This window comes from Balearica regulorum, chromosome 25 (genome assembly GCF_011004875.1).
Source record: "Balearica regulorum gibbericeps isolate bBalReg1 chromosome 25, bBalReg1.pri, whole genome shotgun sequence".
NCBI classification, from domain to species: Eukaryota; Metazoa; Chordata; class Aves; order Gruiformes; family Gruidae; genus Balearica; species Balearica regulorum.
The window spans coordinates 3,861,728-3,922,675 of record NC_046208.1 but is presented as its reverse complement, the minus strand read 5'-3'; the positions used below and the strand labels follow the sequence as shown (position 1 = coordinate 3,922,675).

Genomic DNA, 60,948 nt, shown 5'->3' with positions numbered 1-60,948 from the left:
CCATGCAGGATGAAGCATCACTTGGTATTGCTGCTTTTATTTTTTTTAGGAAAAAAGGCTCTCGTGTATTCTGAGCTCCTTACCAAACATTTTAGTCCAATTAATTAAAATATAAATAAGGGAACAAATCCTTGTTGGCATTACAGGCCAACGCTACATGGCAAAACACAGGGAAGCGTTCTGGCTCTTCTCTGAGCAAAAATCAGATGTTTGTCACTCCTCCCTCACAAGGTGACACCTCAAATTTGTTTCAGTGCAAAGCCTGAAAATACTTTTAAAAACCCCAAACCCTGAAATACCTTCAAAGCCATGCAGTATCCATAAAGTTATGCTAACCAGTGAGCAAACTAAAAACCAAATCTCAATACTCAGTTTCAATTAGGGCAACAAAACATTAGCATCCCTGCTTACACCAAGCCAACACCTAATTTGAATACAAGTAATTGCACTTTGCACACTTTGTATTTTACTTTAAAGGCTTCATCAGTACCAGGAGCCCTTAGATCAGAGTTACTGGTTCGGAAGGAAATTCAGGGGAAAGTGTCTGCTTCTGAATTACCGTAACTGCCTCAAACACCAAAGGTGATTAAAAAAACTCATATTCTCATAAAACCAAACATACGTGCACAAATTGTGCTTTCGCAGTTACCTGACGCGTCCCACAAGTTCTTTCCAAGAAAAACAATTTGGCATTATCTTGCCAATATCTTTATTACAATTTACAGATTAGTTCTGAATAGTTTTATTATGTACAGAAATATAACTTTAGATATAAAAACCCAACAAACTCGACACAAATCAATTAAAATCTGTATAAAGCCAATGTTGAAGGTTTTCTAACTTTCTCTAAATTATACAAAAATAAAATCTGATAATTACAGTTTTGATTTAAAGTTCAACAAGTGTTATTTTTACTGTCTCACTCAAAGCACTTACACACGTACACATCCTGTATGAGCATTTTAAAGGTATGTTATGGGGAAAATGGTGACAAACAAGCTTAGCTTGCTTTTAAGATATATTTATGGTGATGAATTTAGTGTTAATACCTATCAGCTACCTTGAAAACATGAGGTTTGCGAGAGGGGGAAAGCTTACCCAAGCAGGTATAGTTTCCGTGAGAATCAGCAGTGTTAGATCAGGGTGCTTGATACGCTGCAGCTTGGAAAAAAAATCATTTCTCCAATGTTAGAAGCAGCAGGTTTTAATCTACTTTACACCCAATTTGTCAATTCTGTTCGTTTCCAGCTGTTGGCTTTTCCAAGCCTCTGCAAACAGCAGGTCAGTGTTTGCAGGTGTTAGTTCACACCACTCTAAAGCTTCGTACAAGGACCACTAAAACGAGTTGTCCAGAGTAACAGGAGCTCCATCAAGTTCTCCAAGATCAAAGAAAATGGGAGAGTCATGGAGAAACGACTGTAGTATATTTTACCAGGAGCAATGAACAGCATTTTTACGTATCAGTCACACTTGGACCATAAGTCAACACAACTTCTGTTGTAATTCTACCTTTATCATCCTGCATGCTTCTTCCTAAAAACAGAACACCTGTTATCAAATACAATACAGGCAAACAAACTCCTAAAAATGAAAGGTTATTTCGCAGGATTTGAGGGCATGATTAGAATTACAATTTCACAACTAAAATTATCTTTTGCAGGAATGGAGACTCCAATTTTTTTTTTATGCCACAGGTATGAAAAAGAACATTGCCGCATTGCTTCCAAGTAGCCAGTCTGGAAGGCTGCTTGAGTTTCAGCTGTATTTTTAAGTTTACATGACAACTCTACTGTAGTTCACAGTTAACCCTCTGAATTTCATAATTGTAACACTTCTAGTAAAGGAAATTTTTAAATTTAAAGAACATACTTCATGCAATAAGAATAAAGTATAAACCCAAAGACTCTGAAATTTTTGAGAGAATTAAAATGGCCAAAAAGATGCCACGATAAAGCAGAAAATTCAGTAAAGCTCTGTGAAGCTCTTCTGTATCTGTAATTTTCTTTTGAATTAAAAATTGAAGTCGTTAATGAGATTAATGAGATTATAAATCTGAAGCATTTAGAAAAGCGAAACAATTCTAGTCAGCGGAATGAACCAAGTAGCAAATAATTTATTCACACAACTTCATGCAGACAGATACGAATTCTTTGATGTTTGGTATTTATTCCATTGCATGACCTCATACCTGCTTGGTTAAGAGCCACACAACGTCCTTCAGGTCCAAACACATATCCAAATGGTGCTTTTTTTTTTTTTAATTTATTTTGACTTGAAACAACAATTAAACATTTTAAGTTAGGAACATAAATAAGGAGTGTTTTCCTCCCACTGAGGACCTCAAGTTTCAGACCCCAAACGTGAAATGTTATTTTGGTACCAGATGAACAAAAGTGCAGACGCAGAGAGGTATTAATACTGGCTTTTGGTAAAGAACACAGCAATTTGTAGCCTTAGATTTCCATAAGTCTAAGATAATTCTCCTTACAAGTACCAGAACAAGCGTATTGGATACAAGGAACATGAAGAATCTTCCACTTCAATCCATCTTCAGAAAGCAGAATCAAATTCAGAATCAATTACAGCAAAGTTACTCTAAGATTAACTTAAGATCTAGGGCCTAGTTCCCTGTGCGTGGCTACCTAAACTCAAACGATCAGCCTCAACATGTACCTCGGAGCTTTAATTATTGATCGGAATGTGGCCTTTCATTGCCCTGAAAGCAAAGAGGTTTGGTGCACAAGCAGCCACCACCCTTTGGAACAGTACTGGGTAAAGGTATTTATATTTAAATAAAGACAAACCAAAGGGCTTGTAGTGCACCAGAGCTCCCCTGAATCCCCCAGTGTGCTAGACTGAAATATTAAGACATCAAAGCGTTACATAAACACTCAAACACTAGATAACATGCAAAACTGGGATCTTAAAAGGAAGTTAATCTGCTTTGCACAGTAAAGTTAATCAGCTAACAAATTTTGAGACTTTTGTACAAGTTAGAGAAAATGGAGAACCACAAGAAAGTAACACATACCTCTAGAATCTTTAAATCAAAACTGCAATGACTAGGTTCTGAGCCTCATAAATATCTCCTTCAAAATAGGTTTCGCTTTTTCAAAGTGCAAAAATTCAACTTAATAGTCACCACTTCTCCAGATACGGCAGACAAGGCATTTTTGGAATGGATTTAACCTAAAGCAGTCTGTTTCTCAAGTGTTACTTAAAAGGAATGCAATTATACCACCCTTACCCTTGATGATACTCAAAAGGTTTTGTCTGACTATCAAAATGTGACACACAGACCTATTGGTTGGCTGAATATTGAACTGGGAAAAAAGTGTTAAAATCTCACTTCTCTCCCCATTTCAAAATAGCACATGCAGCTGCCGCTTCTTGTTTTGAAGATGTTCATGAGTGCTTAGGCTCATACAACTACCAGATCTTTTAAGGTGCTAAAAGAGATCAACCCTCTTGTAGTAGGTTTCTTGGAGTCTATTAAATACTCTTTGCCTATGCTCTGCTGTGAAGCAATATCCTATGGCTTCTTCTGTTTCTTGGATACGTTTCTGGAACCTGCATCCATCTCGTGCAAGCTCTTCCCAGGGTCCTTTACGATCCTCCTCACTGCTTACATAATACTCAGTAACTTTTTCGAGGAAGGTGACCTGGAAAAGACAAGCCATTTAGTAAAGCATTAGCCAAATACTCATGCAAAACTTGCACACATGATTTTTATAATTTTTCAACAGAAGTTATAAGATGCATAAAACAGCAAGAAACCTCAGATATGCCACCAGTTCACGCTAGGTCTCTGCACCACGTAGGCCAGAGTATACTTCACCTCTCACCTTTAAAAGCAACCAGTTGCTGACTTCCCACTCAACCAAAAGTAGTGTTCAAACTACTACCGAGTTTCTAAACTGCAGCCTAAGAGGCCTCTTCAGGCTGACAGCAGGTCACCCGGTGTTCCCTGTGAAATAACATCCCCCCCCCAACATCAGCACTGAGTTCCACCCTCACACAGACACAGTTCAAGCAGGTTACTCAGCGGGACAGGCCAGGACACTCACTTAAGGCTAGAAACATGCTATCTGCCAACATCTCCGATTACAGAACAATGATTTTTTTTTTTTTAATTATTATTATTATGTAAGCTTCAGTAGAGTAAGTAATCCTGTGAGTCAGCTTTTACTTCAGCACCAGGAGAAGAAATTACACTATACTACATATAAGGAAGTCACACTCATCACTACGTGACTGGAACAAACCCGTCTATTTTGAGCTGGTATCAAATTCCAGTGTAAAGTTCATGCAAGGAAATGAAGTCAAAGTCATGGCACTTTAAAATACGTATGAAAACTTTCACTCTTCACTATTTTGAAGAACTATTAAGCTATTTAAAAAACCCCCAAAGAAATTTACAGCATCAGGATCTAAACTTGAGAGTATTTAGACTGTAACTATACACTAAGGATTTAAGTCTGTCTTTCTGTTATTGAGTGACAAGCAAAAGCCAGACTATTTCAGGCTCCTGCTGAATTATGTATTTTCATTTAGCTGTACAAAAGGCACAAAACTGAAGGACAAACTAACTAGCTGTCAGAATCCACTAACTCTCAGACTAGGACCGATTCTTGAAGACAAGCCAAATACTGTCATTACAGATGACTCCACTGAATTTGATGCAGGACAGCTACTTCTGGAAGGTCAGGAAAAAATGTGGGGAGGTACAAAAAACTTGCTGCTCCATCCTTATATCTTATTAACACAGAACCCTAGTTTCACACCCAGTTCATGCTAACACAATCAGGAGTGTACAGTGAGATTGCTTTTTGTGGTAGAGCCATCTTCGAACCTTCAGAGAAAACATGAAGGTAACATGAAGAGATGACCTACAGGAATAACCATCAGATTTTGCTGAAGGCGACCTCTGGTTCTAGTGCAGTGATCCCCAATTACTGCTGAGTTGTCTGCGAGTACAGTGGCATCAGATCCCACATATCCTCGCATGTGTCAATGTACTGCTAACTCATAAGTGAAACAAAAATCTCCCAGGTTTTATGATTCTATAAACATGAATATTGCTGCTGTTGGGTTGCAGGATGCCAGATAGGAAATAACCTTGAGCAGGATGAATGATTCCAACATTTCCTGGGAACACCTCAAGTCACTGCTCAGCAATCTCTGCTGCTGCTTTCAAGCACACAGAGCTGTTACATCAGCTTATCCCTTTGTGAGTTCCTACCTTACATCCTTTTTACATCAGTCTAAGACACCCTTGGGCACAATTACCGGATTTTGTAACATCATGCTAAATATTGCAGCTAGATCACCATTCTTTCACCATGTCAATAGATTACAGAGTCAAACAACAAACTAGTAAAAAAAACCTACTACATTCCTGACACACCACAAGATTGTTAAATCACAGCAGTATGAAGTTACAGCAGGGCTCATCAGTGCCACCTCACAGCATTTGAGAGAGATGTGGTCAGTTACAAAGGACCTGCTGCAGAAACAGTTTGAGTATTTTCCATTTAGACGAAAACATACGGTTAACTATTAAATGCCACTTGCCCTAGCAAAAACAGATATGAAGTTACCTCCAAGTCAGGCTCTCAATTAAAGGAGCAAACAAGTCAGATCTCTCTGCTGTAAGAATGCCAAAGCAAGCATTATACAGCTTTTCTCTTTTGATAACTTACTACCAAGTCCAAGGGTAATACATTAGTGTATCACAACTCATACAAATGTTTCAAGTATCAGCCAAGACTCAGACATCACACCTGAAAAGCCATCTTGTACATCTGTAGCATCATAAAACTTAAAAGAGGACAAATTTATTACTATTTACCTGAATCCTAGCAGATCTATTAAAAATGTTAATGCACTAGAGCCTCATAAACACATTACAATTCCAGTTTTACATCCTTTTAATCAACGACTGCTGAATTATAAAAGTCTTTTAAATGGAAATGGAAGTATTACTATACTTTGTATTGAAACTTCAGTGGTTTAGTGTAGCATGTGTTAACCCACAAGAGAAGAGTTCTTTCTACTCCAAAAGACATCTGGAACTCAAGCAGGCTTGTCACAAGTCCTAAAATGCTTACAACGCTTTAAGTCTCGATTACATTACGTGCCTGCAAAGGTCCTAAAATACCTTATCAACGTTATTCATAACAGCAACGTAACAGTACTTTCCAGAGGAACAACTTACGTCACAGTTCTCATCTGTTTCTCTGATAACGAAAACTATGTTACAAAACAGATACAAAATGAAAACTATCTCTTAAAAGGAAAATGTAACTTCAAGACTAAAAAAGAAATTTAAAGAAATCTGTTCTGTGTCACTGAATTACGAAGTCTACCATCACGTGTAAAGGATGAGGCACACTCATTTCAGTCAAATAATTAGACCATGAACTCATGGAGGCATGATCTGCCTCCTGCCGTGGCTGGAATCCTGGCACAAATGACCTCACCACTCACAAAACACATGGTGCAATGGAGGTTTGCTGTTGGTTGTTTTTTTTTTTTTTTTTAAGCATCCCCAAAACACAAAACCATAAACAAAGTATATACCTTTTTCCGCTTGGTACTGCTGCATTTCTCACCAGAAAGAATGCCATGCTGCACAAAGTCAGTGACCCCACAGTTATGTTTTTCCAACTGCACCTGACAGACAGTCAAGTGACTATGCTCAGCAGCCACTACACTTGGTCTCTCAGCTCCTTTTAAACCAGGCGTCCCTTTTTTCTCTGCTGTTTGAAAGGCAGCCGTGAAATTTAAGGGATTATATGGATCATCTGAGGTACAGAACGAGTTCCAGAGTTTCAGGTTTTCTGCCTCATCCACACTACTACAGTCCCACTCATCCTCCTCTTCTGAACTAGGGTGAGGAGAGGCTGAAGAATCTTCTGCCCACGAAGAATCTTCTTCCTCCTCCTCCTCCTCCACATCTGACATATCCTTTCCTGGATCACTGGAAGATGTCTGGATGGTAGCTGTGAAGTTCTGAGGGTTGTACGGATCCAAACTGTAGAAAGAATTCCAGAGATGAAGCCTTTCCCCGTCCTGGCTACCAGCGTCTGAATCCGAAGGGAGCCCTTCGCTGTCAAACCCATCATCATCATCATCCCAGTCTTCCTCATCATCCGCACTCTCATCCCCGCTGGAAGCTCCCCCTATGATGTAGTCTATTAATTTATTCGCACAGGCAGGTCTCGCTGAAATCGAAAGGTTTTGCTCTATTTCGGAGTCCTCATCATCCTCTTCAGTCAGGGCTTCCCTCTCGAGCGTCCCCTTCTCAGCTGAACCCCTTCTCCCCTCCGGCTCCAAGGGATCACCTCCAGGCTGTCTCCCCGCGTCGCTGGGCTCCTCGGGCCGCTTCAACTCCCCGGCATCGAACCGCTGCTCCCGCCGTCGCCCTACCTCTTCTTGACAAACGCCCTTGTGCTGCTGCTGCTCCTCCTCCAAGCTGTGATAGCCGTGGTCCGGGTCTGGCACTGCCAGGCCACCGCTCGCCAAATGCCACGGCTGGAGAAACGCCAAGCGCTTGCCGCAGAGAAACTCGACCTCCGGCAAACCGCCCCGGGCGGGGCAGCCTCGCCAGGCTTCCGTGGGGACCTCGGCTCGCAGGGGCTGGGGCAAATGGCTCTTGCCGGAGCAACCAACCTGGCCCTGCTCCGGGCCCAGCACGTACAAGTCCACACGCGGTACGGTGAAGGACACCAGGCTGCTCCGCACCAGCCTGGTTCTCCAGAGGCCCGGCGAGATGGGCTCCGTGCCACCATCTCGTCCCTTCTCCTGGGGCTCCTCCGGCCACGGCAGCGTCTCCTCGGCCCAGTCCAGCGAGGCGGCCGGCTCCGACAGCAGCAGCAGCGGCGGCGGCTGGGGGCCCTTGGCGGGCGGCTGCTCGGTGGCGGGGCAGAGGGCACTGCTCAGCGCGGGGCCGGGCAGCAGCCGCTGCAGCAAAGCGGGCAGCGGGGAGAGGAGCTGCGACACCAGCCGCAGCCAAGAGAAGGGCGGGCTCGCCTGGGCCGAGGCGCCGGCGGGGGCCGCGCTGGGCCCGGCCAGCTTAGGCCAGGCCCCGGCTAAGCCCAGCCGGGCCCGCCCCAGGCCGGGCCCGGATCGTTCCTGGCCGCTCGGCTCCATGAGCGGCGGCGGGCAGAGGACACTCTTCAGCGCTCCCAGCGGTGCGGTCGGGCCTGCGGAGCGGCGCTCCATCCAGGGGCTGCGGGTCCAGGGATTGCGGGGCGGCGGGCGCAGCAGGCGGCGGGCGGCTTCGTTCGGGTACTCGGCTCCATCCTGCTGCGGGCGGCGGCGCAAAATGGCGGCGCGGGGGCGAACGCCGAACCTCAACCCTCCCGCGGCCGGCGCGAGCCCCGAGAGGCGGGGCGTTTCTAACGCGCAAGCGCCGACCCGCCTCCTCACCATCACAGCGCCGCACCGCCGCTCATTGGGTACCGGGGCGGTGTCGTCAGGTCCCCGCCTCCCGGGGGGCCGTCGTCAGGGCGGAGGCCCCGCCCCTCCCTCCGCGCGGGGATTGCATCAGCCGGAGGGGACCGGGCGCCGCGCGGCAGCGCCCCCTCTGGCGGCGGGGGGACCTCGGGGGGGGGGGGGGAAGGCCGGGCCGGGCCGGGCCGGGCCGGGCCGGGCCGCCTCAGGGGGGACAGCGCGGCCCCGGGGCGGGCAGCGGCCTCTGGGGTCCGCGGGGCCGCTCCACCCGGCTGCCCGCCCCCCCCCGCCCAGCGGTCAGTTGTGAGGCGATTCCTCAGCGCGCGGGGTAACGATGGCCGAGGGGCGATTCCTTAATTCCTGGGGCGACGAGCAGGAGGGGCCGGGGGGGGTCCCCGCGTGTGCCAACGGGGCCGTGCCGGGGGACCGAGGGAGCCGGCGGTCAGCCGCCCGGGCCCGGCGTATGGGCGGGCAGGGGTGCAGGCAAGAGATGCGGGCAAGGGTGTGGGCAGAGGAGCAGGCAGGGGTGCAGGCAGGGGTGCAGGCAGGGCCCACGCACCACCCCGTGCGTTTCATCCCCTTTATTTTCAGGCCACCGTGTCACGGGTTGGGGGGGTCCGGACCGCAGGAGGGTGCCAGCTCCAGCAGCCCCAGCTGCCGTCAGGGCCGGGCTGCTTCTCCCCCCGCCCCCCCACTCCACCTCCCGCTAGATCCAATATTTAAAACTTTTAATATAAAGGTTAAGTTCATTATTCTCGATCCTGAGAAACATTTCGTCCGTTTACGGAGCTCTCGCTGTAAACAAAGCACCACAGGCACCAAGCCCGCACCCCGGCGCAGGCGTCCCCGGCTCTGGGGCCGGATGGCAGATGAGGAGACGGATGTCCCCGCTGGCACGGGGACAGGGAGGGTGGCCGGAGGTCCCCTTCCCGTAGTGTCGGGGGGTTCACGTGGGACCAGCTCCACGTACGTCCCTGCCACGCCGCTCTCCTTTGGAAGCGAATTCCCTGGGATGGGAATTGCCCCGATCCAGGCAGGCAGCTCCTGGTGGGACATGGATGCCAGCCCAAAGCAAACCTCCGCGACGCCTCCCTTCTCCCCTCCGCCCCGGTGCCCGGCCGCACGCTACTCGTTATTAAAAAAAATTAAAATACAGATATCCCAAAGGAAGAAATACCCCCAAAGCATCCCACCGGACCTCCCTGCCCCTCCCTCCCCACATTGCTCCCTTGACACAAGGTAAACTTAAAAAAGACGACGCCTGCGGCAGCACCCGTCGACACCCGGTCCCCACGGGGCGAGCAGAGCCGCGGCGATGGTGCCGTGGGTCCCCCGCCCCGGCGGCGGCACCTCAGAGGGTGCCGTGGCTGCGGGATCCCAGGGCAAACCAGCCCATCTTCTCCTGAGCCAGGTCGAGGTCCCGCAGGCGGATGCCGACCTCCCCGAGGAGGATGTTCTCCCAGAAGCCTTCCTCGCTCAGCACGCTCAGGCGCAGCTCCCGCTGCTGCAGGTCCCCCCTGGGGATCCCGTCGTAGACCAGCTGCAGGGCAGAGCAGAAAAGACCCTCAGCCACGGCCCCCCCCCCCCGGGCCCCTACCCCCAGCCCCATCCCAGTACCATCTCGTTGTAGGTAGGGTTGCAGGTTTTTCGGGCCACTTTGGTTTTCCTCTTGGTTGTTTTCTGGGGGTCGGGCAGCAGGTAGGTCTTGACGTAGGGGTCGGGGTCATTGCCATCCTGCAACGGTGGCTGTGGGGGGGAGTGGGGAGCACCCCGTGAGCGCAGGAGTGGGGCAGACACCCCCCACCCCGCTGCCACCGGGCGTCGTGCACCTACCAGCCCCCGGATGTGCATCACCATGATGAAGAGCTTATTGTTCTTGTAGGAGATGGAGAGCTTCACCTCCCCGCCGACCTTCCCCAGGGGCCGAGCCCACGTGGTGTCTGGAGAGGAGGAGAGGAGGGGTGTGGGCGGGACAGGAGCCCCCTGCCATCGCCCCGTGCGGTGCCAGCCGGCTGCCGCTGCTGCCGCCAGCCCCCCTACCTGCCAGTTTCGGGGTCGGGTTGGTGCCAGCTGCCTTCTCGTCCCGTGGCAGGGGGTGGAAGAAGGTGTAGATGAGGTCACACTGCGGGGCGAGGAGGTGATGTTAGCAGTGATGGTGGTCACCGTGCTCCCTGTCATTCAGGACCGGTGCACGGTGCGCACGCCGATGCCTTACGTGGTGCATTGGCCCCCGAGCACCTCCCCACCTCGCCGGTGTCCCCGGCACTATCCCCGGCTCTCAGGAAGCAGCGGCCCCCCTCCGCCCCACTGGGACCCCCCCAAGCTCCGCACCTCTGCCACCTCGGGGGCCGCGTGGATGAGGTGCCAGATGTAGCCATTCAACTCCTCCTTCCGCCGCTCAGCCACCGCTTCGCCCCGCGACCGCCCGATGACGAACCTGCTGGGGAAGCTGTGGGGACGGACACTCAGCAAAGCCTGGGGGGCAGCGGGGAGCCCCGAGAGTCTGCCGGGGGTCTGCGGGGGTACCTGGGCAGCAGCGAGGAGGGGAAGAGGAGGCGCAGCTTGTTGTGCAGCTCCTGGAACTCCTCGAAGGTGCGCTGCACAAAGGTCACCTCACCTGGGCTCTCCCGCTGCACCTTCACCACGTAGGTCTGCAGAGAGATGGGGCAGTGATGTGGGATGGGTACCCCGGGGTGCCGCGAGCCCGTATGGGGCCAGGGAGCACTGGGACAGAACCATCCGAGTTGTCCCTTTGCCTGTCCCCAGCCGTCCCCACTCACGTAGCCCTTGCTGGGGTTGAAGACCCTTTCGTGGCGGCAGAGGAAGACGTCGCGGATCCGGCCGGATGTCTTGATGGTGTGTGTGCGGGGAGCGAAGGAGAGGGTCGGGCGGGCATCTGAGCCTGTGAACTTCATCTGCGCCAGGTTGTGGATGAAGAAGTTGAGCTTGGTGGCCACGCTGCCCAGGCTGGACTCGATCAACCTGCAACGAGGCCACCATGAGCTCAGCACCAAGGAGCCTGTCAGCATGTCGAGCCAGTGCCTCCGTCCGAGGGCTCCCTCCGTCCTCTCCTGCCCCATCACCCACCCATATCCTCTACCTGGTGAAGTAGGTGGTGGCATCGGCATCAGAGTCCTGTGGCCTCAGGGCATCGTAGACGTACTTGAGGTCCTCCAGGTCAGAGAGCTCAGGGATGCCACAGGACAGCATCTGGGAGGGAAGGCAGGGGGTGAGGGCAGGCGGCGGCAGGAGGACCCCTCTGCCGTGCCCTGGGGGGGGACGGGTGTGTGGCCCCCCAGCTCTCACCAGCCCCAGCAGGTTGAGGAAGAGGTGGGTGTGCTTGCGGATCAGGTTGTAGGCCTGGCAGCACAGGTCAACGAAGTCGTGGAAGCGGCTGGAGGGCTTATCCCCCCCGTTGATGACGTACGCCATGTCCGAAGTGAAGACGAACGGTGCCCGGTCCCTGCACCGGGGAAGAAGGGACAGAACGTGACCATGGCCGGGGGTCACCCACCACCAGGACCACAGCATGAGATTTCACCCCGCGAAATGGGGGTGAACCCCAACACTAACGAGCAGCCCCACAGGGATGAGCCCAGGCGAGGGGGAAGGGGATGCTGGAGGTTTCTCACCTCTTGATGTTGCCAAACATCTGCGCGTGGCCCAGGAACCTGCCGAAGTCGATGTGAAACATGTGGCCGGTGGTCTTGAGCATGATGTTGTCATTGTGCCGGTCGCAGATCCCCAGCACGTATGTGGCCACGCAGCAGCCGGCGCAGGAGTAGATGAAGTTCTCCACGGCCTGGGAGGAGAGGGGGAGGGATGGAGCCACCAGGCATGGAGAAAGGCTGGACATGTTGGGAAGCAACAGGTCTTGTCCCTAGAGAGGGGAGCATGAGGAGCAGGGACCCTGCCAGGCTCCTCCTCACCTTCTCATACTCGTCCTCCTCGGGGTTGTGTTTCTGCAGCCAGTCTGCCAGCGGCCGGTCTTTGAAGGAGCCCGTCACACCGTGCTCCACCTGGATTTTGCGTAGGGTCTCAGCGTTGGGGATCATCTCCACCATGCCTGGCAGCCGAGACAGCAGGGTGAGACCCACCCATCCTGCTGGGGGGCACCGAGACCCCAGCCCCCTTTGCCACCAACCCAGCCACTCCCCAGCCACCACCGTTGAGTGACAGCCTGCAAAGCCAAGTTCCTGCAGATGGGCTGGTGGGATCAGACCCGAAGGTGAATCACAGCTACTTGCAGCAGCTCCTCTCTGGCAGAGCCCCAGGACCTCCTGTGCTGTCACCAGCCCAAAAGCATCGCGACCTGCGGCCCGATGCTGCCGGAGGATGCCCCGACGTCAGGTTACCTCGTCCGCGGCCGGTGGAGAAGCAGCGGAAGATGACCATGCGCATGTCCAGCCCCTCCTGCACCCAGATCTTGTTCATGATCCGGATCATCTGCAGCGTCAGCATGTCCTGCCGCAGGTCGTCGCCGCACTGCGAGCCGCAGGGGGAGAACCGTCAGAGCCGGGGGGTGGTGGGGGCAAAGCCGAGCCAGCCCCGCGTGGAATGGGGCAGCCGTGCCGGAGGTTTGGGCATCGCTCACCTTGAAGATGACTCGGATGTTTTCCCCAAGGGGATCAACGTTCTGGAAGGAGAGCTTCAGGGGGACGGCGTTGGAGTTGAAATAGGAGCAGTCCTGCCGTGGGGAGGAAGGCGCAGCCCATCAGGGCGAGCTGGATGTGGGCAGAGGACCCCCCTGACACCCCCAGCTCCGACACTCACCCGCGCCACGATCCCCTTCACCAGCAGGCTGGGGCTGAGCGGCAGCCGGCACGACCCATTTGCCTTGAAGAACTGCTTCACGTCCTCCAGCCCCTCGCGGAGGATGCCCTGCGGGGCGGGCAGGGGATGGGGGGCTGAGGCACAGCCCGGCACCCCCCTGCACCCCCTCCCACCGCCCCGGCACCCACCTGGCGCGCAGACGGGGCGGCATCCCGCACTTGCTGGGCCAGCCTGGCCAGCGTGCTGACGAGCAGGCACTGCCGGTCAAACTCCTCCCGCAGCCCCTTCCCGCAGCAGCAGAGCAGAGCTGCCAGCAGGTACTGGTAGCGGATGCTGAACTGGGAGTCCTTGAGGCCGTCCTTCAGCAGCCTGCTCGGAGCAGGGGCACGCGGGGTCAGGTGAGCCCCAGGGGTCCCCCCTGCCGCTCCCGGCCCCCCCATACCCACCAGAAGAAGTAGTGGGTGATCTTCAGGTCACAGATCGCTCGCTTCATGAGGAAGCGCACCAGCGGGCTGTCCAGGTAGCACTCGTACTTCAGGGCCTGGAGAGGGGACAGTTTTGGGGCACAGCAGGACCAGCATGCACCCCACGCCCATCCCGGTCCTGGCATTCACCCCATGCCACGTCTGGGTCCCAGCACGTGCCCCACGCCACATCCCGGTCCCAGCACACACCTGGACCAGCTGGGGCAGGTAATCCAGCAGCTCGGTGTCGGAGATGGAGTCGATCCACTGCACGGCTGTCCTCCTCACCTCCTGGTCCGGGAACCTGCGGTCGGGACAGCCATCATGGGAACAGCCATCATGGGGACAGCATCCTCAGCATCCGCCTCCCCATTCCCACCGCTGCCCTCTCCCTGCCTGCACAGGGAGGGCAGCGGTGCCCGAGCGTGCATCCCTGTGGCACCCGCAGCCCACTGGTGGCTTACGTGGCGTGCAGGAGTCCCAGGGCATCTTGGTGGCTCATGTAGGTCCACTGGCTGAGCAGGGCGTAGATGTCGGGCAGGCTGGCCCACTCCCAGCTGGGCGCGCTGGCCAGCAGCATGGGCAGGGCACCGGGCGCCGCGTGGCAGTAGTAGCGCTTCTCCCACAGCCGCTTGCGGTCGGCATCCATCAGCCTACGGCAACGGGGGGCCGGGGGGCACGGCTCAGGGGATGGCATGGATGGGATGGGACTGGCAGGTTGGGGATGGGGCATCCCTCTGCCCCCACCACCCGCACACGGTGCATGGGACACCGATTAATCCCTCGGAGCCCTCCCTGCTGCCCCACCACAGCCCTGCCCATCAAAAAGAGGAGGTGGTGGAGAGCAGGATCCTGCCTGCATCCCCCCCGGCTGGGGCAAGCTCAGCACACCGGTCTGCGTGGTGCTGCAGGATGCTGGGGGGTCCCCTCCATCCCCACCCTGCACCCCGTCCCCCAAGGGGCAGGCAGGACCTGAGCACCCATGCACAGGGGTGACTGTGCTGCTGCAGGGACGGCCCTGGCTGTCCCCCTACCCAGGGGCCCCCGACCCAGCCGGGCTGACTGTGCACCCCAGGCGTTTTTTGCAAGGAGCGTCAGCACCATCCTGCACGGCGGATCCCGGCGCAGCTGCCGACACCTGATCCTCCTGTTTATAGCCAGCGCCGGAGCACTCCGGCCAGCTCGGCTGTGCCAGGCTGAACGAGGGGCCGGGCAGCTGTCCCCGCTGGGGGGGACGTGGCTGGACAGACCCTCCCCAGAGAGGGGCAGCCGGGCAGGGCAGAGCGCAGGAGGACCAGTGACAGGCAGCTGCGGGCAGGCTCCTGCCACATCCCCAGCCGCCGGCAGCCAGAGGCAGGGCCAGGGCCCCAGATCCCCCCCGTGCCTGCCGGGGCAGTGCTGGGGGGAGCTCGGCAGAGGTCCCCCCCCCAGGCAGGGTTATGCTGTCTGCCCCCCTGGGCTGCTTACCAGTAGAGCGATTTCTTTTGCATCGCCTCCCGCAGCTTGCGCTGGTCCTCCTCCCCCAGGCTGCTGAACTCGTACTTGGGGCTGAATTCGGCCGCCGGTGCGCTGGTGAACTTCACCTCGAAGGCGGAGGTAGGGAAGTCAATCTGGGGCAGAAGCAGAGGGTAAGCGGGGGCCACGTGCATGTGTGACCCCCCCAGGACCCCCCCGCCGCCGGGATGCACCTGTAGGATGACGCTGTCAGGCTGGTTGAAGTTGGGGGCACTCGACCTGGCTCTGGAGTTGTCCTGGGTCGCCGGCCACAAGCCCAGGAGCTTTCGCCCGCAGGTCAGGACCCTGGAGGAGAAGGAGGGGTGAGAGCCTGGTACTGGGGGCTGCTCTGCCGGGGCAGGAGGGTGGCACCGCTGCAGCAACGCTGTCCCCAAGCTGAGTCAAGGTGCTGGGAACCCCACGGCGCTGGGGACCCTCCCGCCCCACCCCGGGGATGCTGGCGTGGCCCCTGGCCGTGCCCGTTGTGCCAGGACGCCCCACGTACTGCCTGAAATTGAAGAGGGGGGTGGTCACCCAGCCCAGCGCCTCGGGGACCCGCCGCTGCTTGTTGGCGTCGGAGGAGCTGCCTGGGGGCGGGATGGGCACGGCGAAGAGCGTGACGCTGAGCAGCGTCTCCCGCGGCAGTCGGTTCACCTGGATGGGGAAGCAGATCCTGCAAGAGAGCAGCCGGCGGCTCAGCCGTGCGGGGACGGGCGCTGCCAGCGCCCCGTGGCACCGGCCAGCTCCCCGCCTTGGGATGCCAAGCGTGCCCCGGGAGAGCCCAGCCCAAAAGACACCCTTGCTGCTGGCACTGGGGGTGCCACGTGCCCCCCGGCATGGCATGGAGGTCCCACGGCATGGGCAGACAGCCCATGGGGGGCAGCCGGGTTTGGGGAGAACCAGCTGCTCGTGTACCCCGGTCCTCTCCCAGCACCAGGGAGCCCTGCTCCTCTCTGTCCCGGGAAGGTGACCGCGGGGCTGGAGGGGCCACCATGGAGGGCCCCCACCGCACACTGACCTCGTCCCACAGCCAAGGGGGGCTGTGTGGGACTCCGGGGCTGAGGCTCCTCTCCGACGCTCCTGGGGAGCCCAGGGCGGCAGCTACACCCCACCCATGGGTGGGCACAGGCAGGGGATTGCCCCGTGGAGGGCACCGGCGCGACTCCGCTCCCCACCGTCCCGCTGGCCGCTCGGCGCCTGTCCTTGGGAGGCACCGGCGCCTTCCAAAATTATCTTTTTCCCATCCCCACCGCCCCGTGCCGCTGCGAATACCAGGCATGGCGAGGGCTTGGCACAGCCTCCCTGCCTGCTCTCGCGGCTATTTTTGGAGCAGATCCCCTTTCCTGGGTGCAAACACGCAGGTCCGGGGAGGGCAGGGCTGGCGCTGGGGCCGGTGCTATTCCCGGGGATGACACAAGAACTTCCGACACCCAAAAACCACGAGCGGCGTGGAAAGGAGCCACTGGAGCAGGGGAGGAAGAGGAGGAGGAGGAGGCAGGGGGTGGCACCATGCAGGGATGGAGTGCTGCCTTACTGCTGGTCCCATATGATGAGGTGGAAGAGGTATTTGTAGACGTGGGCCTTCCTGGTGAGCAGGGGGCTGCACAGCTCCTTGCCGCCATGGCTGAGGGAGCAGGAGAGGTAGAAATCTTCATAGCTGCAAGGGGAGCAGAGGGAGCCGTCAGCTGGGGGGGCTTTGCCTGGGGCAGGGGAGCCGGCACCCAGGGGTTCACCCCACCATGGGGCAAACCCCAGGCAGTGGGGTGGGGGGGATGGAGGTGCTGCCCCTCTGCGCCTTCCTCGGGCTGCGCCAGGGAGGGGGCACAGAGCCGGGAGCCCCCGTCCCCATCACCATATGCCACCGCGCATACCATCACATGGGGGGCTGCCGAGCGGGGGGGTCCTGCCATGTGGCAGGTGCCGAGCGACAATCCGGGGAGGGCTGCGGGGCGCTGGAGGTCAGGGGATGCCAGCATTTCCCAGGCTACCCGCTTTGTTCGGAGCCAGTCACCAGGGGGAATACATTAAGGACAGGACAAAGGCGAGGGGTCCCCAGCGGGGCGGCTGCTGCTGGCGCCGCTGCCTTGCACGCCCTCCCTGCGGCGGGCTCCTGCTGCCTGCCCGGACCCCCGCCATCCCCCCACGTGGGGCCGAAAGAGGGTACGGGCACCGAGGCACCTAACAAAGGAGCACGCCGCCGATGCGGAGCGAAGGCAGCCCGGCCCTGCTGCACCGGGGCCATCTGTCACATCCCCGGGGCAGCGGCGAGCCTGGGAGCGATTGATGCCGCAGCCCTGGCGATTCGTGGGGTTGGAATGGGAGAGCGCGGCGGAGCCCGTCCCACCCGCTCGCGTCCAGAGGCTCCGGCATCAGCTGGCTCCGAGCATCCCTCACCGCCCGTCGAGCACCAGCATCCCCATATTCCCGCCCTTTAGGAGGTTTGGGGTGGGTTAGCTCTTATTCCCTGCAGGCCCGCTGAGTATCCGGGACATGGACACACTCCTCAGCCACCCAGAGAGGGGACAGCCCCGCTACGGTGTGTTTAACACGGGTGTGAGCCCCACGACGGGCAGGCAGAGGCTGAGCAAGGTCCAGGCAGCTGCCCTTACCTGGCAGCCCAGGTGATGGGGATGCGGTGGGTGGCGTAGACGGTGAAGGAGAGCGGGCAGGAGAGCAGGCGAGCCTCCTGCGCCACGCCGTGCTCCCGGCTCCCGTGCACGGCCGTCTGGAAGTCGGCGTTGAAGGTGCTGCAGTAGAGCTCAACCAGGTTGAGGATGGCGGCTGTGAGGCTCTCCACGATCCTCTCTGAAGGGGAGGTGGGAGAGGGGTGAGACGGGGTGGCTGCCAGCCCCACTGACCCCCCGCGGCGTCCCTCTGGGCTGGGGTCGGGATGCTGGAGGGACCCTGGGGCCGGACCCCGGGCAGGTCTCCCTGGGATAAAGCGAGTGAGAGGGAGAATTTCAGGCTTCCCATTTTGCTGAGTTCACAGGGAGGAACAACAGCCATCGCCTCCAGAAACCCTCTTTTCTTAACCAGAATGGTTTCAAACACATTTTTGGCCTTAATAATTGAGAGGGAGGGGTTTGAGGATTAAAAGCACCAAGAACTTGAGCCCAGAAGGGGAGGAAGGGAACAGAAATACCTCGATTTTCCCTCTTGGCCAGAACATTTGGATCCTGTTGAGGAAAAAAAAAAAAAAGAAACCACAAGAGCAATATCAGAATCAGCCCGGCGCTGTCGGCAGGCAGCAGCTCGCCAAGCCAGCCGCTTTACGTAACCAGCCCAGGCTCCTCGGCTGCCGGAGCAGGCAGCACAGCCAGGCAGCTGCCTGCTCCCAGCTATTGAGGAATTTTCCACGTGGTACGGCGGGAGGAAGGAGGGAAAGAAGTCAGATGTGTAAATGTGCTGCCCCTCTGCACCTCCCGGCCAAGCCCCCTGGTCCCGCACCTCCGCAGGGACCAGCCCTCCCTCCCTGTGCCCATCACTTACCTTCTGGATTTTGGGCTGCATGCGGGAGGGGCAGGGGGGCATCTGGTTGAGGGCTGCCGTGATCTCCTGGGACTCCACGGCAGCCAGGGCGTTGCAGATGGCCATTACCGACTGGATCACCCGCTCCGCCTTCAGCGGGAAGTCTCCCTGGAGAGCAGAGGGGGGGCTGACACGGGACCCCCGGGGCGGCTGAGGGGGGAGAGGCTGCTCCCCGCAGCCCGCACACCATACACAGGGAGGTGCACCAGCCCGTGCCTCAGTTTCCCCTCCTTTCGCACCTTTCCCCTTCTCTGATGCATCCTTAGAGCCCCATAACGAAAACGGGGAAAGAGTCCGCAGCAAATGAGGCAAGATGGCCCCAAAAATGCCCCCTCCATCCCTGGTGCTCACCTCAGCTGCCAGGAAAGCATCCACCTCATTGTGGAAGGTGTCGAAGAGGAGACTCAGGGCCTGCCTAGGGGACAGAGAGCAGAGCTCAGCCCTGGCCAGGCGGGCACCCAGCATGGGGGGGCCGGTCCCGCTGTGCCCCCCCTACCTGCTGATGGTCTGCTTGATGGGTCTCTCCTGCAGATGGATGTAGTGGTTGAGGGTGGAGGGGCTCTGGTCATCATTCGCCTGGAGATGGAGAGATGCTGTGCCATAGCTCGGCCACACACGGGTGCTCCCGCAGCAGGGCGGTGGCACGGGCATCCCCGCGTTGTCCCCCCGCACCCGGGCACCCACCGTCCGGGCCAGGTCGCTGCGCACCCCTTTCCTCTTCATCAGCTGCAGGCGGATGTCGATGTTGAACTTCCTGCAGTGCTGGATGTACTCGTGGCTGCCCAGCGCGTGCTTGCTGCAGGGAGAGAGACCGCGCGCTGAGCCTGCAGCCCCCCTCCATCCCATGCGATGCCCCAAAATTCAACCCGGGATGCCCCATCCCAACACCCCACGGCCAGGCAGCGTTGGCTGGGGCCCGGCCACGGCCGCCTCGCCTGCAAACGGACGTTCAGGGCACCGGGTTGCTCGCGCTAGGAAACCTGAAGAATAAGCTATTGTTTCGCCTCCTTCCCCTGCGCCCTCCAAAAAGTCGTGCCCGGCCCAGCCGGCGCGACGGGGCCAGGAGCGGGTGTGGAGGAGCCCGTCGTGCCTGGACCTGCCCGCCGATGCGTGGGAAGCAGAGCGTGGACCCGAGGAGCTGGAGGATGCTCCGGCTGACAGCGGGACCGCGGCGAGCCCTGGAGCGGGGGGTGACAGCCTGGTCCCACCGTGCCCACCGCCATGGGCAGCCTCCCTGGAGCGGGACCCACAGAGCTCACCATCCAGACCTGCTTTCTTTGCTGTCTGCAGGGGAGAATGAGCTGATTGATTCAGCCCTGGCCGGTGCAGCAGAGCCAGGGGCACGGTGCTGAGGGGTGCGGGAGGCTCCGGGCAGGATGGAGCTGCAATGGCAGGACGCGCCGGGGAGTTGGGAGAGGTACCCCCAGGGGCTCAGGGACTACAGGGGACGGGGACACCGAGTCCGATCGGCACGTGGTCGCCACGTCCTGCCCCATGGCCAGGAGGATGGGGAGGAGGCGTGTGGGGAAGGCGCTGCAGGAAGCCTTGCCCGCAGCCAGCTGCACAGGCAGCAACACGCCCACAGAGCCGGCATCCTGTGCACCCCTGCCTCGTCCTGCCTCTCCCCGCGCCTCGCAAAAGCAAACGGGCAGCAAGTGACAGCAGCTCAGGCTGGTTTGTAGAGCTCGAGGGCCCGACTGGCTCCGCACAGAGGGTTTTGGCACTTCCAGCATCTCCGCCGCCGGGGGAAGACGTGGAAAGAAAAGATCGGCGACAAAAGGGCTTTATGTCCCAGGGCTTTCTCAAAGGTCTTTTGAGGGCCCCGGGAGATACGGCAGCGCCTGCCCGCACTGGCTCCCAGGGAAATGCTCGATGGGGACGGGCCGTCCCGCTCCATGCCCAGGATGCCGTTCCCTGCCAAAAAAGCAGGAGGTTCATCCCTTTGGGAAATGCCCTCCAAGCTGGCTTGGTCCCCGGCAGCCCTGAGCCATCCACAGCAGAGGTTTGCTGCACAGGTCAGATGTACGGGAGGGCTGCTGTTCCCATGTTAACAGCTTGCACCCCTGCTGTGTGCGGACACACGCGCACACACATGCAGGAACGTGCATACACATGCACACACGTGTGCACTGGGCTGCTCGGCAGCACGAGGACTCAGCATCGATGGGAATAAACCCTACAGGCGGCCGTGCCAGGCAGCCAGGAGCAGAGGCTGGGCTCTGCTCATCCTCCGCACGGGTGCCACGCAGGCTCTTCCTGGGCTGAGCGATCCCCAGCCGCCCCTTTAGGGCCTAAACCGGCAGCTCCTGGAGGCCATGGCAAAGCTCCCGCAGATTTCCCGCGGCAGGGCCAGGCCCAGGGCAGCTCTCCAGCAGCGGGAGCTGGCTGGCTGCACTGAGCCGCCGGGAAGGACGGCGTGTGCCTGTGCATGCGTAGCTGCTGCATCTCCGTCCGCAGGGAGCTCTCCCGAGCCGTCAGACCCCCAAACCTCTCTGGAAATGCAGCCTTTCTCCAGGAAAAGCAGCAAGGCAGGGAGGGCAGGAGGGATCTGTGCAGGTCTCAGCCCCCATCGCCCATCCCTGGCTCCGCAGCCGAGGGAGCCCAGCGCAGCCCCGCTGCTCCCTCCACCCGCTCCCCCCCAACGCGTCCCTTTTCCACCTTCTCCTGCAATTTAAACAACAGGCTGGGAGAAGCCGGGCTCTGCTGCCCCGCTCAGTGACACGGCTGTTATTAATACTCTTCCAAAGAGCATTTTTGGCAGTTTGCTGGTTTTCAGACCTTTCTCCAGGCGCGTGGGGATCAGCGTGACGGATACCCTGCCACCAGGAAAGATGCTCCCAACATGCTGCTTTTGGCAAGAGCATCGCCGCGGCTCGGGAGACAGGAAATGGAGCGGAGAGGATCCCGTGGCCAGGATCAGCTCCAGCCATCCATCACACCTGGCCACGGCCACGCACGGGGCGAGCACGGCCAAGCACATGAGCCCCGGGATGCCTGGGTTGTGTTGTCCCCCTTCCCTGACACTCACTTCTGCAGGAACTCCTCCAAGCCGCAGATCTTGAGCACGAAGTCCTCGACGTCGATGGTATGCAGCTCATCGTGCGTGTAGCACAGCGCCTGGTAGATGAGCAGGTCCACGGTGGAGGAGCCTGCAGGGAGAAGGAGAAGCGCCGTGAGCCCTGGGGATGGTGGGACCCCCCCCGCCCCGAGACTTCACCTGGGGATTGCTGGTGTGCAGGGGACTTACAGTCGCAGGTGAAGGTGAGGGGCTCCCGCAGGCTGTCACACACCACTGTCACCTTCAGGCTGACGCCATGGCCCAGCTGCTCGGGACTGAGGTTGACGGCGCTCCACACCAAGCCGGTGAGGGAATAGTCCTTGGTGCTGTAGCCGGACCGCAGTCTGCAGAGGCAAGGACAGGTCAGAGATGCTGTCCTGCTTTGGGTTTTGCCCCAACCCCCCCAGAAATGCCTGGTTTGGGGCATTTTGCAGTGGGATGATCCAGCCTCGGGGTGCACCGAGAGCCCCGGGAAGGGCTCAGGCACAGCCGGGTACTCACATATCCAGCATATGGCAGAAAGCAGCCACCTCCTCATCCCGCTCCTCGGAGACTTCGAAGAGCTCGTAGCCGTTGGTGAAGGAGTGCGGCCGGGGGGCAACCTACAGGGCAGAGCAGGAGCCCATCAGCTGCCTGCAGGGTCCCCGGGGGCTCCAGCCTGCTGCCCGCCCGGGATGGGGTTTGCCGGATCCCAGTTACGAGCACGGGGCACCGAGAGCCTTTGTTCGCCCCGACGTTGCTGCGGCCAGGGTAACGGCAGCTCTGCAGCAGCGCGGGGGGGAAAGGGTCCAGCACAGGAGGGGTTGGGGCCAGGCAGGTGCCAGCTGCAGAAGGCATCCTCCGCGTCTGCACCCCACAGCTGGGAGAAGGGACACCCGAGGTCTCCTTGCTCCCAGCCCCCTGCCCACAAAACTGGCCATTTCCATTCTCCCCATCGGGGAGATTCCCCAGCGAGACAAGGGATGGGCAGAGACGGACCCCAGGACGCCGCGGGACAGGCAGGGACCGTCCCCAGGCCACCGTGGTGGTGCAGCAGAGCCCAGCCCGTGCCTGGCCCTGCACGCTGCTCTCCCACCACGGTGCTGGGGCAGGCGGCACCGCCGTGCCAGGCTCCCCCCGCGCGTGGGGGTCCCCGGGCCTCCATCGCTCTTTCGCAGCGAACAATGGCCCCACTGTCAGAGCAATTAACCCAGCCAAAAGCTAACGGGAGGCAGAGAAAGCCAGAGAACACAGCAGCCGCTAAAGACAATTTTAATGCTCTTTTTTAATTAGTGTCTGGCACCGAGAAAGCCGAGAGTGACTTATGTAGCCCCCGCCGGCGGCCCCCAGCTGCATCCCTCGCTCCCCGGGGAGAGGGAACCCCGTGAGGAAGGCGACTTCTCTGGTTATTTATCTCCTCCTCTTGCTGGAGGCGGGATGAGCTGCACCAGAGCTGGGGGGGTCTGTCCCTGCAACGGGCACCCCGCGGGGACAGGGGAACGGGCAGCCCCGGGAGAGAGATGGCGGCAGCGCCAGCAGCCCCCCAACACCTCCGCACGTGTTGGGAGATATCCCGCTCGCTGCTCGACGGAGGGAAGAAAGGAGCTGGGATTGGAAAGGACGTTGTGAGCTGAACAGGAAAGAGATCGCCTGCCTCTTTCCAGAGGATCTTGTGACATTTTGTGAGCTGGCAGGACACGAGCCCGCTGCAAACCACCTGCAGCGCAGCCTCCAGAGACGCCGCGCGCTTGCACCCCCGGCACGGCAGCTCCAGGGTGCTCGTGTGCCGAGCCAGCCGCGGGACCGGGCGCTGCCCGCACCCTCCTGAGAGCACCGGGCTTTGGCTGCGGGGTCTGGGCAGCGTCTGGGCACGAGGGTGTGCGGAGAGGAGGCAGCTGCACACGGAGCATCCCGCCTGCTCGGCGGCAGCGGGACAATGACCGGGTGGGACTCGCCCTTCTGCTTGGCTTCCCGGCCCCAGTTCACCCATCCCAGAGGGTTACGGCCACGGCTGCATGATCCCGCACCCCTCGGGGAGCTGCGCAATCTGGAAAGGTCTTATTAACCCCCAGGGACGGTGTCTCAGCACGCGGATGCCTCCGACCGCGATGCACAAACAAGACTCTGAGGAGCACCCGTGATGGGAGAAATAAAACCAAGCCGGAGCAAAGGAAAAGCGGCAGAGCCACTGGCTTTCCAGCTCTCCCCAGCACCTCGGCTCCGTCCCAGTCCCACTTCTAATGTAGGGAGAGAAAAGCCTCTTACCGGATCGATGGAGATCCTGCGGTTCTTGTTCGGTGCCAGATTCTTCCGGTTGCCAAAGCGGGAGACGTATGTCCGCGGGGGGACCTGGGGGGGCATGGTCTTGCTCCGTGCCACCGGTTTGCCGCTCGACTCCTTCTCAAAGATGCTCCTGCCCTCCTTCCAGCCGCGGGCAGCTTCCCGCAGCACCTCCGACTCGTAGGTGGACTTCAGGTTGAGGCAGGTGATGGCGTCGTTGATGCCGCTGTAGTCGGTGATGCCGTACGGATCCTCCTCGGAGATGCGGCGGCCGAGCAGCTTGCCGTGAGCCCGCTCGTGGGCCGCAGAGAACATGTTAATGTCCCTGGGCTGGGGTCCTTTGGAGGACGGGGGGGACCCCTTCCCCGAGTGCTGGCTTCCCTCAGGGGAGCTCCAGAGGGGGTGCCGGGGGGGCAGCGGGGGTGGCGAGAGCTTTTTGGGGGAGCTGCCCCCGCTGTCGTGGGGTGAGGTGCCGTTGAGCGGCTCCCCGAGGAAGTCCCCCTCCGAGCCATCGAAGATGTACAGGTAGTCCCCGGCCAGGGGTCCCTTCAGCCAGGGCTGGGGGTCCGGCCGGGGGGGGCTGGGGCCAGGGGGGGGTCCGGGCGCAGGGGGACCCTCGGGCACCACCGGGACGTTGTAGCTGAGCGTGGGGTCGGAGCCGGAGAGGCCACGTGCCGCTTTGATGCCGTCGCAGCCGTTCCTCTCGACGGGATCATCCCAGGAGATGAGGGGCCGGTCTCCCCGCTGCTTGGCTCGGTTCTCCTCCTTGTCCTGCCGCAGGCGGGACAGCGCGTCGTACTCCATCTGCAACGCCTCCGCCAGCGCCAGCTCCTTCCGGCTGATGCCCACCGACTCCAGGGACTTCCAGTGCTCCCCATTGCCGCGCGTGGCGGACATCTCTCTGGGGACCGGGACCTCTTCCTCCCGGGCTCAGGGGTCAGGAGAAAGGCATGCTGCACCGCCGGCAACCTGGGCGGAGGGAAAGGCACGGGTTAACGGCCAGGCAGGCTCTGCAAGGGCTGGCCTTAAAGATAACTGTAAGGAAGGTTGGGCTGGCAGCGCCCCTGGTACAGCCCTTCCTCTCTGCGATGGAAAAAAGGAAACGTTTAGGGGCTCGGCAATGCTACGGGTTAAATAAAGATTTTGCTGCTGCCGGCCCCGTGGCCACCAGGCAGGCAGGGCAGGCAGGGCAGGCAGGGCAGGCAGGGCTGGTTGGCCCCACAGCAGCTGCTGGGGCTATTGCTGGAGCCCGACGTATTTCCCCGAGGACAAAATAAGATGCAGAGCGGGGAGGGCGGCAGGGCCAGCGCCTGCAGCTGGGGCTGACTCAACCTGCAACGCTGCTGCCGCAGGGAGCCTGCCCCGGCACGGGCATCGCGGTGCAGCCGATGCTCCAGCAGCGTGTCTAGGACATGGCTCTGAGCTGCCTTGCGCATCTCGGGACCATCGCAGCTTTGAGAAAAAGGCTCTGCCAGCAAAACTTCCCGAAGCAGAAAGGAAAAGATGAGAGAAAAGGGCAAGGCAGGGACAAGGCAGGGTGCTGTCCCCCTCGCCCTCATCCTGCCCGCAGGATACTGAGTTTGCAGCAGCCGGGGCAGCGAGGCACCAACCTCCTGTGGCAGGTCCTGAGGGTTTTACCCAGCTCCATGCTGCTCTCTCCCTGTCTGAGGGCCGCAGCATCCCGTCCCCAAACCCCGTTGCAGCAGAGGGAACTGTGCATGGCCCGGGCCAGCCAGGAGCACCCGCTGCTCGCCAGCCCCCATTGCTCTTCCCCAGCTCTGACCAGCCTGGGCTGCTTCAGCGAGCAAGAAACGGGGCACGGCGACGGGGACCCGGGCATCACGCTCTGCTCTAACAGCCCCAGCCCCCTCAAATGGACCCGTGGGTCCCTCCGAGCCCCTCCGCAGCGCCCAGGGCTCCAAACCCAGCTACTTTGCAGCGTTCAGCTGCGCGAGCGGAGAAGCGAAACAGCCAAACTGGAAATCGCTCCCTGGCCCCCGACCAAAACCCGCGGAGGGCGGTGACCGCAGGGGGGGCTCTGCTCCGTCCGGCCAGCACCACGCTCTCCGGGGAAGGATGTTTCACCTCCTCTTCCCTTCCTAGCAAAACAAATAACGAAGTGGATGTTAAACAGAAGAGTGGAGCGAGCCCAAAGCCCCTGGAGACGGCCAGCACTTGAAATCTCTAGAGCCGAGAGGCAGCTGAGTGTTTTCGGGCTCTGGCCAGGGCTGGCTCGTGAGTCTCAGCACGGGGAGGACACGGGACCTCCGCTGCCGCCCCGGGCTCTCCTCTGCCCTGCACCACTCGCTCTGCACCGCACAGGGCTCTGGTTGATGCTCTGATTTAGGGTGAAAGGGTGCAACCGTTCATTCCAGATGAGGGCAAGCATTTCTGCTGGAAAGCGCTGCTGGGGGCTACGGGCATCGCTGAACCTGAGGACCTTCCCCCAGTGCCGGTGGCGTGGGCAGCCTGCGTTTGCGGAGCAGAAAAGCCCTTAACCATGAAGTGCAGGAGTGGGGACAGGTCTGGCAGACCCTGCCACTGCCTGCTCTGACCCCCAGCGATGGAGGAGTCCATCTGGCACAACGTTTGCCCCCTACATCCCACCCCATGGCGTGGGGCAACCACCTCCAGCCTGGGCTGTGCCAGTGACCACCCAGTAGAGCATCACCAGGCTGGTCCCCATCGTCCCTTCTCAGCCCGGTTGCAGATTATCGCCTGCGGCAGCCCCGGACACATCGTCCCCTCCCCACCTGCAAACGGGCCCTCCTGACCCCGGGACCAGATGGCTGCTAATTAGCCCGGCCCAGGCTTCGCCTGCTACAAACACATTTCCTGCAGACGAGGTGGGTTTGACCCCCTCGCCGGCTCGGGTCCCCTCTGAGACCCCCAGCACCAGGCTGGCCGGGCACCTCACCCAACCAGCTTCTTTGTGCTTTCTAACTGGAGAAAATGGCTTCGGGGGGGGGACAGGCTGGAAATGTTCCCTTCCCCAGCATTTTAGTCCCTGCTGGCAGCTGTGGGCTTTTCCCGGAAAAATAGAAATCCCAAAAGCTGGCAGTCCTGGGCTTCTGGAAGCTGAACAAAGAAAATCTGCTTTTAACCCAAAAGCAATAAAATCAAACTGATTTTTGCGGCTGACAAAGCCACAAGCCCATTCCCATCTCCAAGAGAAGCATCTGCATCTTGCTGACGTTTTGAGCAGAGAAACGCTCCCGCCTGGTCGAGCTGAGGCTCCCGCGTGTGCCGGTGGGATGCAGCCGGACCCGCACCGGGGCAGCAGCAGCAGCAAACCTGGTCCTGCCTCCGCCGTGAGCTGGGCCAGCACCGTCAGAGCGGCCGGCACACGGGGATGGGGAGGCAGGCTCAGCCCGTGCCGGGCACGGCAACCCCGTGGTGCCAATATCAGGCGGAGAAAAGCCACGCAGGAGGGGTCTGTGTGCAACCCGGGGGATGTCGCCTTGGCTGGGGACACCACCGGCATCCCCAAGCAGCCGGCTCGGCCCCTTCCCTCCCGAGCCAGCGCGGCAGCCGGACCGAGGCGATGCAAACCCACGTGGAAGAGCCACAAACTCTCCTGGTCGCCCTTGGCCAGGGGCAGGACCGATGCTCAACCAGCACCTCCTGCTCCAGGCTCCCCGGGGGTTTGGTGAGCGGCCGCCTGTGTTTTCACCAAACGCCTTTCTCCCAGCAGCCTGTTACACAAATTACCTGGGACTGCGAGCTGCGGGTTAGGTCTCAGCATGGGAGCTCCGGAGGCGAGAGCCGAATTCCAGAGGAGCAGAGACAAGCAGATTTTTTCCTCTTTAAAATACTACTACTAGTAACATAGGGATAATTTTCTGACTTTGAATTTCCTGGCATTTGCCACGGTCACGTCAGCCTCAGGAGACCCATCCAGCGAGCGCTTGGGATCCCACCTTTCGGAGAAACGCTTCGCTGTGCTGAGTTACTGCTGCGGCAGCGCACAGCTCGGCTGGAGGCACGCAGGAGGGAAACCCACTTGTCTGCTGGAAACCCACGGCTCTAAGTCCCAAATTATGGTTTAACACAGTTTTCTTCACAGTTCGCACCGGCACAGCCTCGTAAGGGAGATCGCAGCCTTGCAGGGAGCCACGCACAGGCGCCACATCCCTCGTGTAACCCACCAGCAACCGCTGCTCTTCTCTGCGTGGCCACAGTCCCCCCCGCCGAGGGCTCAGGGCTCCCTTAGCCCCCTCAAAATCGCCCCCCACCAGCCGGTCCCGCTCTGTGGTGGCTCTTGGGGACAGCCTTTCTGCAAGGCTTTTTTGGGGCAGAGGATGCACAGGATCCCCATAGGGCTCTCCCTGTCCCCACACCCAGCACCGGTGGGACAGGGAGGGACGATCCCAGCCCTCGTGCAGAGAGAGGAGCGTCAGGTTGGGAGGAGGGTGAGGAGGACCGCGGCAGGCTGAGGGGGGGACCGGGGGGAGCTGAGCATCGCCTGCAGCCACCCTGTGCCTGCCCAAGCTCCCGGCAGCTGAGCAGCACCTGCTCGGTGCGGGGAGGGACGAAGGAAGCCGAGCAGAAAATTGTCCTTCGGGATTCCCCGGCAGAGCAAACGCCGCAGCCAGCCCTGCCTCCCCGTGCCCGGGGCAGAGCCACCGCAGCCGGCGGGGACTCGCTGTGCACCCCCGGCCCTCCCCATCCCTCCCTCCCTCCCTGCCCCCTCGCAGGCAGCTGCGTTGGGAGCAGATAGAAAGGTCCGAAGCATCTGGGAAGACATCAAACATCTGAGGGCGAGGAAGCAAAGCAAACCCTGAGGGGCACCTCCCCGGGGTGTGGGAGCCGGGGATGGAGGTTATGCCTATCAGGGGAGACAATTCACACCCATTTATAATCCGGCAGAGGGAGGAGCGGCCGTGAGAAGGATAAAGCACCAGCCTTCACCTCTGGGGCTGCGGGTCCATCCATCCATCCTGCTGCTCCCACTGAACAGGGTGAGACGCTGCGTTCCCAGCCGCCGGAGCGGCTCCTGCCCGGCCAGGAGGATGGCAGAGGCTTCCCTGCCTGGGGGACATGGACCCTGCTCCTGGCCGTGTCCCCAGCCACATGCCATCGCTCCCGCTGCCAGTCACAGCACCTCGTGGGGTGCTGGAGCTCCTCGGCCCCTGGGGCCGCCCTCCGGCAGCGGGGATGCTCCTACATCTGCGAGGCAGAGCCAGCCATCTCGTCCCACACAGCCCCAGACTCATGGCATGGGGGGGGGGGTGGGTGTTCCCAGGGCCCGCCACCAGCTCCAGCACCCCCAGAGCAGGTGGGACCCAGTTCCCTCTGGTCCAGAAGAAATCCTCTGGTCTCAGTTCTCCTCTTCCTCTCCAAAATGGGAAGGAAGCAGGGTCTTTGGGGACCTCCCAGGCAACGTCATGACCAAGGAAAGCCCTTTGGGTGGGTCTCCAGGTGGTGTTTCGACACAGCAAAACGCAAGATTTTCATCCCAGTTTGGAACTGGAGCTGCAGAAAGGGAACCTGTACTCAAAGGATTTGAAAAACGAAACCGAAACCCGGAGTGTTTCATTCCTGGAGCCACACTCAGTGCTGCCAAAACACCACCCGTCACCCCAAAACCCGGCAAAACCAACACTCTGGAAGCGCTTACAGTGAAAATGGCATGATTCCCCTCAAAACCAATCCCAGCAGACATTTTCAGGTATTTCTATTCCCTAGTTTGCAGGCAAAAAGCCAAACTCCAAAAGCCGGGAGGGCTGTGCTCCCGGGAGCTTCCAGAGGGGGCTTGGGGCTGGCTCCCCCCACCAGGAGCTGTCGGCAGCGTTTCTCGGCAGCGCGGTAGGAAGGACCCGGAGCTCATCCCTGTCCCCCCAGGATCCAGCCCCGCAGCCGGGGTCCCTGCACCAGGCTCCGGCCCCGCTTCACTCCCCAGGAGCTGCCCTCATGGCGGGCTGGGCACGGAGGACACGGCTCCTTCCACGCACCCCGAAGGTTCCCATCGCCGGGGCAGATCTGCAGCACTCGCCGCTGCAATGTGGAGACCTGCAGGATCCAGCCAGTTTGTTACGTGCAGCAAAATAAAACCAGGCAGCTGCCGTCCCGCGCACACTAAGCTGAGAAAATGCCTTGCAAACAGCCAGTGCCACTCACTTCCAACCTGTTGCCTTACGGGAGGAGTTTCTTCCTCTTCAAACAGGCATGTCTCCTATTAATAGCAGAGCAAAGTCCAGTCTGGTCCAAGCTCTCCGGAGGAGGCAGGATGTGAAGCTGGCTGATGCCAAAGGCTCTTCCATCATTTTTCTACGTACTTCCACCCTCAGGAGGAAATCCTGCCCCAGGAAGATGGGTCGGGTTTGGGATGGGAAAGCCCCCGACTCGGGGCAGCCCCCTGCAGAGGAACCACCCAGAGCCCCGCGCGGTGGGAGCCGAGTCTGCAATGGGGGACAATGGAGGGGACCATGGAGGGGACCATGGAGGGGACCATGGGGTGTCCCAGCCAGGCATGGGGCACGAGGCGGCGTGGGTGGGGGGATGTAAGAGCCCCCCTTTGCAGCAAGGTGCGACAGCCACACGCTTGGCTGCACAGGAGATGCTGATCCTTACCCAGCACCTGCAAAGCGACGGGGGCGTGGGGAGGAGCAAGGGTGGGACCCTTCCCCAAAGCCACCCACTGCTGCCTCCTCCCCGGCGTTCCCACGCGGCAGCTCCGGGCCCCACAGCAGCTCCGATGACGACGGGGCCAAGACACCCCGTGCCCCAGCCCCGGGGCACACCCACGGTTGGACTTTCCAAATTACTCAAGCGTCGCTGCTTCAGCGCCCAGCACCCACCCACAGGGCCAGGTTTTCTCGGTGCTCGCCTCCCCGGGGGATGCTGGCGGTCAGGCTCTCCCCGGCAGCTCTGGCGCTCGGCTCCTATGCAAATCTTGGCTTCCTCCGTGGCGAGCGCCCGACGCGGCGTGGCTAGCTGTGCAACGGCGCGGGTGTACGTGCACCCGGCTGCACACCGACCTGCTGGCAGCGTTCCTGCGTGCACAGCCTGCACGGGGGCTCAGCGCGGCAGGGAGGGGCTGGAGCCCTATATACGCCCAGGACGGCTGAGCAATGTAATGCACGGCACCTCCCCGGCCTCGGCGCATCCCGCTGCACCAGCACCCAGGGGGAGAGTCCTGCCTGCGCGGCAGAGCTGGGATGGGCTGGCAAGCAGCAGCGCTCTGCTCTCCCTGCCTGCGCTGCCCTCTGCCCCGCAGCCCAGAGGTCTGGCTGAGCCCCAGGGGATGGATCCTGCTGCTGTGATTGCAGCTGTATCCACGCCACACGCTCCGCAGGGCTGTTCCCTGCTGCCACGGGGTTCTCCCAGATGCAGCCACCGCTGAACCGGTGGGGTGCACCGAGGACATGCAGCAGCTGGGGTGCATCCCCTGCCCACAGCACCCTGTTGGGGTGCAGGGTGCTTGGCCGGCCCCACGCCGCACGCCAGACCCAGCCCAGTCTGCAATGGGAACCAACTCCTTAGGCTGCTCAGCCCTGCCCTGCCCGCAGGATTTACATGCCGTGGGAGAGAGCCACAGACCAAGGACACACCACAGACACAGGCCGGACACACGCAGCTCCTCCAGAGCATCCGACGTGCAGGGAAACACCTCGCTAGGGACAGGGCTGTGGATGCTGCTGCTGATGCCACAACCCCGGTGGTCCCTCCCCATGGCTCAGGATCGCCGGACCCCCGGCCTCACGGGCACCCCAGCCCCGCACACACCTCCCCTGCCCCGCAGCCCGGGGTGCCGGCGTGCACCGGCTGCGCACACATCCTTAGCGTGCATCCAGGCAACGCTCGCGCACACACACACACACGCACACGGAGCACCTATTTACACTGCAGCACGCAAGGAGGGCTGGCGCCCGGCTGCATGGCTGCTGGGCTGGAAAGGCAGCTCCTTCCAGCTCTCAGCAGCAGCGCGGATCCTCTCCCCCCCCTCACTTCACTTGGAATTTAGGAGGGTGCTCCGGAGGTGAGGTGGGGCAGGTGCCTCATCGGGGCGGTTAGCCTGGGAGAGCCGGGCACCCCATTGCCAGGCAGGTTTCCCCCACGCCACAGCTCTCCGCTACCCCGTCTCTCCTGCTTTGGGAGGAAAAGATTGATTTTTCTGATCACGCTGGTGCTAGTTCACCCCAGGCCCAGATCCCGTGAACAATTACATTCGTGCTTGGCCTTATACACATGAATAGCTGCGGTTAAGTCAATATATCTCCTTTGCTTAGGGGTAATAGCTTGCATAGCTCTGGAGTTTACTGTTAAATACACGCATGAGCATTTTTCCAAGTTCGGGATCCCTGTACAGCAGGAGCGGAGGGAGCATCGCAGCTCGCTGCAGCACGCCCAGCATCCTCAGAAGTGGTTTCTGTCCCCACGCACCGTACCTAGACCCCACGCCTGGACCGTCGCTTTGGTGGGACGAGCTGACCCTTCCCGTGCTCGCCTGTCCCTGTCCCCGTCCCTGTCCCTGTCCCGGGGGGACTCTGACACGATGGGAACGAGCAGGAACCCCAGCCCTGCCTCTCTACTTTGCTGACGGGCAACTTTGCGATTTGACGGGGACCGTTTCATTGTTCTGCTCACAGACGTAACCCACCTCACCGCCCCCCGCCCCGCAGGGGACCGGACCCCGCACCGTGCCCTGGGGGTGCAGCGGCCGGGGCCGCCCCCCCCCCCCCCGCTCCGGGGCTTTTGGGGGTTTTCAGTCCTGGAAAAGCCAAAGGCTGGGCTGGAGCTTTCGGGAACGACTCGCAGCAGCCCCGTGCGCGACCCGATGGAGCTCCCACATCTCCTCCCAGGAGATGAAATTATAGATATATATCTAATTTTTTTTATTTTTTTTTAATGGGAACAACCCGGAACGAGCCGCTCATTGGAGGAGCCGGCCTGCTCCCCCCCCCCGTGTGTGCCCCCCCCCCCCCCCGCACCGCCGTGGCCCCCCCCGCTCCCCCCGGGCGCAGCCCTACCTGCTCCGAGCGGGCTGCGGCGGCGGCGGGCCGGGCCGGGCTGGGGCCGGGCGGCGGCGGGGCCGCGCCGCGGCGGCGGCGGGAGGAGGGAGGGAGGGAGGGAGGGAGGGAGGGAAGGAGGGAAGGAGGGAGGGAGCACGGCGGCGGCGGACAATGGAGGGGCGCAGCGCGGCGCGGGGCCATCTCCCGGCGGCCCGCCGCATTGCACGGCGCCGGGGGCGATGTGAGGCGGGGCTGGCCCCCGCCGAGCCCCCGGTGCCCCCCCGGCTTCTTCCTACATGTCCGCGGGACGCTCACAGCTCCCCCCTCCCGCCCCACCCCACTCCCCCCGGATGCCCCCCGCATCTCCCCATCCCGCATCGCCCCCGCCCCGCTGCCGGCGGCACGGAGGAGCCGCTCCTGCTCCTTTGCCCTGGCCGGAGCGCCGGCCCCCTCCACCCCCCAAACCGCTGCATCCCCATCCCCGGGGACACCCCTCCATCCCCCCAAACCGCTGCATCCCCATCCCCGGGGACACCCCTCCACCTCCCCAAACCGCTGCATCCCCATCCCCGGGGACACCCCTCCACCTCCCCACACACCGCTGCATCCCCATCCCCGGGGACACCCCTCCATCCCCCCAAACCGCTGCATCCACATCCCCGGGGACACCCCTCCCCCCCCCCCAAACCGCTGCATCCCCATCCCCGGGGACACCCCTCCACCTCCCCACACACCGCTGCATCCCCATCCCCGGGGACACCCCTCCACACACCCCCCACACCGCTGCATCCCCATCCCCGGGGACACCCCTCCACCCCCCCAAACCGCTGCATCCCCATCCCCGGGGACACCCCTCCACCCCCCCAAACCGCTGCATCCCCATCCCCGGGGACACCCCTCCACCTCCCCAAACCGCTGCATCCCCATCCGTGGGGACACCCCTGGGGTCCCCATCAGCACCCACCTCCCGCCGCTTCCCACTGGGCTCGTTCCTCCAGGGGTGCGCGTGCTCCTCTGTCCCCCTCCGGAGAGCTGCAGGAGGGTGCTGAGACACCCTCACAGCACCCCACTGGGGCCGGGATGCTTGTGCTGGTCCCCAGAGCCCCCCAGGTTGGTGGAGACACGCGCCTGCCCGCAGATGCTCTGGAGCCATCGCAGCGGTAGCTGTAATTTGTTTTTGCAGGCAGCTGGCCCTGCCAGGCTCTCGCAGACGGGGGTAATATTCACCTCCGAAACCCCAGCGCCGTGCTGGAGAGCCGCGAGCTGCGCTGGGAGGGCCGCGGGTCAGAGCCTGTGGTTTGGGTTTAGTGGTGACAAAGTATTATCCCAGCATCCCTGCTTCCCTGAAGATCCCCAGGAGATGGGAGGGTGGAGGTTCTTGCAGGATTCATCACGCTGTGCAGGGGGAAGCTGGGACTTGGGGGGTCCCCCATTGCATCTGGGCACCCCCAGGCCCCATCTCCCACCAGGCCCTGATGGAAAAACGGCCTCAACCAGCACCACATCCACCCGCAAAACCCCACGGGCTGCACCCACGCTCTGATAGGAATCAGCACCCACAGTGTGGGGATGAGCCGCAAGCGGGGCTGCGGGTCAGCAGGAGAAATCCCACTAATTCAACACGCCCCAGTATCCCCCGTGCTGGGACGGATTGTTCCCTGCCCTTTCCCTCATCGCACTTTGCCCAACGCCCTTGGAAAGACCCCAGGTTTCTCCAGCGCTGCCCTCCCAGTCACACCCCATGTGTTGAGCTTTGGGGCGGGGGAAGAGGCGGGTGGACCCCCAGGGCCCGTGGATGGGGACATGGGGACACCCCCCCCTCCACCGGGCACCCCCTGCCCGACAGCCCACGCTGCACCTACCGAAGAGCGAGGTGCGGGATCGGCCCACGCGGGTTTGTCCGACTCCCGAGCTGTGCGGTGACCGCGGCACTGACCACCCCGTGGGGTGGGGGCTGTAGCGGGGGGCAGGCAGGAGGGTGCAGGCAGACCCTGCAGAGCGCGGGTAGCGCGATGTACAGGCAGAGCAGGCAGCGTTGACAGAGCCCGGATAGCTCAGTCGGTAGAGCATCAGACTTTTAATCTGAGGGTCCAGGGTTCAAGTCCCTGTTCGGGCGATATGCCTTTTTCCTTTTTTCCGACTATTTTTTTTTTTTTTTCTCTTAAAAGCCTTTTACACCCGCGGCAGAAGCGGCTCTTTCCCCTGGCGGGTCTCGGCTGTGCCTCCGAACAACTCTGGCAGGGAAAAAAACAAACAAAAAAAAAAACCCCACCCCAAAAAAAAACTCCCCACAGCAAAATGAGAAAAACAACTTCGCCCGAACAGGGACTTGAACCCTGGACCCTCAGATTAAAAGTCTGATGCTCTACCGACTGAGCTATCCGGGCTCTGCAGAAACCACCACCGGCCCACTTCTATCAGCGCGCGCCGGCACGAGGGGAGCGCTGTGCTGCGGGGGGGGGGGGGGGGGGGCTCACACCGGGCCGGGGGGCGACACCGGGGGGCTGTACCGGGCCGGGGAGGGGGCGCAAGGCTGTACCGGCTGGGTAGAGGGAGCCGTGGGAGGGCTGGCACTGGGGGGGGGGGGGTGCAGCTCTGTGCCTTATTAAGCGGTTACGGCGTGGGGGTATCGCACCGGGCCGGGGGGGCGCGTGCTCCGTCCTACAGCTCGGTCCTCCACCGCAGCGGGGGGCGGACGCGCTCCCCGCGCGGGGATCCCGTCCTCTCTAGGGACAACTTCCGGGGCGCTCTATGGCGCGGCCCCCGCCGGGCCGGGCGCCCCCGCGGAAGCGCCGGCGCAGCCATGTTGCCTACGAGGGGAAGTGGCGGCCCGGAGCCCCGCTAAGATGGAGGAGAGGAGCCCTCGGGGGGTGTAGGGGTGTCCCCCCGCACACCCCAACCCCCCCCCGACCCCGGGCTGCCGGGCGACCTGGGGCCCATGGAGCAGCTATAGGGTGAGCCCGGGGACCGAGCAGGCCCGGCCGGGGAGGGCGGCGGGGGTCGGGGGGGTGGGTGGTGGTGAAGGCGGCTGAAGAGCCAAGGGCGAGGTGCGGTGGGGGGAGCCGGAGGTCCCGAGGCGGGGGCGGCAGGCAGCGGGTCCGGGGGTTGGGCCTGCCGTGTCGCGGGAGCCTCGTACGTGGCGCCTGGCACCGAGGGGGGCCGGTGCGCTGACAGCCCGAGGAGCCGTTGTTGCGCGTTACCTCGGGGGCGTTACTGCTCGAAAGTTGTATTAACGGGCAGAAAAAAAAAAAACCCATATCGGTGAAATCTCCAAACGTTCCCGTTCGGCTGAGGAAGCGGAGCGCCAGCAGCAGCTGACCGCGGCCGAGCTGTGCGCCATTCCTTCGGCTGGCGGGCTGCGGCCTCGGGGAGGCATGCTGCAGCAGCTAAACGCGCTTCCAAACTTTAAGTATTATTCTAATTATATTTCCTGCTGAACACTTTTAAGGACCTCTTGCTGTTGTCTGACAGCTTACGGTTTGCAGTTAGAGGCTGTTTATACCATCTGTTCCAGTAATAAAAGGAGACGCAACAAGTGTTTCTGCGTTCTTGCATCTTTTCCAGAGCACGCTTTTTGCTTTCTAATCTTTTGCATGCCTGAGGGTTATCTGCAGCACTGCTAACTTCGGCAGCATTTAGAGTAGAAGTCTCAGAGAAATGAGCTATGACCAAAGGAGATCTGACAGGGGATGTCATCTTTCACACCATGACGTTAACCTTGAACCCCGCCATGCCTTTCCAGGGCAAACCACCACCGGAGTCGGTGCAGTTTAATGGTTGGAAGGTCGCTGCTCTGCTAAGTGCAATATTAACAACAAGGAAGTATTTTCAAGGAGGGATTAATAACTCTGAGATCAGATGTGTAATGTTTCACACTTACATTCATATCCCAAGTGCCTGCTTCTGCAGAAGCGTGCTGTGGACTCTGGGTGGCAAAGGCATGAAACAGGACTCGGAGGGAATGCCTGTATATTTAACAACTCTGTTAGTAGAGCAAAAGCACCCAGATGTTCAGCTATACATAGACTCACAAGTGAAACATCACACAGCTAATCCTGCTGAAGATGTGATTAAAATAGGGGTTTCCTGTCATTTTTGACTGCTGAAAAAAAATAGGTGATTATTAGCTTCAGTTTGACTCATAAGTTGTAAAGTACTTGGCTCAACTCTGAAGTGAGAGGAACAGCACTTCAGGGTATTTATAGCCATTACCTAAAGAAGCTTGATTTTCATGATCTAATTACTTCTTGGTCCATGGTTGAACGCATTAAAACAGTGATTGAAGATTCCCTTAAGGAAATGTCTGCTGTTGGGAAAAGCAACACCAAGAAAAGCCCCATTTCATCTGTTAAATAGAGGTAAACAGAGACAAGGGCATGCATGGTGGGATGTGAGTGCTGCCCTGTTCCAGACATCAGCAGCAAATACTGTCAGCAGCAGCTGATTTAGAGGAGGTTTGCAGAGCAATTTGCCAGTGTGCCTTTAATTGAAACAATCAGTTTTGGTTTTCTTCCTACTTAACATGCTTTGCAATAAGAAGTGTTGCATAACAGTTGTATTTGTTCACTACTAACCTTTATCGAGGCTTGGCTAATTTTGGTGATTAGCAGACCTTTAGGGAACAGCACACAATTCATGGCAGATGCATCATGTCAGCAACAAAACTCAGGTGAAATTCAGAATTAAAATGGGGTTTGTATTAGAACATCTGCATTTTACTCCAGATCAGTTGCCAAAAAGGAACTATTTAAAATCGGTGGTTCAGCTAAATATTAAAAATAGTAGCCCTTGTGTCTCAAGCCTTGCCTTCTGCAAGCATCAAAAGCTGTGGTTTAGTGGGGTTTTGGTCTCTTAAGAAAAAGGAACTTTTACTCACAGAACAGGCAGATGACTTGTTCCTGTAGTGTGCATGACCATATAAAGTATTCAAATGGAAAAAATTATTACTTCATGACTACTTTGTGATTCATGGTGTCTCGGAGTCATTAGTCTGGTCCAGTGTCATTTTCTTTCATATGTGGCTCCAAAGCTACAGAGGGGAACAGCAGTAAGTTCACTGGTGCTTCTTTTGGTGGGCTGCAAATAAGTTTAGACACTTCAAAGTTGTGGGGTAAAATATTTGGCATATAATGGGTGGGAAAATAGACTTGCAGGGGAAGTTAAATAGGGCTCACTGAGCAAGAAGCTTCTCAGTTTTCTAGGAATTTCCACCATTTGTGTTTCTGGCCAGCCTGTGTACAGAGGGTGGTAACAAGTGAGATTTTCTGTCTTGGCAGGGCAATGCCTGGTGGCTGCTTCCATAAATCCTGTGAGTATCTGCAGCCTAGACATGTTTTAGAGCTTGCATGCTTGGGAAGATAGAAATTAATCTTGGGATTACTGAATGCTAATTAAAGGAAGTAAGTTTGATTCTTAGTATTACTAAAGAAAAGTACAATTTATCTGTAAAGACTGGAGGCAAGGCACTAACTTGCCTGCCTTTCTGTAACAAAGCCAGTATCGAAACAGTTAAAGTGATCTTTAGTTGACTCTTAACCTAGGGGTAGCAGAGTCCTTTTCCAGGAATGCAGGGTGGAGAGGAAATCCAGTGCTTTCTCCCATTCTGGCTGTTTTTTCACACCAACTCAAGCTCTTTATCAGAAGCTGATGTATTTAGCGACTCCCCTTTCCTGACCAGATGAGTTGGAGGCAGGAGCGGTTTTTGAAAGAGCAACTCAGAGCTCAGAGCATCAGCAGGACCGGGAGCCCAGCCAGGCACAGCAGAGCTCCTGGGGAGGCTTCGCTGAGCACCCTCCGGGGCTGCTGGAATCGTTCTCCCGCACAAGGACCCACACATCCTCCTTGGCAGGAGCAAAGGGACTGAGGCAGCAGCTGGGCCATCCTAGTGACACTCCTTATAGCAGAGAGGTTCAAGGTTGGTAAGTTTGTCTGCAGGTAGTACAAAGTACAGCTCGGCTCGGAAAGGGTAAAGGATCCTGTAGGCAGTTTGTGTTACAACATGTTTGCATTATCAAGTAGAAACCTTAGTTAAAATTTAAGACACTGATAACATGGAATTGGTTTTAGCTGTTACAAGTCACTTATTTCAAGTTACAATCTAGATCTGATCACTATCAATGTTATTTACCAAACTTGAACATTTGATACACTGTAATCAAGCTTTCTTAAATATTTAGAGATATGTTTGATCTTTGGGAATGATTTTATTCCTCATAGTGCCTTACTTCAGAGCAATGTAATGCTATAAGAAATATCAGAAGCCTCTAACAAGGTCATTTTAATAGATGGGGCAGGGGAGGGATAGAACAGTTACCAGTGGTCAGTAACTTGGATTGGTGCTAAAGCTCAGATTTGTCATTAATGAGGTTTCTGCACTGCCTGCTAGATAGATGTTCAGCCTGTTTTGTCTGCATCTAAAATAGTTGGTAACATTCCTCAGGCATAAGTCTGGTTATTTTGCTAGTATTCACTTTTTGATGTGGCTAATCATACTGGCTCACATTCTTTACAACTGATGTAGTAACAAGTTCATTTACTATATCTGGAAAATTCTGTGAAAGACAATGTAGATATTGCTTTGAAAATTTTTGGCTTCACATTTTCAACTCTAATTTAATCTTCTGCATGGATTAAAAGTTGACACTTGTTCCAGATTCTACAGAGTAAAAACTTTCCCAAAGTTGCATCTACATAGGCAAATTCAGGAGCCAGTCTTTTTAGTTCATGTCATGCTCTAGCCTGAAGTTTACCAAAACACCAGTTGCAGGGCTTGTTTCTGTATTGCCTGCAAAAGTGCAGCCAGATTGACATCGAAATGGAGATTTTATTGTAATTAGGTCCAGGGACACTGCAGTTTTACAGTTATATTGATCTGAGCTTTAGTGCTGAGACTGAGGTCAAGACTTAAGTTCCTTCTCCAGCAGGTTCAAGTTACTTTTTTTCAGTGCCTAGTTAACTTACACCATCCTTTCTTTTTAAATATAAAGAGGTTTTTAAACCTGTTGCATATGTTAGATTAAACCAGATTGTGCTGTGAACATGAGTCATTACAGATCATTCTGCATGTGAAGCTGTGCTCTTTGGGTGGATACTGAAACTGATAGGGCTTGACAAATTCAAATAGCTGCAGGATTTCCCCTTTTGTTCCTTTCCAGGAAGGCATCATTTCACCTGCTCACCCAGTAATGCTGTTAAAGTTGTTAATTTATAGCCTGCATCTAGTCATTTGGGATGAAGGCTGCAGCAGCTTTAGCATGTTTTCAGCTCTTAGAAAAGGAGGTGGGGAATGTGTTGATCGTTGCCATCAGCACCAACTGCTCCTCCTTTTGGGCAAGGAGAGGGTTGCTGTCTTGTAAAGATTTCCATTGTGCTTGGTTCTGACTCAGCTTCTATTCCCCCCCCCTCGAGATTTCACCACATTAAGAGTTTGCCAGTGGCCCGATGGAGACTGGCAGGTCCCCAAGTTCCTCACCACACTGTGCCACTCCTAGAGATGGGCAGAGTCAAAGCACCCTCAGTGCCACAGCAGGTTTGTCCCAGTTGGTCTGACATGGCTGTTTGTCAGGCACTGGGCAGCTGGATGCAGCTCAGTAGGACAAAGATCAGTTTGGGCAGAGCAGGCAAGGGGCACAGTAACATTAGCATTGTTCAACAGTCATGCTGTATGCACGCAAGGCTAATTTTAAACACTGATTTCCTGAAGCTTCTAAGAAGTGGAAGTGGTTAAGGGTTTCTCAGGTTAACTGGTACATGAAACTTCTCTTTACAGGTTTGTACTGTAAACAGCTAATCACTGCCACAATGACATCTTCAAGCTCTGCCCAGCATCCAGCAGCCGAGAATGCCTGCAGAATCACACTCGGACAAGTTAACCAGGTAATTATCTTTCCCACTTATCTCAGTAATTTCTTCCATCAAATCAAAGCTCTCCAAGTACATTTAAGTAAGAAGAGTTTAGCTTGATGGAGTAGGGCTTTTATCCTGAGGAGTTGTGTTAGCCTTCACTATCAGATCAATGATTTATGAACATTTTAAAGGAGGAAGAAGGAAAAAAGCAGTTAAAACTGGCTATACAAGAAGTTGTATAATGCATGTTTTTTGTGCTGGACCTATACTTGAAGAATTCCACATACAGCTTTCCTCCTAGTACAGGACTCCGACAGTTGTGTTGGAGCTTTGTAACCTTGTAATGCATCCCTGTGCCTTTTCTGGAGTCAGGTATTGAACAAGTAGTACTCTCATTATTGACTATTCCTAGAGCATCCCTGGAACAAGAAGTAGTTGTAGCTGCAAGCCAAGGTCAATGTGGCCAGTGTGTGGTTTAAGTATAGTAGTCCGGCTCTGTCACATCATGTTGGTAGCCAGTTAGAGAACAGAATTTTGCAAACCATAACTGGAAAACTCCGGTCTAAAAAGTAGGAAGGTTTCTCTAAGACAAGCATCCAACCTCCCAGAGCCAGTTCATTGCAAAAAAGCTTTCCCACAATATGAGGGGATGTGGCAGGAGTCGAAATAAGCTGATGGGAAGTAAAGAGATCCTCCCATTTGGGGCTTATTTTAGAAGCTTTGAAATGTAGCCAAGTCCTGTGCAGAATTGATGTATATGCTTATTTATTCAGCTCAGTCTGCATGAAAAAATAAGTAAATAGGCTCTGATATTAGTAGCAAAATATTGATTGCCAACACTCAGTGTCCTATGCAGTGTGGAATAAACACTTCCATTTTTGCTGTACTGTAATAGCTAAGGGCCCATTTTAAAATGATCAAGCTAACTAGGTTGGTTCTTTAATCAGAAAGAGATGCATAACAAGTTACTTCAAAACCCATTTGAGAGCGGTCATTAGAGAAAGGAATGAATGCAAACACATAATTTCGTCTTATTAAAAATCATGTGCTGATACAAGCACTTATTTCAGTTGTGCTAAGCTTTTTTTCTACTGAAAAAGCTGTTCTTGAGAAAGAGACTTGGAGCTGGACACAAACTGTTCTGTTTCTTGAAAATGCATTTAACAGACATAATAATGAGAAAACAGGCAGACCAGACATATTCACAGAGGAGATTAATTTTTTACAGAATTAGAAAACAGTGGAACAAATACCATGCCAAGATACTGTCTGATAGCTGGGTGACAAATTATATTTATGACAAGCAGCCAAAAATCACCTCTCCTTACCTTGTGTGGGAAAATGGTGCTGCAGCTCTAGCTGCCTCTTGAGGAGCTGTTGTAGGGCTTCCTTTTCTCTGGAAGAGAATTAGAGACTGCAATTGCATTTATATAGGCAGAAAGGAAGGGTGGGTATGAGACCCAGCTGAACCCACCTAGCTTTGATAGGTGAAGGCCTTTCCTAGCTAGCACAGATTACATGCCTTGAGAGCATAAGGCTTGTCAAAGTGTAGGGGAGACAGCAGTGAGCATCGTGTGCTGAGGACTGGACTTTCCGTCCTGTGACAGATTGAAATATCTTGTTTATTAGCATCTGATGGATAAGGAGAACGGAGGAAGAGATTCAGTGCGGGAAACGTGTGTTAGTGTCTAATACTGTACGCAATTGTGTAGCATTCAGAGAACAGTGAGGGCTTTCTGATATTTTTAGGGAACACAAGGCATCAGATCATGTGGTGGCACTCTCCTAGGAATTGTTAAAATTCTTGTGGAATAGATGAAGTAGCGACGTAGGGGGAAAGCAGCTATTTAAAACTTGCTACTGTTTTATATAGCATCATCTGTCTCATCTGCTACTCAAAGCTGCTTGGGTGTGTGGGTGAAACCTAAAGGGATTATGGAGCAGTTGCATCGTTCCCAGAGTGCTTTATATTTGATATAATAAAGATTTTGGTTGATGAGTGAGATCCACAGAAAGTGCAGGTTGTGATCCCTGGTGTTAATTAACCACACCTGGTGTTGAATGCAGCCTTGTTATTATGTGCCTTTTCATGGATCCTAATAAATACATACTCCTAAGGTCTGCACAGAGCAGACCCGGTTTGGTCACTGCACTAATTGAGAAAATTCAGGCATGCTGCTCTTGAAGTGGCAATCTGAATGCACCCTCATTGCTCCTAAATATATGACTCAGTACATTTGGTTAGTCACTGCCTAGGACTCCATACCAAGGGCCTGAGTTTCCAGTCTTCCCTCACAGGATGAATGACATCAAAGTTAATGGAACAATGTGAGTGATTAAAGCCTTTAGAGCTGGCTGCCCAAACTCCTTTTCTTTTTTTTTTTTTTTTGTCTTACACTTGAGTCAGAATGATTGTGCTGATTTTCAGTCCTTCTAACTTCTTTTTAAGCATTTGTCCGTGCAGATTACTTGTAAAAAAAGAATACCAGCCTCCAGGAGGTTAGCCTGAGGCTAGCAGTGTTTCTCCACACTTCCAACTCACACCAGAGTTTCTCAGCTCTGTGCTTGGCATGACAGTCTTGACTTGGGCAACTTGGGTTTGTCAGCCGTGCCAGAGTGACGTGCTTTCTGTCATTCAAAACAAAACTCTTGTGCTTTGTGTTTTAGGTGCGACCCAAATTGCCGCTTCTGAAGATTCTACAGGCTGCAGGTGCCCAAGGTGAAACCTTCACACTGAAAGAGGTGGGAACAGTTTCTGGGCACTGAAACTGTGCCTGTCACTGGTTGGTTGGGACAAATGGCTCTTTGTGGGAAGGGATGGGATTGGCTTCTAATTTTTGTGTACTTTGAAGCCCTATCTGCAAAATAGGGATACCTTACCTGTAGGGCTGTTGGGATTTGGTTGATTGTAAATTGTCTTGAGAGCCCCCCAGGGGAATTGGAATAGGAGTGTGAAATATTAAAGAAAATTATCCTGGAAAACCAGAAACTTCTTTAGAGAAAGGAGAGATGGGATAGCCACATTCCTGAGAGCGTGTAGGAGATTCTGTTTCATTGTCCTGCTCTCTGCTCAGTGCATGAAAGCCTTAAAAATAAAATTCTAGTTGATATTTTTCTTTAACTTTCCTTTGAAATGGCTTGTCAGCTAAACCTAAGAGACCCTGTGAATCCATTTATTTTAAGATTAAAATGCAATATGTGTACAAGATTAAAAAAATGACACTGACTGTGATTTACAAGAGTACCCTGTCTGCAAAGAATTAAATGCAGTGGTTTTTCATTATGAATGTGTCAAATATTCCTGCAGAGCCCTGTGACTTATTTTAAACACTTATGCATTTAAATAACTTATTTAGCTTCTAAAAATTTTTGCAAAAACAAATTGAATGGTTTAAATGGGGGGAGTTGAGTATTAAATGCAGGTTACTTGTATAGATTAACATTTTAAGGCAGTTAAGTCAGTTTTTTCCGCAGTGAATGGAATGCTGTTAGCAACTTTTTGGTGACACTCTCATTCGGGAGGGTCACTTTGGTGGGTAATGGGGTGTGGAGCCTGCCTGTATTGTGCTTGATGCACTTAGTTTTTTCTTCTTGTACTCTGGATTCCTCACTGTAGCTGGCAGTGTCCGCTGGCTCTCAGAGGATGTTTCCTCTCCATCCTTCTTTGTGATACTAATGCACTTATTTTTGCATCTTGCAAACTGTCTCCTGAGGGACAGCACTGTAACTTGTGGTCATCCTTTAGTAGCAGCTTATGCTTTTAACTGGGGATACCTTCTGCCTCCTCCCCACCCATTTCCTTCTCTTCTTTACTCTGACCTGAACAGCAGCAGTCTCCCATCTGCAGCTGTCACTGAGGGAGACTGCCCAGATAAAAGTGTTGTCACCGATGTCGTGTTTCGTTTTAGTGTGGGATAGCAGAGCAACTTCTTTTTATCCATCTTCAACTTGGTTTTTCTTCTTGTCAAGGGTTAATAGTTACAAACCTTATAGCAATACGGTAAAACATAACTCCCTTGGTTTGGAGGCACCGACAAATTGCAGATGCGCGTAATAAGCTGGTACTATGTGACTTGCACGGTATAGGGTTGCACTATCATAAAATTTAGTATCATAAACTAAAGCAAATTTCCAGGATCTTTGGTGGTTTAGTTTCAACTGCAGATATGGCTAATGGTATGTTATGTATCCACAGGTTATGCATTACCTAGGACAGTATATAATGGTGAGGCAGCTATACGACAAAAGGCAACAGCACATGGTCTATTGTGGAGGAGATCAGCTAGGAGAACTGCTGGGACTGGAGAGCTTCTCTGTAAAAGATCCAAGGTAGGAAAAAGTGACCTTTAACATATGTTGTATTATAGAGGTTGCTGAGACAGGAGACTCTTGGTGTCAGTGTTTCTGTTCACTGTCGCCTAAACCTCCGTGAATACCAAGCAGCCTGCTTAGTGGCTTATTGCTAATGCATTTGACAAGTTTGACTTTAGCGCCTAAGTTCCGAAGAGCCAGTTCTGAATGGTCCAGGCAGTGAGCTGCTTGAGGCGACATCTTTCCCCACTTTTATTTCTGCATCTTCTCAAGCCCTTGATGTCATGTTTAAGTGAAAATCTTGATCCTTCAGCTAAGTTCTGAGCTAGACTTCTCTGTAGCAAGCGTTTAGGAGTGGCAGAAAACCCCCACTGCAGTTTCCAGTGTCTCTCTGGATAATAAAAGAGAATTTCTGTCCTTGGTTTAAAAGGGTAACGCTGTTCGGTTTTGTGAGCTTACTCAGCTGTTGCCTTCTTTCCCACAGCCCAGTCTATGACATGTTGAAACGGAACCTGACTTCTGCTGCAATGGCAGGTAGGTTTGTCACAGAATGGGCAAGTATATTCAATATAATGTTGATGTAACTTGGGTAAGTAATGGTATTCAGAAAAGAGAAATGTTTCTGAAGCTATAACAAACTGCTCATGAAGGCTTTGACAAGACAATCTCTTTGAGTATGTGTCTTTTCTGTGTGTCCACCATCCGTAGCTGTGATATGAAATCAGTTAGCTGTTTGAGTGACGTGGCTGCCTATAACCAATGGCCAAACCTCGGAGCAGCAGACACACTGTCTGGAAGCATGCTGACAGAGCTAAATACTGTGGCTGTACAAATCAACATGGCTGAAGTATCCCGTCCAAATCATTATTGATTTCTCAGTCTTTTCTCACTTTCCAAGCATGCTGCGACTTCTCGCTCTCACCTTGTTTTATACTTGCATAGGCTTGAGACTGACTAAGAGTGCTGGAAACCCAGCCTAGTTCTGCAAGCCAAAGAGAACTGCACTCTAATTGAACACTTGAACCTTTAAAGGTCACTGTTACTTTCCCAGCTCGTAAGAGAAATTAAATCTATCTACTTCAAAAGTCCTTCAGTCATAATTTAAAATTTATTCTTAAATTAATCTCAGCTGATGGCTTCCTTGCAGCCAGTTTCCATTGAACGGCTGGTAATCTTGATTTGAAAAACAAAAAATTCTGATGAAACTACAAGTGTGCAAATCATGAAGGAGCTGCACCGGGAGAGTTGTGGAGTCTTGTGCCATACTTCCTGGGGTCTCTAAGCAGATAATATGGACTAAGTTCTTCATAAGGGCTTAATCTATTTTTGCACATGTACATAAAAGCTTGTGCAAATTTAGAAACTGAGAAAACATGGCCCTAAACTGCTTAGTCCTCTGCTTTGAGCCATGTATTGGTGTCTCCGAGGTCCCCCTCCTTTCTCCATTTTATATAGAAGAATCTTACTAAGTAGACTCTCATCTAAACACGTTACCTACAGAATAACTGTGTGAGTGCCGTTTCCCTCGCTGGTGATGCCCTCGCCTCTTTCCTGTAGGCAGTGTATGTGGAGAGCAAAGGATCCCAGCGAAACACTCTCCTCTGCTGCTCTGTCCCCTTCTACTTGGTGTGTGCACGTGGCTGTGTGTGTGTGCCTGGGTGTGCATGTATGGTCCACTCATGGTGTAACTATTTTTAAACCTGCCAGAGGAAATACAGTTCCTTTAGGGAGATGATCACTGAGTTATACCACCGTGTCTGCATGTGTATGTGTGTGTGACTATAAAACGAAACAAGCTTGGCAGACCAGACCTTTGATGAATACATAGTGAGGATGACTCTAGGTATTGTTTTTGCTTCATCACAACACAGGAATAACTAGAAGTGCCATAGAGCTTAAAGAGGTCTTCGTGTGTCATGTTTTGTAATAGCTGCTCATATTCATTAGCCACATCAGTGCTTATCAGCACATCATTTTGCAGCTTATCTCAGCCACTTCTTTAAAGTACGCTTGTAGAAAGAAAAGTGACTGCAGTACATCTGGGTAATAAAGTCTAAGCTCTTACACAGTATTGTTTATCAGATGGTGTCCTTGCTTGGCTAACTTTCACTCAGGTATGACTCATGAGGTGTATTTAGGAATACCTCACTTCAGGGACATTTTGTGTTCAGTTTCTAGTCTATATTGGCTTGGAAAAAGGAAGCCTTCCAATAAGTGGAGTGTCTTTTCATGCAGTGTTTAAGGCTAGTTTGAGTTATTTATAAAGTGTTGGAAGGGTAGGTCTTTACCTCTTCTAATGCCCCTGCAGAGCAAAAGAAATTATGGATGAGCCAATTGTCTTCTGTTTTCCTTCAGGTATTAAATAATCAGTGACTGCAGGAGCTGTAGGGTGGTGGAAAGGAAGAAAGGAAAGCTGAACTAATGCACGGAGGGCAAAGAATGTGGGATAGAGCCATGTCATTTTGTGGTCCTGTGTTTTGGTCCATTTTATGGACCCCTTTCTGATCCACTTTTCTGCCTGTAGCAGCAGTTTTCAGTGTCTTTATCTCAGTTCCACGATTCATGCTGTGAATCGGAGTGTTCATGTCTGCCTGGCAGTCAGCAGGGAATTTCTCTGCTAAATTGAAAGGGGAGCAAGCAGGAACCATCCTTGCATCTTTTGTTCTCTAGCAAGTCATTCTGTTTAAAGAGTAGACTTCCTAAGTGCAGCTCTCCTATTATGTAGAAAGATTTCTGTTAATTTGATTGTTCTTGCTATTTAGGTTGGCCTTTTAATTAACTCTTGGGGCCAGCGTAATCGTCTGGATTAAATTGTGTTATGGATGTGTACACAGTTACCCAGGAAAGAGCTTACTGTGCATGGAATTTTCCCTTCTTTAGTCTAGTCATTGTTCTTCATGCCCACACCCTTTAAGAAAGGCAATTTTCCTGTCTCAGCCTAAGCTGAAAGACATGGGTGTCCTCGGGTATTTATAAAAATCTTACTCTTCTCTGTTTACCTTCTTCAGCATGGACCTGATCCAGCCTTCGGGTGAGAGTCCCCATGCTCTGTTGTTGCTCTGGGTTTCTGCTTCCATGCAGACCTCTCGTGTAAAGGACGTAGAGCTTGCGACGGCAGGGCAGCCTGTAGGGAAAAGAATAGTTTTTCACATTGGGAAGAAGGTTCTTGTATGCTGTGAGGTTTCATCAGGCTTCATCTCCGAGGAGGCACAGACTCTGTATTCCATAGGCGAATGCCTTCATATGTACCTAGCGAAGCCTAGGGGATACTGGAGTAATGCCTCTCTAGGAGATAGCCAGCTCTCTAAGGAAGAAAGGGCTCTGTTTCTCTTAAAGGGTTACTTAGAGGTCTGCCAAGCCTGGCTCGTTGGTTGCTTGCTGAAGACCCTCTGTGTTGTGAGAATGGTTATTACCAGGGAAGGTTTTTTCTTTTGTTTTACCTGCCATCTAGATGCTGCACAGAATCTCGCAAAGGAACAGAGCGTCGATAAGCCAAGCCAAGACCAGCTGAAGGTAAACCCACTGCCTGGTGGTTTCTTTTGTTGTACAGAGTGCCCCTTCTCTGTACCTGTGCATGGTGGACTGCCAGAACTTTGTGCTGCTTGGCTGCCAGGTCCTCACCTTCCTGAAAAGTTCTTGGAGTCCACAGAGCAGGGACAGAGTGACCCTTCTCTGTTCTCTTCATAACAGAGTACCAGTCTCTGAGCGCGTTTCTCTGGGGTGTAGCACTTCTAGTCCTCAGTTCCTCCAGCGTGCTCTGTATTTTCATGTCTTTCCCCCCCTCTCTCCCATCTCCTCTCCGAGTAGGAATTGCCAAATAATTAAGCTTTCTAAAATGCGTGAACGAGTTTTGTGTTTAGTAGGATTGTTTTCAGAAGCTTTCAGGCAGAATCTGAAACCTAGGAAAAATCTTTGCACATTCAAACTTGTTTCCAGGTATATTTTGGGATTAAGGTAGTCTGATCCGGGAGGTGTCTGTTCACATTGGGGGCCAGAGAGTCACAAAGATCACAGTATTACTGCATTAAAGATGGCAACTTTTGGACTTTTGCCAATCTTAAGATTTTTCCTAGGTTGCAAGTATATTGTTTGTGCTGATTACAGATGCATTAGCCTTCTTAAAGGGTTAATAGTGTGTAGTTTTTGTTCAGAAACTTTCATTTCTCTTCATAACTTCTTGGTCTTGTACTGCAGCTGGTGACTCGGAATAGAAGTGCTACATCCCCTTGTCCCTATACGCTCTGATGGACTAACATCTGCTTTTTTCCTTCCTTCGTGCAGTTTAGCCGTCAAGAAGGTTCCGACACTGGCATCATGGAGGGTGAAAGCAATGCTTCTGCTTTGTCTACCTCAGAGCAAAAATGTGAGAATTATGAAGGTGAGTGGAGCTTTTCTGCAGTACCACAATGTGTACGAGCTCTTCTGCTCCTTCTCCAGTGTGACACATTGAGCTCTGCATCAGCCAAATGCTGGAGGAGTGTGTTGGGAGACGAATAAAAACCTGTTGTGGAATATAATCTTTAAAACCCATCATTTTATGGTAAAGATTGGGAGAACCGCAAAGTTCGCCAAAGGTATTTTATGATAGATGCGTTTTCTAGCTTGGATATTTGGTCTCATAAATAAACAAACACTTTGAATAAAAAGGCAGGTTAAGCCCCAAAAGCACATCTATCACTAAACAATGCCATGAAAAAATCTTACAGACCTTGCTGAAGGGTATTTTAAATGCTGAAATTATCCTCGTATCTATTTATCTTCCCAAGGGACTCTCTCCTCTGATTACATAGAACACAGCCTGAGCAGTTTACAGTCATTACCTGCAAACCAAACAGGGAACTGAATAACAATGGAATTTTTTTTTCTATCCAGCTTAAGTGTAATACAGCTCCTTCATATTTAGACATTTCCTTTGGTTTAACGTCTGGGGATTTCTTGCTGGTTCACTCATATGGATTTCTGATGTTACGGAAGCAATTTTCCTGTTTTTCTACTTTCTATTCTCACGTCGTTCTCATATCAAGGAACCTAATTTGTAAACCCAAATCTTCTTTGCAAGTGCGGGTATTTCCAGATCACATGAGAGCAGAAGATATTTTCCTGGCTGCATGTACAAAGGAGGTAGAAACAGTCCTTGTCTGTGCCTTTGAAACTCCTGGCACTGAAGAGAGAGATTCAAGGTTATCTTGAAATTCAGACTACTGAGTTTAGGATCATAGACTAAACTGCACAGGCTAAAACGGAGGCTGAAGTGTGGGGTTATGGAGGACGGATTCTTTCCTTCCTGCTTCCTATTTTAAGCCTGGTTTCGGAATTCAGGAGCTCCCATCACTGGAAATTTGAACCGAATTCAAACCAGTTCTTTCTGCATCTTAAGTCACTCAAGAAATCCACTCAGCGTTGACTTGGGTAGAGCTCTGAAAGAAGTGTTTGTGTTTCTGTATTGAGTCTTAAGGTAAAGCTAAAGAGAATCTGTACCGTTATAGAGACACTGGGATGCTTCTCTGACCTCTGATGGCTGTGCAGTGACTATTTTGCCACGTTCACTTGGGTAGATACACGAGTACAGATGTGCGGCAGGTCTAACATCCCAGTACACTCATACAAACCCCAAAGCTCTTGGCAGTAACTGGCTGTAAGGAGCAAGACAGATTTCTAAAATCGGCTGGGGCCAAATTTTTCTCTGCTAGTCTCTTAAATAATGTAGGTGTGGCATGACTTAGATTCTACTTGGCTCTTACAGACAAAGACTTAATAGAAAACCTCTCTAAAAGCAAGAAGCCTAAACTGGACCTAGTGTTTGAGGAATGGGATGTAGCTGGTCTTCCATGGTGGTTTTTAGGCAACCTCAGAAGCAATTACAAGTCCAGAAGTAATGGATCAACAGATATTCAGACTAACCAGGTGTGTAGACATTTTAAATAGGTGCGCTGTATTCTTTTCCTCTCCTCTTTTGGGTTCCAAGTAAATAAAATATTCTTGTTCTTTCTTTCCCCTTCCCACTCCAGGATTTTCAGCCTCTCCCTTGTGTGTTCCTGTCCCAGCCTTTCACATCAGGTGGTTGGTTACCTTTAGTGTTCTTAAATAACCCAGGCGCTCTCTGAAGGCTGTGTTCAGCCATTGGAGGTCCTTCTGCACTCCAGAGCAGTGGTCGTATTTCAGGAGTTTCCCCTCTTCTGGGTTGAAAGTTGCTATTGCAGGTGGCTGTAGCGTGGTGGCCAGCTGCTGTATGACCAGCTGGCAAGGGGAATGAGTGTAGTGTTGCTTGTAAGAAGGGGTGTCTTTGTGAGAGTAGAGAGCTGCCCCTTTCTCTCCCAGGGGTGACTGGAGAAGCTCAGAAGGCTCTTAGTGAGGAGAAGGGGAGAGGCATCCGCTGTGGTGATGGTCGCGGTGCTGGTACTTCTGCTGCTGCTAACCTGAGCACTAAGTGGTCTCTTCTGTTTCTTCTCCAACAGGACATAGACACTGCCATTGTTTCGGATACTACTGATGACTTGTGGTTCCTCAACGAATGCCCATCAGATCAGAGCAGTGCTGCAGTCAAGGTGGAAACGCTTGACTGTGAGGAAGTGAAAGAAGGTGACAAAAAGGTACCTCTTCAAACAGCCACAGTGCGTGTGTTCCACAGGTTGGCCTTCGTTAACTGATCTCGTGGAAGTGCAAAATCCTTTGATTTTCATCTGCCTTTTGGTGCTGTGCTGGTTTGGGAGGAGCTAGATGTATAGTCGTCCAGAGTTTAAACTGTGTTTGGAAAAGACTGTCACCATTCCATACATGGGGGGATAGCTTTCCTGTGTAGTCAGTCTGCTTGGGTTTTGGTTTAAATGCATGTATTTTCAAGGCAAACGTAATTTAAAATTAATTAAAACTCCAGCAGCAACTTTACTGTATTTCTGGCCAATATCTGCAAGGCTAATAAATGAAAAGACTCAGAGAGGAAAATCTCAGTTTACGTTGTGTTAGCATTCAGTGTAAGATAGGCTGAGTCTGCTAGCTGAGGTGGTAGGAGGATCAGTCACAAGAGTAATTATTCAAAGGTGTGTTAGAAGGGTTGAGTTCATGATTTCTTCCATGGAACTTAGTAGGACTGTTCAGATGTGTCTGTGTTTGTAGTTACATGATTCTTGTGTGCATCAGAGAGAGGTATGAGTTGACCAAAGGAGTATCGCCCAGCAATAGTTACTGACAACAGTCTGGAATAGATACTGTACATAAAATGGCTTTTCATTCACTTGTAGAAATAATTTAATTATCACAGCGATTATATAGTCATTTTAGTTTTGATGTACAGTGCCAGGCACATCATAATACAGATTATTGCACCTGTCTAACAATGTTTCCACTCTTTCCAGGTGACCGAGGATGCATGTTTGCATGACTTGGAGGATTCTCAGTGCTTAAGTGATGACACAGATACAGAAGCTGCTTCTGAGGTCAGTGTTCCTTGCTTGGGGTGTGCTGCATCCCAGCTGTAGTTGGAAAAACTTGTCCTACAGCTACTACTGGTTGTGGTAGGAAAAGCTGATTCTTGTATGGGTTTCAAAGGCCAAGAAGAGCAAAAAATCAAGCAAAAAATCCTTTTTTGTAACCTGCGTGAAGGAAGGTTGTGTCAGGCTCTGTTAAATTCTAAACTGAATGGGCATTGAGCGCTGGCAGCCCATGAATGCTCTGACCAAGTGTCTCTCCTGGCCACAGAGAGATTAGGTCCTCAATTTCCAGCATGGTCAGTCTAATTCTATATGAAGTTAGTATTAACAATATCCATGCATGTTTTAATAAGGTTAATTCTGTATTGTCCTCTGAAAGGGAATCTGGAGTATAGTCCTTGGCAGAGATTCGCAAATCTACAGTAAGCACTGTGTAATCACTGAAGTGCTCATACTAAAAAAAAAAATCTCATTAGTGGAAATTTCTGTGTCAGGATCAGGGTTCCACTGTGTCCTGGGTATCCAGGCCGGCTCTGAAGCTGTCACTTGTTTTGTGGTAGTCTCTGGGATGAGAAGAGAATCCACTTCTCACCTAACCCCGTATTTCTGAGCTACTTGTATGGCCTTTGTCAGGAGGAGAGCCTGCATATGTGCTGGTGTAATGTCTTTGCCCTTGCAGTGGCTCTCTGAGGGCAGACCACAACTCTTTTTTCCTGTTTAAATGAACAAACAAGGTGGCAAGAGAGAACAAGCAGTAATTACTGGGCTGTCACCCCTCCCCACTACCCCATTCCTCTTCTGAATTCCATCATGATAGATATTGAGAGACATCAAATTTGTGTTCTTTCATCTGTCCCTTTTTGCTCCCAATCCTGCAGGCTGCCTTTTGAGGTTTTGGTGTAAGTCAGCAAAAGTGTATCGTGATACTCTTTGCAGCTGATGGCACCCAAATTTTTTAGCATAATTTTCTAGCCTGTGCATGTTTGACAAATTAAGATGTCCCTGGCATTGGACAGCTGAATCATAGCTCTGAGCTTGGGCAGCTCTTGCCCCTGCTATGTGGGGTAATTAAGTAAGCCACTATTATTTGTGCAGATTCAACAGATGCTAAGTGATTAGTGAGTCTGGGAAATATATTCCTGACTGATTCCAGGAGCTCTACCCTTGACTTTAGCGTGAGATACCGAAAATTCAATAAACTGCACAGCTTGAGAACATTGTATTCTTCCGGAGTGCTGAAGGCTGGGAGGAAGGAAGGACAGGTTTTAATGCTTAAGGGATCTGCGTCTGTAGAACACAGAGGGGTAGTAAAATTCTCTTCAGGCTTTCTGAGGTGCTGATATTCAAACTAGCAATCATGCATTCACAAGCTTATACTTGGTAATAAATGTCCTTTTTTTGATGAAGCTTCTTTGCTGCTTTTCCTCTGTAGAGGAAACGAGTTGTATGCAAGAATACACTGACTTGCTACTGTTTTTGTCTGCCTCAGGACTGCTGGCAATGCACCAAATGCAAGAAATTTAACTCTCCAGGCAAACGGTACTGTTACCGCTGCTGGGCCTTACGGAAGGACTGGTACTCAGATTGTCCCAAACTGGCTCATTCTCTTTCTCTGTCCAACATTGATGCTATGCAAAACAAAAACGATGATGAAGGGATAGATGTCCCAGACTGCCGAAGGACTATTTCTGCTCCAGTTGGCCAACCCAAAGACCTGTACGTGGTAGAGAACAAATCACGTGTAGATCCCTGCAGCTCTATTGAATCTTTGGATTTGGCACGAGAATGTGAAAGCAAGGAGTCTCTGTTGCATTTCACTGAGCATAAAAAGGAGGAAGAAATACAGTCTTTAGAGAGTATAAAAAAATTACTGAATCCTTGCTTCTTATGCCATCACAGACCACGGGATGGGAATATTGTCCATGGAAGGACTGCTCACCTTGTGGCCTGTTTCAGGTGTGCAAAGATGCTGAAGAAAAAGAGATCACCTTGCCCAGTGTGCAGGAAAGAGATTGAGATGGTGATCAGGATCTTTATGGGGTAGTTGTGCCAGTTTGGGCCTTCTCCACCAAAAGATAGCACCCAGGTTTTCTTGCACTCGCACAAACCCTAACTTCAGAGCTCAGCCAGTGAATACCAAAGAGAATTAAGATTCAAATCTGACCAAGAACACTGAGGAATTCTCTGCATTAAATGAAGCAGCGTCTACTTTTCGATATCCATTGAAATTCAAGCCCATAGGGAGCAGGGAGTGACTGGCACGTTGGTATCAATGCCCTAGCTTTGAAATTGTCTAAATCTTCTCATTTCAGTTCAGTGATGTCACTAGGATTCTCTGTTCTGACAGCTGGTCCTTGCAGAAAGCAAGTTTTGGAAGGAGTTAACAACTTTGGCTGTTGGAGTGGTATTCTCCAGTAAGTCAAACCCTGTGCAATGCCTTCTGAGGGGGGGAGTCTGTGTCTGAGACATATATATGCAGGGGCGGGCAGGGATGGGAAAGGGGGTGGGAGGGAAGGGTAGACCGATGTGTTTGCAATTTAGATAAGCCATTTCTCCAAGAATCTGTTCTCCTGAGGGCACTGAGAAGTAAATAACCTGGTTTCTGAATTATTTTGGTTTTCTTTAACGTAGGTTTGTTAGATAAGGTGAAGGTCCTCTTGCTCCCAGACTTGAAATAAGTCCTCCCAAACTTTTAATCTGTAGCCTTCCCATTCTCCAGGGCTTTGGAGGGCCTGCATCACAGAGCAGTAGCAATAGTACCTTCACCTTTCACATATACAGCCATTTGAATTCAGTACAGTGCGTAGAATAAACCCTGTTTTGTCATCTTCTCTATAATTCCCTCTCTAGTCTAGGAAGTACACCTGAAGAAAAAAAAAAAAAGAAAAAAAAGAGACAGTAGTGCTCATAGAGCCCTGCAGCCACGCAAGTGGAAGGGCCCAGCAAACTGCGACGGTCAAATTTGTTTCCCTGCAAAGATACCAGAGTAGATGCTGTATGCAGATCCACTTTATATTTTTGCATAGTATTGCAATTATTTCTGTGTTGGCTATAATTTAGACTATTATTGTTGGCTGTTATTTACAGTTGTATTTTAAAGATTGGAGGACAACCATCTGGAGTTTTGGTGCACTATCTGTAAGTCCGTAGGAATCGATCCACATGGAAAAGGTGACTTACTGCTCCCTTAACTAAAGAGCTGTTAAATTGCTGGCGATGCACTTTAATCATGCTGAGATCAGCAGCGTTACCGCCTGGAATCACCGAAGGGGGTTCCTGCCGAGTAGTTTCTTTCCTTTTCAGGTAGTTTCTTTCCTTTTCAGGTAGTTTCTTTCCTTTTAAGGTAGTTTCTTTCCTTTTAAGCATCTAGAGCTCAACAGGGTGCATTGTGGCACTTCCAAATACTGTGAATTCCGCCTCGCCTCGATTACGTCTAAGAACAAAATGTTTTGCTAAAAGCTGTTTTACTGAATTGTTCAGATCTGGCTGTACTGAAAAACATGTAATTTGTGTTGACCAAAAAAAAAGAGAGTTTAAGTTCCAGTAATGGGGTTGAATAGCCCTACCAAAATCCTGCTGAGATTTGTGTGCAGCTTCCGTTATTAAATGAAAATTGTTGTCACTGTGGCAGTTTGTGATAAAAAGCAAGTCTGCAGGTTAACTTTCAGTGTAATGATCTCTGTGACTTCTTGTTCAGTATAACCATGGTGTTTACAACATGCATTTGCCAAGTTCTTAATTATTTTTAACTGAAATAGTTAGTGGACCTAAGATAGCACAATGTTACAGTTGATTTTCCTTCCTATAGAAGAATAAGCTATTGCAGTGCAACCACATTGTGTGTAGCTGTAACTGCCCAGGTTGTAGCTGGGGCTTGGAGGGAGGAGGGGTTTTGGTGCAGGAGAAGCGGAGAAGAATGTTTTATTTCTTTAAGTTAAGCCTAGGTATAAACAAGTAGCAACCTACCAAGAACTGCTCTTCTGACACTTTAGGAAGTGCAGACATGAGATATGGATTGAAGAACGAGCTCAAAGCATTCAGCTGCAATACTTAGGTTGCGTTGCAGATGAGATGGTGGCCAGGCGATGCTATTACTTTCCTTTTTTACAGATGTAACAGTTCATGTGGTGTCTTAATTCAGAAACCTGTTTTTTTGAAGAAGCTGAGCATTTACCTAAGATTGGTGTGAACTCGGTTTCTCTGGATTGTTGTCTTGTAGCAGATCATGCTGCTTTCCTCTTACAGTGGTTTTACTATGAAGTGCAATATGAGAGAAAAGGGCCTTGGTAACCTTTAGCAGTCATTGCTGCATGCCTGCTAGGAAAAGTGTTGAGTGCAGCTGTCTTTCGATGCCCAGACTAAAAAGATTTATCTGTTTCACTGCTTTTTTTTTTTCCTTTGGTGACATTGCTTGCTGTTCCTTGAAAACCTGCTGAAGTCTCACTAGCACAAGTGTACCTGTAGGTCAGGTTTCATTTACTAGATCTCTCAGCCAGAAGTTTTGGCACCAGTTATCCCTGTATAGTGCTGTTCAGCACATTATAGTGTGAAACCATATGTATATGTAAACTCTGCATTGGCAGCCAGAGGTACACACTTTGCGTTTACTCCTGAAAGTCTTTGCAGTTTAAGTCCCTCTTCTCAGTTACTCTGACTCTCATTTAGTGACATACCCAGCATATCAGCCATTGCTTCAGGTCTCTCTTCAAAAAATCTCAACGTCCCTCCTCTGCCAAGATGTATTATCAAGCCAATTTTAGGCTAAACAACACTGCTACGTGAATTACAAAGATAATTTAGAGCAACCCTCCAGAGTGCTTATTTTTTTCTGAATGGTGGGTTTTTTCAAGACAGCTATGAACTTTCTGCCTGTGTTCCACATTTATTATGGTGCATGACTGTGATGGAAACCGTAATGCAGCTTGGCAAGGTCAGCTCCATCCTTCTACGTCCAACGTGGGTTGTATCTGCTACTGAGAAACTGTTCCTGCAGAGAAAAAAGTGGCTGTTGGACAAATGGAAGTAGAAATGGAGTAGAAACTGAGCGTCTCAAAGCCCATCGGGGTAGCTTGCTTTTGCCTGTTTGTTCTGAGCTTCATCTTCCAGTCCTGGAAGAAAAACCAAAATGCTCTCACTAGAGGCCTTCAATGAAGGCTGACCATGTTGGAATGTACTGTTGATTAAGTGACTGAAGAAGGAGCTGGGCACTCTGCTCTCCGTTCTGTCTTTGTCCGTAACCTGAGCAAGGAACTCCCTGAGTCCTGTGCATGTTCTTTGGCCACCTGGCCATCGGCAAGCAGCATCAGGATTCTTGAAAAGGAGATACTACGAGGCTGTTCTGTCAAGAGCAAGAACGAGACCCACAAATGATACAGGGGTGACAAGCTGTGCATTTGGAACAGCTCTGGAAGCATGGATGACCTTCAGACAGCAGCTTTTCTGCTCTGGAAATCCTTTGGTTATCTATCCACGATGGCTGGAATTTTCCTCGCTCCTTTGAAAACAAGTGAGACTCTGCTTGTGACTACATGGTAGTGTCTGGCCAGCGAAACAGTCAGCTGTTGCCAGCTGGGTTACACATCCCATCAACTTGCTCCTTGCACCTTATTGTTATTAATACAGGCAGCTGTAGTGATCGCAGTCCTGGGTTTCTGTGCTGTGTTGTCCTGGTAATGTGCACTTGCTGCCCACACATCTGTGTGGACACCCCGCGCCTACCACGCTGAGCAAGTGCTTCACCAAGATTTAGCCACTGAACTTGCAATGATCTTCAGAGTCTCCAACTCCTAGAAGACTGAGAATCAGTCAAACACACAAAGGTAGCAGAAACACGTACCTCTGGCAAAGATAAAGTCTTGCTGTTCTGGAAAGAATGATTTCCTGATGGCTCTCCCCAGCACCCATCCCTGCAGCCTGTTGTTCCCAGATAGATTTTTCTTGTTTAGAACAACTCTGCGTCGCAATGCACACCCACACAGTCACTGCAGTAACAAGCAGGAGTGCTTGCTAAACATCTGTGTGTTTGCACTATTTAAAAAAAGGCACGTATCACAGAATTGATGACCTGTTTTTGTGTTCTGCACATAATGAATTTAATTAAATTGAGTGCATTCTATGATAATGTAGGTTTATTTTTTCATTTGTACTGCATTTTGGGAAAAACCTTTAAGTAAAGACCTCTTACCAGTTATGCAGCCTGTGATTTTTCCTCTGTGTCCGCCTTTCCAGGTGGAGAGACCTCCCATCCCTCCCAGGACGGCTCTGCCCTGCAGTTGACGGGGGGGGGGAGGCTGTAGCACAAACCTCTGTTTGCAAAAGCCGGCAGGAATGGCAGCAGGGGAACAGCTTGGGCTTCATCTCCTGAGCCAGCTTGAAAAAAGCTCTTGTCGTGTTGCTTTTAAGCTGCTTCCCCAGTCCCGTTGCCACCAAAGGCTGTAGCCACTCCAGGTTCCTAGGAGGGACATCCACCACCTCATTGGCCTGTGGTAGTGCCGGGAGGTTTCTTAGCTCTTCTCCAGCTGGTTTTATGCTGCTTGCTCTGCGTGTGGGATGGAAGCAGCCCTGGCGAAGGCAGCGTGCACCCACTGCACCCCGGTGTGCGGAGCTCCGGGCTGGCAGCTCACTAGAGGGCACCCGCCGGCCGTGCACAGCATGGAGCTGGCAGCTCTCCTTGCCTCCAGGCTGTACAGACCCAGCCTTTATGGTGGCATAAATAGGTTGTGCTGAGGGACACCAGTCCCAGGGTTGGGGTTTGGCTTTCCTTATTTGCCTCTTGGTTTACGGTGCTGGTTGGAGATCCGCAGGCTGCACGTCATCGGGAGGAAAGACAGATGAGCTCGCTCTGCTCTTTTGTGTTGTAAACTAGCCCTGCACACGCCCAGCAGTGATTTATCACTAGTTGCTTGCCAAGGAGGAGATGCTGCTTTGTAACGAAGAGCATCTTGATTGCTTTGTAGGAAAACAATAAAACTCCTCCTGCAGTGTCAGAACAGGAGAACCAGAGGTGGTTCCCCCACCCCGACACCAGGGGGGCAGAGTTGGGTGTGTTTGTGCTCCTGCCCAGCTGCCCCTGCTTGTTTCTGCATCCGCTTTAGGTAGGGCCGGTGTCCAGGATCGGTGTCTGTCGGCAGACGGCTGGCTGGCACCCAGCAGCCATCTCCATTCTGTCCCGCAGCAGCAATCAGACTTGCTGGTAACCTCTGCCAGTCTTCAAACCTGCAGGGAAGTTCCTGGCTCTGCCGCCGCAGTCCTCTGTCCGTGTAACCTTTCCTTGCGCCCTGCCAACAAAACCGCCCTGTCCCAACGCGCAGCGTCACGCAGAGGATCTGCGTCGGCTCCGTTTGCCAGGGGCTGTGTTGCCCCCTCCTCGCTCTGCCCACCCTGGCCGTACAGCAGCTCTGCCAGCAGCAGGCAAAAGGAATCCTCCCGGCTCTAACAGAACTAAGGGAGTTGGAGTGAGGTGGAGTTGCTCACCTCTGAATTTGACTTCTTAGCGGGAGGCTGGCCAGATGCATGCTGCACAGGGACGGCTGTTCATCTCATACGGGAAACAACAGCATGTCATCTTCCTCGCAGGTGCAACCACGGTGTGTTTCTGTGGGGAGGAAACACTAGTCTGTATCTTAGAAAATAAAGGATCCTTTTTTGCTGTAGCCTGTCAAGTAGCCAGAGCTTGGTATTCCAACCCTGCTCAGCTTCTGCCCTTTGAAGTCCCTCCACCTCACCGTGCCTCTTTTTTCTCTCATCTTTTGTATAAAGTGATTATTTTGGGGCAGCATTTGTGGCACTCCCAAACTCCCGTAAGCAATTGCAGGTGTGTGCAGGAGCACCCTCTAAACTCTCTGCTCTTCAGGCAGTTTATTTGCGCCGGGCCGGATTCTGCTCTCTGTTACCCCAAGGCAGAGGAGGAGGAAATGCTGCTGGGTCCCAGCAACAGCCTCGCTTCATCGAAACACCTTCCTCGGAATTGTCAGTGACCCAAATGTCGACATTGGGGGAAAATAAAAGCTCTCTGAACCCCAGCCTTGCGGTCGTGAGCCACACCGCCGCCGTCCCAGCCACCAGTACAGGCTGGGGGACCCCTGAGGGTCTGGTTGGGGTCTCCAGCTGGAGCCCACCGGGGCCAGGAGCAGGCGGTGCGACACCTCGCCAGCAAAGCAGGATCAGCACCGCAGGCGTGAGCTGCTGCTGCACAAAACCCAGGGTGGTTTTAAGGAAGAAATGCAGCTTTTAGCAGCTAAAAACCTCATTAATTTGAGGATTGGAATGGCCACACAATTGGAAGCTGGGATCACAGTCCCAGCGGCAGGTCTGAATGGGGATTAAAAGGAACCAGCGTGAGACCCCAAGTCGATGGGGTCTGGGGAAGCAGAGGAAGT

General features: G+C 53.7%; 3 protein-coding genes and 2 non-coding genes across 11 annotated transcripts; 2 read left to right on the top strand and 3 right to left on the bottom strand.

Annotated features, from left to right (window-relative positions):
* Positions 1-692: 692 nt before the first annotated feature.
* Positions 693-8,451, bottom strand: PPP1R15B (protein phosphatase 1 regulatory subunit 15B). Its single transcript, XM_075776219.1, has 2 exons — positions 6,583-8,451; positions 693-3,662 (listed from the first exon to the last, which is right to left on the bottom strand). Exons 1-2 carry the CDS (start codon positions 8,434-8,436, stop codon positions 3,450-3,452), a joined length of 2,067 nt encoding a protein of 688 aa, XP_075632334.1. The 5' UTR covers positions 8,437-8,451; the 3' UTR covers positions 693-3,449.
* Positions 8,452-9,170: 719 nt separating this feature from the next.
* On the bottom strand, positions 9,171-33,140 carry PIK3C2B (phosphatidylinositol-4-phosphate 3-kinase catalytic subunit type 2 beta). 2 transcript variants are annotated; one of them, XM_075775733.1, is made up of 33 exons: positions 33,006-33,140; positions 24,019-25,002; positions 22,276-22,376; positions 21,964-22,118; positions 21,745-21,865; positions 19,401-19,512; positions 19,213-19,292; positions 19,068-19,131; positions 18,678-18,824; positions 18,331-18,364; positions 17,798-17,993; positions 16,723-16,845; positions 15,694-15,861; positions 15,383-15,494; positions 15,162-15,304; positions 14,159-14,347; positions 13,905-13,998; positions 13,677-13,771; positions 13,419-13,599; positions 13,231-13,338; positions 13,052-13,144; positions 12,813-12,942; positions 12,387-12,523; positions 12,090-12,259; positions 11,764-11,920; positions 11,558-11,667; positions 11,238-11,439; positions 10,984-11,108; positions 10,789-10,906; positions 10,498-10,579; positions 10,291-10,397; positions 10,075-10,203; positions 9,171-9,997 (listed from the first exon to the last, which is right to left on the bottom strand). In XM_075775733.1, exons 2-33 carry the CDS (start codon positions 24,928-24,930, stop codon positions 9,809-9,811), a joined length of 4,884 nt encoding a protein of 1,627 aa, XP_075631848.1. In that variant the 5' UTR covers positions 24,931-25,002; positions 33,006-33,140; the 3' UTR covers positions 9,171-9,808. The 2 variants fall into 2 exon arrangements, with proteins under 2 accessions (XP_075631848.1, XP_075631849.1); XM_075775734.1 differs by having other exon boundaries at positions 24,019-25,116; positions 33,006-33,071.
* A 1,890-nt stretch (positions 33,141-35,030) lies between these two features.
* On the top strand, positions 35,031-35,103 carry TRNAK-UUU (transfer RNA lysine (anticodon UUU)). The gene has a single exon. It is a non-coding gene; the product is annotated as a tRNA-Lys (tRNA).
* Positions 35,104-35,301: 198 nt separating this feature from the next.
* TRNAK-UUU (transfer RNA lysine (anticodon UUU)) lies at positions 35,302-35,374 on the bottom strand. The gene has a single exon. It is a non-coding gene; the product is annotated as a tRNA-Lys (tRNA).
* Positions 35,375-35,754: 380 nt separating this feature from the next.
* MDM4 (MDM4 regulator of p53) lies at positions 35,755-55,276 on the top strand. Of its 6 annotated transcripts, none has more exons than XM_075776019.1 (11): positions 35,755-35,941; positions 40,756-40,862; positions 43,500-43,574; positions 45,028-45,161; positions 45,628-45,677; positions 48,595-48,656; positions 49,425-49,521; positions 50,887-51,047; positions 51,599-51,733; positions 52,496-52,576; positions 54,060-55,276. In XM_075776019.1, the coding sequence occupies exons 2-11, from the start codon at positions 40,788-40,790 to the stop codon at positions 54,612-54,614; spliced, it is 1,425 nt and encodes a 474-aa protein (XP_075632134.1). In that variant the 5' UTR covers positions 35,755-35,941; positions 40,756-40,787; the 3' UTR covers positions 54,615-55,276. The 6 variants fall into 6 exon arrangements, with proteins under 6 accessions (XP_075632134.1, XP_075632135.1, XP_075632136.1 ...); XM_075776020.1 differs by lacking the exon at positions 35,755-35,941 and adding an exon at positions 38,592-38,901; XM_075776021.1 differs by lacking the exon at positions 35,755-35,941 and adding an exon at positions 38,592-38,905.
* Positions 55,277-60,948: the final 5,672 nt, after the last annotated feature.

Bases quoted from the DNA above. Each gene is read 5' to 3' on its own strand.
- PPP1R15B (XM_075776219.1), bottom strand. From the start codon at position 8,436: ATGGTGAGGAGGCGGGTCGGCGCTTGCGCGTTAGAAACGCCCCGCCTC. The intron at 3,663-6,582 runs GTATATACTTTG...TGTCTTTTCCAG, and splicing joins GCAGTACCAAGCGGAAAAAG to GTCACCTTCCTCGAAAAAGT.
- PIK3C2B (XM_075775733.1), bottom strand. From the start codon at position 24,930: ATGTCCGCCACGCGCGGCAATGGGGAGCACTGGAAGTCCCTGGAGTCG. The intron at 22,119-22,275 runs GTGAGTACCCGG...TTGCCTCTGCAG, and splicing joins TTCTGCCATATGCTGGATAT to ACTGCGGTCCGGCTACAGCA. The intron at 17,994-18,330 runs GTATTTCTGTTC...CCTCCCCTTCAG, and splicing joins GGCCAAGAGGGAAAATCGAG to AGAGGATCGTGGAGAGCCTC.
- MDM4 (XM_075776018.1), top strand. From the start codon at position 48,153: ATGGACCTGATCCAGCCTTCGGGTGAGAGTCCCCATGCTCTGTTGTTG. The intron at 49,522-50,886 runs GTGAGTGGAGCT...TGGCTCTTACAG, and splicing joins AAAATGTGAGAATTATGAAG to ACAAAGACTTAATAGAAAAC. The intron at 52,577-54,059 runs GTCAGTGTTCCT...TGTCTGCCTCAG, and splicing joins ATACAGAAGCTGCTTCTGAG to GACTGCTGGCAATGCACCAA.